Source organism: Pelodiscus sinensis, chromosome 22 (assembly GCF_052426305.1).
Source record: "Pelodiscus sinensis isolate ZL-2025 chromosome 22, ASM5242630v1, whole genome shotgun sequence".
Lineage (NCBI taxonomy): Eukaryota > Metazoa > Chordata > Testudines > Trionychidae > Pelodiscus > Pelodiscus sinensis.
In genome coordinates, this window is record NC_143073.1 from 1,220,588 (window position 1) to 1,292,676 (window position 72,089).

The following is a 72,089-nucleotide window of genomic DNA, read 5'->3' on the forward strand; positions in this document are numbered from 1 at the left end:
CCATACAGCTGATGTACACACAATGGCTATGTAGCCCTTCGAGGTTTGCTTCGCTTCCCCCCCCCCACACACACACACGCACCAAATCAGCACTTTCCTTCATTTTTTTAATCTATTAGTCATCTTAAAACGGGTGAGTTTTTTGTCTCCACTAGTCCCTTTTGCCAAAACTTCTCTCCTTTGATGGTTAGAAAGCTTCATGTCATTTCAAGCCTAAACTTATTGAGGGGCAGTTTATATCCATTTGTTTTGGGCCAGCATTTGCCTTTACATTGCTCCTCTCCCTCCCTGCCGTTTCTCACTCATATATGTATGGAGACCAGCCCTCCCTTTCAGCCTTCGTTTGGGCAGGCGGATGAAGTCTTCTCTCGTAAGACAGGCTCCCCATCCCTCTCATCTTCCTACTCGCCCTTTTCAGCACAGGCTCATCTTTCATCAAGGGAGAGCAGCTCTGGGCACAGGACTCCGGATGCTGCCTCACCAGTGCCTTGAATGATGGTACCAAGTGTAGGGGTCGCCTCTGGGGGTGTTCTGAGGCTGGGGCACCCATATGGTAGAATTAGTGGGTGTGGAGCATTCACTGGCCCCAACGTCCCTCGCTCTCGCGTGTGCTGGCAGCCCCATGCTAACCGACTCACTTGCCTCCCTCCCAGCACTTACGGAATGCAGCTAACAGCTGATCGGTGACAAGTAGGGATGGGGCGTGCTCTGGGGAGGAGGCAGGAGAGCAACGGGGCAGGGCGGAGGCCAGCAAAATGAGAAGTTGGCACCTTGTGAAAGGAAGAATTCCCTGGAAGTAGAAATACCTCTCTTGCTACATTCCAGAGTTGCATCAGCCTTTTTCACACCCGCAACTCATCCTCATCCTGTGATCGACCGATACGCCCAGGTCGTTTTCCTCCTCTAGCCCTTCCCGCTGAGCTGCAGCCAGTTTTTCCTTTTTTGAGGTTGAAAAGGGTTTTCTGTCTACAGCCGGCACGTCTTCTATGAATGTATCCACCCATCCCATGGCCTACTTAATACCCCATGACCTTGCACTATAGCCCCATGCACTTAGCTCTGGGACAGGAAAGAGATGAAGGTGGCAGGCTGGTGTTCAAGGCATGAGGCTAGGGCAATTGCAGCCAACAGGCCAGAAATGATTTTGGAGTAGTAGGAATTGGACGAAGTGCAATTGTGCAAAGTGTAAGGTGATAACACATGTGATGAGCTCACTCACAAGGGTCCCCTTGAGGTTGTCATCCAGGGGCTGATCATGCCACTGAGCCTGCCTGCCCGCCCTCTGGGGCACCACACCTCCCTGTCCTGCTGGGCCGGAAGGTCTGGTCTCGTCCAGCTAAAATACAGAGTTGAGGTTACTCTGCCCCCCAGCAGAGCAACACAGACACTGGACCAGCTCAGCTCCAGGAGGGCTCAGCTGTAGGGCTACTGACAGCCCCCAGGAGCACAGCCCACAAATAATCCATCTTACCGTGTGTGGACACTGACAGAGAATGCTTATAAGATCTTCACCCCTTTTATCAATGAACATAGGATTAGCTGACTCCCTTTGCTCGCTCTATTTTCACCTGCAATCACTCAAATTCTAATACACCAAGAAACACGTGACTTGCAAATTCTTACCCTAAGAGCAGTATTCACCATCTTTTTCACTAGCCAGGCAGCCTTGTAGCTTGGGCCCTACCCTTCTCCTGTTCAGTCTGAGATGTTCCCATCAGGCATACAGGGTGTTAAGTGGGGGTCCCTTGGGGTCTGGCAACTGCCCTTATTGTTTGGCTTCCCACCTTTATACCCCCTTGGCCAAAGCGGGAATTCTTTGTGCTCAGTTCAAACTTCTCTCACCTTGAGTGGAAAAGTATAAGACCAAAATGGGTTCCAGCAGCAGGTGGCCTGGCCACATGGCCTGCCAGGACCAACCACGATCCAGTATGACAGGAAAAGCAAACCCATTCACAGAGCATTGACTTGAGCACCAGGCCATTAAGTACCACTAACAGCTCTCACTACAAAACCTAAGTCAATAAGTCAGTTCCCACTTACTATTTCTAACATCACGTACAAGAATGATACATATGCACAAACGATATGCTCACTCGGCAGGTCCTAGCTCTGAACATGATACGGCTCATGGCTCATCTTGCCTAAAGCATCTTTGAGCTATGCATATTCAAAAGCCGATGTTCATTAAGGATGGAGGAAGGTGACCACACTGACATGACCTTTTCCGGTCTTTCAGTTAACAAAACACATTGTAAGCCTCTGCAGGCATGGCCACTCCAAGATGGGATGGCTAAAGATGACTCTGAGAAACGTACCGCAAGCCCTTCTGGTCCAACATCGGAACCATGGTCTGAATCACTGGAGAATCACTTGAAAGTCATCCAGGAAAAGATACACTAGAACCCCCTGCTGTCTGAGAAAAGCCACCAACATAGTGAGGACTTTTGTGAACACTCAAGGTGCAGACGACAGTCCAAAAGGGAGAAAGTGGCCTGTCTCATGATCATATTGAAGAAATCCCATGGGTCCCTGGTGACACTACTGACTTCAAAGCCTTCCCCTTGAATCTTGTTCTCCTTATGAACCTGGTTGATCCGTTTAGGCCCAGCTCCTCTCGTGTCTGGTACCAAAGACTTCTGTGGAAGACAAAGACTGAGGGCCGGCTAGAGACATCTCTGGCACACTGAAGACTTTCCTTTGACTATCCTGCCTCTTTGGGGATTTGAGGCTAGTGGAGAGGGAAGAAAAATGTGAAAATCTTTGACAATTCTATGCCCTGCCCTCAACAAACGGCATCGAGGGCCCATCTATCCAGGGGTATGTCTAGACTACATGCCTCTGGCGCCAGAGGCATGTAAATTAGACTACCCGACATAGTCAATGAAGCCGGGATTTAAATATCTCCGGCTTCATTAAAATAAAAATTGCTGCCACACTGGGCCGGCTCAGCTGATCTTCGGCACAGTGCAGCAGTCAAGATGTGGATCGGTCGACAGGGAACACCTTTGTCGACCACTCCTGTAAACCTCGTTTCACAAGGCATAAGGGAGCGGTCGACAAAGGCGTTTCCTGTCGACCGATCCAGGTCTTGACTGCCACGCTGCGCTGACGATCAGCTGAGCCAGCACAGCGCGGCGGCCATTTTTACTTCAATGAAGCCGGGGATATTTAAATCCCGGCTTCATTAACTATGTCGAGTAGTCTAATTTACATGCCTCTGGCGCCAGAGGCATGTAGTCCAGACATACCCCAAAAGTGAGATAAGCCGTTGGTTCTTGAGTTTTAATAGCTGCCCCCATAGCTCATCAGACCTCTGTTGACTACAGTCAGAAGCAATATGCCCTCTAACGTTTTCCATCCATGTGCGGAATACATTTTGTTATGTGCACCACCAATAGAAACGCATGCTGCCAGCTGTGGGTGGTCTGCTAATTGCCAGGCAGCGTTTGAATCTCTTCTAGGTGGCTGGCCAAATGCTCAGCTTACAGGGATTTATCTGAGGGTTCAGCCTCAATTTGTCTAATGGGCTTCGTCTAATCAACTGCCTGAGTATTTTGAAGCCCCTACACGTACCCGTCGCTGGACCCCCTCCTGCGCGAGGATGTGATACTCGCCTGTCTCTGGGCACAACCCCTTGTCTGACCTGAGCCTCCAGTGAGTCAGGCGTTGCTACACAGCAGCAGCTTGGCACCGCCGGGTGTCCTCCCGCGTGCCAGGCTGAGCCAGGCAGGTTTCCGTAAGGGCTGACTCACACCTTGGTGAAGCAGGCAGAGTAATTTAATCAGAATTAAGCTGTGGGCCAAGAGGAGCCTCTCGCTGTCCATGTTGGGGCTGCTCTCTCTCGGCCCCCAGGGCTGTCTCTCTAGCACACGGGTGAGCCTCTAGGAGCAGGATCCCATAAGTGCCGCGGTTTGCTGCCGCTGACCTATCGCACAGGCAGGGCTCAGTGAGCCCAGGGGTTTTTCCCATCCTCTTTCTTTCAACTTCCCTATTCCTCTGATGGCCCAGGAGATATTCCACCCGAGACGCCTGCCTGGAGACATTGCTCTAGAAGCTGCTTTTCCATTGTGTGTGCGTGTATGTGTGTGCGAGTGTGCGCATGCAAGTGTGCACGTGCACGCATGTGTGTATGAGTGTGTGTGTGCACGTGAGTGTGCATGTGTGCACATGCATGTGTGCGTGTGCACGTGTGAGTGTGCGCGTGTGTGCATGCGCATGTGTGCGTGCTCTTTCTCTGCATGAACACCTTGTGCACAGGATCTGTCACTCCAGCACCTTCTGGGGAGGAGTCAGAGGAACGGCCGCCCCCTCAACAACAGACCCCACATTCTCATTTTCTTGGGCAGCCTCCATGCTCTCTCTCACTTTACTCCTTCGGGAAGGCGGGGCTGTGAACCTGAGACGATGGAGCCGCCTGTGAACGGCTTCTGCTCTCAGGGCCCCCTTCACCTTCGCCCCGTCGGGAGAGGCTCGAAGGCCGCTTAAGGGACACTGCAGCCTGCAGCTCACAAGATGGCAGCTGCTGACAGGAGGCACGTCGGGCACCAAACTCAGGAACTCCCAGCCCAGAGGAGATGTTGTCCTGAGGGAGAAATGACCTTCGTACCCTCTCTGTGCGCAGTGCCTGACGGCCCCTCCCGCTGGAGTCCATGCTGCAGCAGACACGCATCACACTGGCCCGACTGGAGGCTGAGGAGAGACTCTGTGGGGGATTTGTCTGGCCGCACTAGTAGTTTCCCTGTGCTGGGCTGCTGCCGTTTGGTGTAATCACCTCCAGTGGCTGAACAGCGCCCTTCTTTTCTCTGCCGTCCTTCGGGACATCCAGGGCCTGGCTCTCAGACTCCCCGGTGACAGGAATTCCCGGGGAGCCAGCTCCCAGGTGGGGAAAGGTGGCTGAAGCAAGCCCTGCCGACCCCGGTGGACGTGGGGTGGGGGACTTTGAATGCACAAGGCACAAACATTTCAGTCTACAGAACACCGAGCCAAAAGGACGCAGCCTTGGTCTCCCCTGGGATCCTCTTTCACTATCGACCTAGCCTGTTCTCTGAGCAATACAGTGGGGAGGTGGCGGGAGGGTGCTTGTGCTAATCCAGGCAGTGGACAAATGCTCCTCTGCCCTCCCTGTAGCTCCAAGAGGCAGAACAAAAGTCTTTAGAAAGACTAATCAGATTTGATCCCCCCGCCCCCTGCCCCGAGCTACCCATTGACGATATGGGGAACTGCTCTCTGAGGCAAATATCTCATCTTTTCTCCTTTTCCTTTTGCTATTTCCTGATCTCTTCCAGACATTTGCAGATACTTTCACTGCCATTCTCATGGATTTCCATACACTCCACGGTGTATTTCTGGAAACCCCCTTGGGCAACATCAGTCATCAGGCAAGTTCTCCGGCTTCTCAAGTGCAAAGGGTTGCAAAATACTTCAAAAACATTCATTAATTCTGGCTACATGCAGCGTGATGTGTTATTAGCATCTTAATGATGTTACTGCATTGGGAGGAACAAGTCCTGTATGATAACATCTTCTGATACATGTCAATGCCATCAGATCTTCCCCTTATCAGATCATGATTCATAACCTTGGCGCCGATTAGATAGTCATTCAAAACTCATTAGCCAGGTGTTGTTTGCCTGTTTAAAAGGAATTCCTTTTAAAGTGGATAGGCCAGATCCTCCATGGGTGTAAATCAGCACAAGTCATTGGTCCTTCTAAGTATGGATTTATGAAGAGATGTCACTGTCAAGACAGAGATGAAACTGTCCCTATATGCCAAACCCCATTCCCTTAGGTTACTCCCCCAGGACCCCTCCCCTGTTAGAAGTGACCGGCCTCACTCTTGTAGGCCATATCTGCAAAACACATTGTGCAGCTGGCGTGTTACCTGGTGTGAGATGCCCTTGTCCGTTAGCCAACTCCCGCTCCCTCTCAGTTCGGTCCTGGGACGCCAGCGAGAGGAGGGACCGTCTGTCTGAACCAGGATGTTCAGGGCGGTTACGACAAAGGGGTTTCAAAAGTGACCCGCTGGGTTTTGGGTGCCCAACCGAGGCCCATTAAAGGAGCTGACTTTTCAGAGTGGGTGCTTGGACATCTGGGAAAGAGGCGTTTTGAGCAGGGGGCAGCCTCTAGTCATGTGCTCAGGAGTTGAGACAAATCACGGATGAGGCTCTTGCCTATGGGATTAGACACGAAACGAGGGATCCTGGGTAAATCTTTGCCCATGGCGGTCCCTGTATTGGCTGCCCTCAGCTCAGCTGTTCCCTTCCTTACCCTCCTTCCCTCCACATGGACTCCCACGGGAGCAGGGAAGCGTTCAGATGGGCTGGATTTGATGGAGGAGCGACTGGATACATTTAAGGGCCTCCTAGTCCCATCAGACCAATCACAGCTTAGCTTGGTGCTGCACTATGCAGGAACCCTGCCGCTGACCCAGGGCAAAGAAGAGGGCAGTAAGAGGAGCGTTGCCAGCAGATCTAGGGGATGATTATTCCTCTTAATTCAGCAGTGGTGAGGCCACATCTGGAGTGTTGCAACCAGTTCTGGGCCCCCCCATTACAGAAAGGATGTGGACGCATTGGAGGGAGACCAGCGGAGGGGAACAAAAAATGATTTGGGGGCTGGAGCACGTGACCTACGAGGAGAGGCTGAGGGATTTGGGCTTGTTTAGTCTGCAGAAGAGAAGAGCGAGGGGGGATTTGAGAGCAGCCTGCAACTCCCTGAAGGGAGGTCCACAGAGGATGGAGAGAGGCTGTTCTCAGTGGGGGCAGGTGGCAGAACAAGGAGCAATGGGCTCAAGTTGCAGTGGGGGAGGTCTAGGTTGGATATTAGGAAAAACTATTTCCCTAGGCGGGTGGGGAAGCGCTGGGCTGGGTTCCCTAGGGAGGGGTGGAATCTCCATCCCTAGAAGTATTTTAAGTCCTGGCTTGACAGAGCCCTGGCTGGGATGACTGAGTTGGCATTGGTCCTGCTTTGGGTAGGGGGCTGGTCTCGATGGCACCTGAGGTTTCTGCCAGCCCTGGGATTCTAGGATTCTCAGAGGCAGCCCTGGACTCTTAGCATGAGCTATGGAAGAAGCACGGGGTTATTCATTATTCCATGCACGGGGGGCAGAGCTCAGGGCAAGCAAAGAATTTGTATCCTTAGTGGATCCATTTAGCATGTGCCTGTTGTCTCTAGACGCTGGCCAGCCACTGTGTTTTCTCTCCTCTGTGGCCCAAATCAGCACTGAGTCTGGGTTTCCATTCGCTCTCACAAACATGGAACAGACATGGACTCTGAAGGGTGAAGGTGAATTGAGTGGACTGAGACAGCGAGTGTGAAGGGAAACACAAGTGTCAGCACTGTAGGATTCCTGTACAGCTGGGACAGAAAAGACTTACCAGCAGACACTGCCAAAAACCTCGCCCTATGGTGCACCAAACCCTTGGCGTGGGGATGAAGAGTGACTTGGTACAACCAAAGGTCCAGCCCGTGGTAGGCCTGATGGATTCTCTGACCTTTGGGATCTGCCTCTCGAAGAGGGACTCACCCTCACCCGTCCTCCCATGGGAGTCATCCGACCATTTTCTTTGTGAAGTTGTTTACAGTCGGTGTGTGGGGGGGAGCCGGATAGAGATGCACTGGGGAATGCAATGCGGCTTCAAAGGTTTCTGAGGACTCCACAAACTCTCATTAAAGGTTTCTACATGCAAAGTTGCATTATTGCATTATCACCATCCATTTGAATATTAAATGAATGTGAACAGCTTTTGACACCCAGGTGTTGAGTAATAGTATTAGCATAAAATGTGCAAACAGGTCACTCTAATCAGGTCAGTGTTTATCATATTGAAATCCAGAGTTAATTATATTTTAATTAAAATGGAGGCTTGCTCTTTTTTTTCTTTTGGCAAATCAGCGTGATGCCTTTGATGATACCACAATCATTGACAATTCATTTCAAATATTGGGTGTGAGAAAATTTCCATCTCCGTCAACTGCTCCAGTTCTGCTGGCCAGATGCTGGGAATGAGCAACAGGGGAGGGATCACGTGATGATTCCCTGTTTCTGTTCACTCCCTCTGGGGCACCTGGTGCTGGTCGCTGTCGGCCGACAGGACACTGGGCCAGGGCTGACTGGGGGCTGTAATAAAGCGTCAGCGAGTCTGACCCTTCACAAAACACTCATTAAAGATTTATACGTGCAAAGTGTTGTATTAACGCAATAGTAATAGATATGAACATCTCTTGACACCCGTGCATTGAGTAACAGTATTACCTTCACTGTGCACACCAGGCCGCTAATTTCATATTCTTAACCGGGTCATGCTTTATCGTATTGAAATCCAGGGTTATTTTATCTTAATTAAAAAGTAATCGCTTTGTTTTTATTTTCCATGATGCTCACAGGCGAGACCATTGACCATGAGGGTTGGAAGAGACCTCAAGGAATCATCTGGTCCTACATCCGGCTCAAAGCAGGACCTGCCCCAGGATGTTCGACTGGAGCAAATGCCACAATAATTTACATTGATTTCAAATAATGCATGTTAGAGCTGGAGCTGTCGACAGAGCTGGAATTTCCTGTCTGTGAGACTCTGGGAATGGATGATGAGGAGGGATCACGTGATGGTTCCTGGCACTGGTCACTGCTGGCAAACAGGACACTGGGCTGGACGGACCTTTGGTCTGACCCAGCCTGGTCGCTCTTACGTTAACAAGGAGTTTCACTTTTGTCTTTGTTCTCTAAGGGCCCTCTGTCCACAAACGGCATTTTACAGGGTGCACCACCAGCCCCCCAGTCTGGGGCCTTCTCAAATCAGGTGCGGAGATCTCAGGGTTGTGCCACACCTGGGCCTTTATTCACCCGAGCTTGTCCCACCACCAGTGCCGAGCTATCGACAGTCTTTACAGGGTTCTTCTCCCTCTTACAGGTAGCGTCAGTCCTTAGCGAGGATGCCTCCAGCTCCCTCCCTCAGTACCTCCTCCCACTGCAGGCTCTTTCCAGTCCGTATCACTCTTGCCTCGTCAGGCCTTTTCCTCAGCCCCGGTCTATTCCCCTTGGTGGGAGTTGATAAGGGAGGGGCTATTTAGGCGTTCTTGCAACAGCTGTTGAATCCCCCTGGCATTGCTGTATCTTCTACCCCCACGCGTGTAGCTCTGCTACACATGGGCAAGGTGAAGGAGGGAGGGAAGGGCTTAAGAGTTGATGACAATTGAATGCCACTATTAGTGTTGGAAAGAGTTGGAGGTGCCAGAGGATGCTGTGAAGGCCAGAACTTTAACAGGGTTCAAAAAGCACTAGATACACTCATGGAGGTTCGGTCCATCACTACGTATTAGCTGGGATGGGCAGGGATGGGGTCCCTGGACTCCGTTTGTCTGAGGCTGGGAATGGGCAACACGGGAGGGATCATGTGATGATTCCCGGCTGTGTTCCCTCCCCCTGGGGCACCCGGCATTGGCCATCATGGGCAGACAGGACACTGGGCTAAATGAACCTTTGGTCTGGCCCAGTCTGGCCGCTCTCATGCCTTTCTCTTTGCCATCCACCAGTAGGTTAAACTGGAGGTGACAACACCTTGTTACCTTTTTGGGGGAGTTCATTCTGACGTATAGTGGGAAGGCCTAGGAGGGGTTCATAGCTGCATGTTCCTATTCTCGATAAATATCAAGTAAACGCCTGTGAAGCAACCCCTGTTGATCACCCTAACGATCCCTGTGTCTCTGCATCTGCAGAGAGAGGTCCATGGGGGACTTTATAGAATGTTCCCGTCTCCTGCTTTGGGATCTCTGCTCCCAGAGCCCCTCTGCCGTAGGGGGCGTGGCTTTCTCCGCGAGGAAGATTCTGAGGTGCTCTCACACACTGTTATGGCTTGTCTGCAGCATGGAGAAGATCAACACTGCCGCAGTCAAACTTCTGGGGTTCAAATTAGCGGATCTAGTGAAGACCCACGAATTCAAACTGAGAGGGCGCCCCTGTTGGCATTGGTAGTCCTGCTCCTCCCGCTGTGAGGGTGGATCCAGAACCCAATTAAAGATACCTCGCGTCCAACTACATGATTAACGAAGCTGGAGCTGCATCTCTTACGTTGACTTTCCCCTTCAGTGGAGACCAGGCCTTGCTGTGTCATGTTTGCTGGGTCAGATGGATGGTTCATGAAGGGAGTCATTATAAAAAACAAACAAAAGACAAACAAAGAAAACACCCAACATTAATTTGTTTCCCCCACTTCAGACTTTAAAGTCAAGCGAGTCTGAAAAGTACTAAGGCAGCCCTCTTTTGCTGTACGTTGACCCATGAAGTATTTCAGTATAACGAAGATCACTGCCAAGGACAATTCCTTATCACAGAGTGACATATTCCACATGGAAAGGGGCTGAATAAGAGCCCTAAAAAACATTAAGTTCTACATACGCCCAGTATTTGAAGGTGCATGGAAGACTTCAATGGCCCACCAAGCTCTTGTAGTCTCCTTCATTCCAGAAGTAGAGTTCAGCCCCTAAGACCTGTTCCAAGGATCAGTCAGGTCACAGGACAGCTGTCCGAAGATTGGTATGGGTACTGTATTGCACAAAGAGTGAAGAGATGGGAGGGGGAAATACTAAGGATCCAGAATCCCCATCCTTCTAGAATTGGCAAGGACATCTCCATTTTTTCTCCCCGCCTGCTAGTTAGTGGCCTGGATTTAAAAGAACAATATTTAATGTTGGGCCTACTGGCAAACTCTTCTACTGATCTGTCTCCAAGCTCCCTATGTGGAGTAAAGAAGGCAAAAAGCCCAAAACAAACCCTTAGTCAATGGCGCTAGCTAATTTCTGCTTTATGTCAAATGAAGTCAATAGAATGAAACCAGAAAATTATTTGGGGCAGACAGATTTTAAGAAGAAAACAATGGATGCTTTAACGTAGGTGTAACAGGCATTCCATCTGCAGTAAGATTTATCATGTACTGATAATCTCAAGCAAGGTCTGAAGAAGCGCACATGCAACAGCATTTGCTTTGGAAATAAAGAGGGCGCAAGGAATGTGATATGTCTTCTAGGATGTGGGAAGAACAGAATAAAAGGATTCGCCATGCTAGGTTCTTCCAACCACTTCTCTTGATTTCATCTTCCTGCTGAGTCTGATACTTCCCTACTTGTAACGAAATCCTGCAAAAATACTTTGTGATTTTGGTAAACGACGGGGGAATATATAAATGTGTTGGGGTTCCCCTGTTTTATGAATATATTCACCTTTAAATTATTTAATTGTAGGGATTGATTTCTATTGACTTTAGAGGTTAAGGATGTGACTACAGGCTTTTGTTGACAGAAGTTTTGTCGACAGATACTGTTGACAAAGCTTCTGTTGACAAAGAGCATCTAGACTACATCCAGTTCTGTTGACAAAGCTAGCCACTTTGTCAACATGACAGTGTAGACGCAAGGGACAGTGTAGATGCAGTAACACCTTCTGTGGACAGAACTCTGTTGACAAAAGGATTTATTCCTCGTAGAATGAGGTTTACCGCCGTCAACAAAACTGCTGAATTCTGTCAATGTTATGCCGTTATGACGTTATGCTGACAGAACTCGGAGGTAGAGTAGATGCAGGTACAGTTTTGTCAACAAACGTCCACTTAGAAATACTTAGAATCATAGAAACCTGTTGGGGAACACTTTAACCTTCCAAATCACTGTTTAAAAGATCTTCAAGTGGCTGTCTTGTCAGAAACCAGTTCTACTAGACAGACACAGAGAAACATTGGAATTAGAGTTCATCTGCAAATTCAATTCCCATGCTGATGGACTCAGTCATGCCGAAGGGTGGTTGGGGCACTATCAACTTAACACTTGTTGAAGGTGCAAACAACTTTTTATGTAGACTCCTATGTCAGGAATCAATGTGAATTGATAGTATCCTTCCCATCTGCTTTGTTTTAACAATCCATCTTCAGATACTTACTGATTCCCTCTAGCACCCTGTCTTCTACCTTCCTCCTTTTTTTCTCTCCCTACCCCCCACCCCCACTCCCCTTCTCTCCTATTTATTTTGGGTCTGGACATCCTAAACCCAAAACTCTGGTTGTTTGAAGAAGCGAGCTGTGCCCATGAAAGCTCATGATCCCATCGACATATTTTTTTCGTCTATAAAGTGCTCCCAGACCATTTGAAGGGAAGGAAGACTTTGTCCATATCAGGTGAGCACCCCATATCCACGTTTTGGGAACCCCCCGCCCAATTGAAAGAATACTTTTACACTCCAAGTTGGGTTCTTCTGACCCAGATGTCGGGAACCTTTCCTGGGCTGGGGTCCGGTGACTTGCAGGAAAAACAGTGGGAGGCCACAAACGAGTGAAACGCAAAAACAAAACTTTCCCTAAGGTAGCCAACGATTGACCAGGAGAGATACTCTCTCACAAATCCCTCACCACCGAAGACTAGCCCCGTGAGATATGGGATGGGAGAGGATGGAGTGCCAATCTGGACTCCCCATTGCTGGGATGGAAGTGTAAGGCCCGAGAGCCAGATCGAGGTGAACCGAGGGAAGCATCAGCTCCCTGAGCCTTAGGTTCCCCACCCTGTTCTAAAGACAGATAAAGGAAGAATTAAACAACGTATGCACTCTCCTCTAGAGCTCGCAGTGCTGACTTCTGTATGTTGGAATTCTCCTTGGTCAGCATTGGCTGCTTCATGGGGAATTGCAGCTGTGAAGAAACACTGATATCTACAGAGGAATGCCCCTCACTAGGCAGGAAGTGTTACAAACCCTTTTCACGAATTGGTGGCTGGAGAAAAGAGAGAGATCTCAAGTCAGGTTGGAAAGCTTGGCCTTTGCTTGGCCTAGGGTCCCAACCTAACCAGGCTGTCTACATCACCCTCCCTTCATGTACTGGAGAGAATTCATGGTGGGAAATGGGGAGGGGAAAGTTCAGATCTAATGGAAAGTTACGGGAAACTGAGGTAGTCTCCGGGACACTGCTGAATCCGTTCAGTCCCATGCCTGCAGTACACAGACCGTCCTTGCACAGCTTAGGAGCGGTGACAGCAGGCTGTTGATACAGCTGCAGACTCCTGGTGTCAGTCCCAGTAGCAGCGCCAGTCAGGTGGGACCGTGCTGACTTGCACCTCTGAGAATCTGCCCCTATACGTTAAAGAGCAGATCAAAATCCTGCCTCTCCTTGAGCTCTTCAGAGGGAGCAAACCCCAGAGACACGGCCTGTGAACAAAGCTTCCAAAGCGCAGCTCGCCTGAGCCACAGAGCCAGGCCCATGAGAGCCCCGGGGCAGTGAGCACCAAAAACATGTCAATACATTCTCTAATCCACACAGATTAACACCGATGTGGCAGCCAGACACTGACATGTAAGTACAACCTTTCCATTCCAGCTGGTGTATTTTATAATTCTACGTAACAGCGAGACACCCAGCAACCTCACAACAACAGTGCGCTGGGACAGGTCTGTATCTCTGTCTGATGGGGGCAGCGAGTTGTGGGAAAGGGGTGAAACTCGGGGGCAGACAAGACAGATCAGTTTTATGAAAGGGGCAGAAGAGCCTAAATAGGTTGCCCACCAAAGTCTTAGGAGACCTGATCAGCATCTCACCTCAGGGTCTCAGCGAGGAGACACCAGGCACGTGTCCTCCCCACCATCTGGGATTTCCCGCAGTGGTTTGTCAGCAGAGAACGGAAGGGGGTGAAAAACCACAAGTCCAATAATAAGATGCAAGACAATTTTAATGTAAGAGGAAAAGCAGAGCACACGTGCAGAAGTCAGGACAGTAGCACGGTTACAGTTTCACTGAGGGGTACAACAGTTGACTATTTCTAGGGGTTACACGTGACACAAGACATTTGGCTTTTGGTGGGGCTGTTGTACAGTTACTCAGACAATCCGATGGGAATTGACACACGTCTATGGTTCTGCTGTTCTCCCCACCAGCATCCAACACCCCAAAGCACCAGACATGGAGACCAAACAAAAGAGGTGGGAAGCCATGAGGTCAGGAACCGAAGAGAAAGCCGAAGGCGAGAGAGGGAGACAGGCATGTGCGATGGTGAAGAGGTGCTGGGCTGTCACGGCTCCACTGACTTCAGCAGGAGCCGAGGGCCTAACACTGCTTCATCTCATCAGCTCAGCCGGGAATCAGCAGCTCGTTTGTCATTTCCTGGCAGCGTCGTCTTCCGTGGTGACTCCTCTTGGGTTTAACATGGCCAGCAGCTCCCATAGCGGCAGGGGTTGCAACATACGGTGCCAAAGGATGAGCCCCCGCCACCAACACAACCCCCAGGACCAAAAGAGCCCACACCTCCCAAATAGCCCCCAGCTCCCAAATAGCCTCCGGAACCCACCGAGCTCCCAGCTCCCAAGAAGCCCCCAGAAGGCCGTGGGCCAAACATTCCAGCCGGGAGCGAGGAGCCCACCACGCTATCCTGAGGGCAAGTGGCAAGAATTGGGCCTGGGAATATCACTTGGACCGGGGGAGCATAGACCACGGCAGTGGAGTCCCCGCAAGATGTGACACACGGCTCGTTGCAGACATTCACACACGGCTGTGGGCAGATCGGTGGACACCTGGGTGGGCAGGGCCGCGGGCAGGGCCAGCACGGAGGGCAGGGCCGTGGACAGGGCCGCGGACAGGGCCGTGGGCAGGGCTTACAAGGCTCGCATTTAGGGCACTTGCAGCCTTTAGGACAATCCTTTGTCGGATCCTTTGTTTTGGTGTCTTGGTCTTGCTCTGAATCTTCGGAGTTTAGATTGTTCAGCCAGAGCCTTGCAGTGGACATCTTGGTGCAGTGGAGTTCACCTGAAAGAGAAAGCAGGGAGTGAGCAAGCGGCAAGCTGCCGGTGGAAGCAGAGACACAGAGCTCAGCTCTCGTGCTATGGAACCTGGGTGGGTGGCTGGACAGTGGATGATTACACAATGTTGTGTGTGACGGCTTCATTGGTGCCCTGTTTACGGTCGCTGGGTCTGAAATGCAAAGTAGGGGCCCGGCTGTACCATGTGCAGCATGTTCCGCTCTCACTGCTTCACGTGCATCTCGCTTGGCCCGTGCCAGTTCCTGCCCGGCGGCTCGACACTGCACAGTCCTAGCACAGCACTCCCACTGGGTAGAACTCACAACCGCACAGTGGGGCTGGAAAAGCCACCGGCCCCGGGCTGTGGGCGAGGCAGAAAGGTATTTCCTGGTCTGCAGCACGTAGAGATGAGCTAGAGAAGAGCGACAGGGGGCAGGAGGAGAGATCGCGGCTCCCTGTTCTAAGCATGGAGCCAATATGTGCCTGGGCTCAAAAAGAGTTCGACAAGATCCCAGTGGATAGGCCCATCAGTGCCTGCAGCCGAGATGGCTAACTGTGCCCCCCATGAGATAAGACCCATTCCTAAAGTGTCAATTTAACAGAGATGCTAACTACCTTACCCATTCCAAGGACAGCTTCCCCAATTATCACCCCTAATATCATTATCTCATAGACACTAACCTCCCGCCCTCACTCCTCCCCATTCTAAAATCTGATTTGTCAATTGTGTGTGTTCACTTTTTTTGATTGTATCCCTTTGGTATATATGGTCGTGCCAATTTTTTTCCACAGTTTGATCTGAGGAAGTGGCTCTGGCCCACGAAAGCTCATCACCTAATAAACCATCTTGTTAGTCTTTAAAGTGCTGCATAGTCCTGTCTTTTGTTTATATAACCCACAGGCACTGAGGGCACTGGGGAGTGTGAACTCTGCTCCACAGCTTAGCTAAGTGCCCTCTGATCTGTAGCTCCTGGCTTATAGCTTTAGTCCCTAACGTCTCGGGTTCAATCCCGTCTAATAATGCCTAGAATCTCTCAGCTTTACCCACAGAAACATTTCCGTGTATAGATTTTTAAAAGCTGAATGCTCTCTGGTTTCATGCTCTCTAGCACTTCATGGAAGATATTTTTAAGTCCCTTAATGGACTTGCATTCCCAGGTTAAAGTTCATGAGATTTTGGTGTCCCATACACCCAATGTCAAAGAAATACAGTCATAAAAACAGAGGAACCCCCAGACAACTTGATATTCCCCTGCTGATTACCAACTTCACAAATGATTTTCTCAGGATTCCGTTCCCAGTAAGTGTGAGACTTACCCGTTCCGCAGGGAGATCAAATCAAGGGAAGTGGTTGGAAGAGGCTTGAGTGGCCATCCCTTTTATACGGTTCTTCCGACATCCTGGAGGAGTAATACATTCCCATTTCCTTGCTTATTTACATACCAAATCCTGTGGCACCTTTTCTTCCTCAATCCTATTGTTTTGTTCACTGCTTATGATTATCAGTAACAACCAGCCTTATATCTTGTGCCACGTGTTCCACCCACATCACGGCCCACATGTGTCTTCATCTTAACATCTATTTACGCCAGATCAACGTCTGCCCTCATTCCACTGATCTGATTTGCGATCCATTGGGAAGTAAGCCAGCTCCATTGGGAAGAGTCCGGTTTGGAGGGTTTTGTGCCAGAAGGGAACTCGGAGATGGATCAGAAGCACAATATGCCATTCTGGCCAGATTCTGTTTTGGCCTTTGAAATCCAGGTGGGGAGAAAATGGAGATTCCCTTCAGTTACTAGAAGAATACTTAGCATCTCTGACCTCTTCATTCTCTTACCAATACAACACCCGTAACACACCACTGACATTGGCTCAGTGACTCCAGTGGTCTTGGCATCAGATCCTAAGGGCAGCTATCCACTCACTGAACTACATTTCTGCACTGAGCCCAGCTCCCTAGCGAGTGGGGGAAGGGAAGACGGGAATGTTCTGTGAAGTCCCCTCTGGACCTAACTGTGCAGATGGAAGTTTTGGGGATCGTCAGAGGGACCAGCCCTAGCTGCTTCACTCGTCTTCTTCACCTCCCCTTGTGTCCTAGGGCTAAATGCAAGGAGCTGTGGGATAGAAAGGACTATCATGGGCTTTGTATCTAGCCATGCCTCGTCTACACGCACACTCCATTAGGAACAAAAGACATTTCCTACAAGCACCTTGAGAACAGACCATCCAGACGGGTCCTGACCAAGGGTCTGTCTAGCCTAGTGTCCTCTCTTGCAACAGTGGCCACTGCACAGGTACCCCAGCAAGAAAACTAGGCCAGTGTTATTCCTCCAGTGGCCCATCTGACAGCGAGTGGGGACTGTCGGCCGTGGTGGAGTTTCCTGAGTACGTCACTTGAGATACATTGTGTGAAAGGACTGTGGCATCAACAAAGGAGTTAAACTAACGGACTCCAGCCGACCATCCTGGGTCTGGTTCTGCCTTGCACAGGCTGTGGGACGAGGTGACCTCCTGAAGTCTCTTCCCAGCCTTTCCTGCTTTCTAGGAATCCACAATTTCACCCATGGGCACCACGAAAAAGAGGCAAAGCTCATTTTTAATTGCAATAAATTACAGCAGAGTGCTCTCCTACTCATATTTCCTTGTCTTGTGTACTAATCTGTATCAGTAAGACCTTCTATCCAAATTTAAGCTTGTATTGATTTTGCTAGAGTGTCTTGTACAGCCTGTTCTGAACTTTGATATTGAGGTGAGTTGATGTATCGCCAGGAAGACCTCTGTGCGTCCCCATGGCTCTACGTACCCAGATGGGAACCGCTGCCTTTTCCAGAGAATAGAAATAAGCAGCTCTGCTGCGAGGGGGTGAATTTTACCCTCCTTCCACTAACTTCAAAGTGGGAGACGTTTACAGGGAACAACTGTGCCTGAAAGGAGAATTGTTCAGTTTTTCAGCTCCTCGAGCTTCAGACACATTCTACAACTGTGTGGATTCCAAAATGGGGTTTCTCCTCATATTCTGTTGTGACCTGCCACGTCATTAAAATCAGAAACAGGGCGGAAATTGCCAAGACGAAAACACATGTGGGCCATGATGTGGGTGTAAAAGGTGGCACCAGATGCAAGGCTGGTAGTTACTGATAACGAGAAGCAGTGAACAAATCCATAGGCTTGAGGAAGTAAAACGTTTCATATAATTTGTTTTGCAAACATGTAAAGCACAAAGAATGTATTACGTCCTCCAGAATGTGGGAAGAACAGTATAAAAGGGACGGCCACTCAAGTCTCTTCCAACCTCTTCTCGTGATTCGATCTCCCTACTGAACGGGTAAGTCTCTCGCTTATTCGCTCTGAACGGAACCCTGCAAAACTCATTAGCGATTTTGATAATCAGCAGGGGAATATCGAGGAGTCTGGGGATTCCCCCTTGAATAAATAATTTCAAGGTGAATATATTAAATTATAGGAATTGATTTAGGCTAACTTTAAGAGTTAAGGGTGTGATTTTCAAGATGAAAGAGGTATATGGGAAACCTGATTCTCATTAACTTTAAGTTGGGAATGCAATCTATTAAGAGACTTTAACATCCTTTAAGAACTTTAAAACAAGAGAGTACTCAGCATTAAAAAAATAATTCTAGACACAAAACCGTAATATGTCTTCCCTGTGGGTACAGCCGACAGACTCTAGTTGTAGTCCTTGTTGTTTCTGTGGTGGGATTAAACCTGGGACCTTTGGGACTAAGCTGTGAGCCAGGAGCTACAGATCAGCTGGCACTTAGCTAAGAGGCGGAGCAGATTTCACGCTCCCCAGTGTCCTCAGTGCTTGTGGTTTCCATAAACAAAAGACAGGACTATGCAGCACTTTAAAGACTAACAAGATGGTTTATTAGGTGATGAGCTTTCGTGGGCCAGAGCCACTTCCTCAGAGCAAATAGTGGAAGAAAATTGGCACAACCATATATACCAAAGGATACAATCAAAAAAAGGGAACACGTGGAAAATTGACAAATCAGATTTTAGATCGGAGGGGGTTGGAGGGAGGATTGAGGCGATGAGGTCAGTGTCTATGAGATAATGATATTGGGGTGATAACTGGGGAAGTTGTCTTTGGAATGGCTGTGAGCCAGGAGCTACAGATCGCATGGTACATAGCTAAGCTGCGGAGCAGAGTTCCAACTCCCTACTGGCCGCAGGGCGATACATCTGAGTATTGCCCCATCCTTGGCCCATCTTGGCGCACTAGGGCTGTGCCCCGTTCTTTCTTCAGAAAGAGGCGTATTGTGTTCCCAGGCCATTTCTACGTGGAATGGATTGCTCCTCTTGCTGCCCATTGATAACTGAGATACAAACATAAGTGCCAGGCGGGGCCAAGACCAGGCTCCATCTGTCCGGGAACCTTCTCGGCCAGTGCGGGTCAGCGCTGGATGCTTCCCAGGGAGTGAACAAATCTGGGCAATTATGGCAGGAGCCATCCCATAATGGTCCAATCCCGGCTCCTGGCAGGAAAAGAACTCGGCTCCCCATAGCTGGAGCGGGGATGGGGACGGGGGGGTCTTTGTTGGCCATCTCGGCTGCAGGCCCTGATGGGCCTGTCTACTGGGATCTTGTCTATATCTTTTTGAGCCCAGGCACATATTGGCTCCATGCTTAGAACAGGGAGCCGCGATCTCTCCTCCTGCCCCCTGTCGCTCTTCTCTAGCTCATCTCTATGCGCTGCAGACCAGGAAATGCCTTTCTGCCTCGCCCACAGCCCGGGGCCGGTGGCTTTTCCAGCCCCACAGTGCGGGGGTGAGTTCTACCCAGTGGGAGTGCTGTGCTAGGACTGTGCAGTGTCGAGCCGCCGGGCAGGAACTGGCACGGGCCAAGCGAGATGCACGTGAAGCAGTGAGAGCGGAACATGCTGCACATGGTACAGCCGGGCCCCTACTTTGCATTTCAGACCCAGCGACCGTAAACAGGGCACCAATGAAGCCGTCACACACAACATTGTGTAATCATCCACTGTCCAGCCACCCACCCAGGTTCCATAGCACGAGAGCTGAGCTCTGTGTCTCTGCTTCCACCGGCAGCTTGCCGCTTGCTCACTCCCTGCTTTCTCTTTCAGGTGAACTCCACTGCACCAAGATGTCCACTGCAAGGCTCTGGCTGAACAATCTAAACTCCGAAGATTCAGAGCAAGACCAAGACACCAAAACAAAGAATCCGACAAAGGATTGTCCTAAAGGCTGCAAGTGCCCTAAATGCGAGCCTTGTAAGCCCTGCCCACGGCCCTGTCCGCGGCCCTGTCCACGGCCCTGCCCTCCGTGCTGGCCCTGCCCGCGGCCCTGCCCACCCAGGTGTCCACCGATCTGCCCACAGCCATGTGTGAATGTCTGCAACGAGCCGTGTGTCACATCTTGCGGGGACTCCACTGCCGTGGTCTATGCTCCCCCGGTCCAAGTGATATTCCCAGGCCCAATTCTTGCCACTTGCCCTCAGGATAGCGTGGTGGGCTCCTCGCTCCCGGCTGGAATGTTTGGCCCACGGCCTTCTGGGGGCTTCTTGGGAGCTGGGAGCTCGGTGGGTTCCGGGGGCTATTTGGGAGCTGGGGGCTATTTGGGAGGTGTGGGCTCTTTTGGTCCTGGGGGCTGTGTTGGTGGCGGGGGCTCATCCTTTGGCACCGTATGTTGCAACCCCTGCCGCTATGGGAGCTGCTGGCCATGTTAAACCCAAGAGGAGTCACCACGGAAGACGACGCTGCCAGGAAATGACAAACGAGCTGCTGATTCCCGGCTGAGCTGATGAGATGAAGCAGTGTTAGGCCCTCGGCTCCTGCTGAAGTCAGTGGAGCCGTGACAGCCCACCACCTCTTCACCATCGCACATGCCTGTCTCCCTCTCTCGCCTTCGGCTTTCTCTTCGGTTCCTGACCTCATGGCTTCCCACCTCTTTTGTTTGGTCTCCATGTCTGGTGCTTTGGGGTGTTGGATGCTGGTGGGGAGAACAGCAGAACCATAGACGTGTGTCAATTCCCATCGGATTGTCTGAGTAACTGTACAACAGCCCCACCAAAAGCCAAATGTCTTGTGTCACGTGTAACCCCTAGAAATAGTCAACTGTTGTACCCCTCAGTGAAACTGTAACCGTGCTACTGTCCTGACTTCTGCACATGTGCTCTGCTTTTCCTCTTACATTAAAATTGTCTTGCATCTTATTATTGGACTTGTGGTTTTTCACCCCCTTCCGTTCTCTGCTGACAAACCACTGCGGGAAATCCCAGATGGTGGGGAGGACACGTGCCTGGTGTCTCCTCGCTGAGACCCTGAGGTGAGATGCTGATCAGGTCTCCTAAGACTTTGGTGGGCAACCTATTTAGGCTCTTCTGCCCCTTTCATAAAACTGATCTGTCTTGTCAGCTCCCGAGTTTCACCCCTTTCCCACGACTCGCTGCCCCCATCAGACAGAGATACAGACCTGTCCCAGCGCACTGTTGTTGTGAGGTTGCTGGGTGTCTCGCTGTTACGTAGAATTATAAAATACACCAGCTGGAATGGAAAGGTTGTACTTACATGTCAGTGTCTGGCTGCCACATCAGTGTTAATCTGTGTGGATTAGAGAATGTATTGACGTGTAATTGGTGCTCACTGCCCCGGGGCTCTCATGGGCCTGGCTCTGTGGCTCAGGCGAGCTGCGCTTTGGAAGCCTTGTTCACAGGCCGCGTCTCTGGGGTTTGCTCCCTCTGAAGAGCTCCAGGAGAGGCAGGATTTTGATCTGCTCTTTTAGGCGTACGGGCCAGATTCTCAGAGGTGCAAGTCAGCACGGTCCCACCTGACTGGCGCTGCTACTGGGACCGACACCAGGAGTCTGCAGCTGTATCAACAGCCTGCTGTCACCGCTCCTAAGCTGTGCAAGGACGGTCTGTGTACTTCAAGCATGTGACTGAATGGATTCAGCAGTGCCCCGGAAACTACCTCAGTTTCCCGTAACTTTCCATTAGATCTGAACTTTCCCTTCCCCATTTCAATCCATGAATTCCCTCTGGTACATGAAGGGAGGGTGATGTAGACCGCCTGGTTAGGCTGTGACCCTAGGCCAAGCAAAGGCCAAGCTTTCCAACCTGACTTGGGATCTCTCTCTCTTCTCCAGCCACCAATTCGTGAAAAGAGTTAGTAACACTTCCTGCCTCTTGAGGGGCATTCCTCTGTAGATATCAGTGTTTCTTCCCAGCTGCAATTCCCCATGAAGCAGCCAATGCTGACCAAGGAGAATTCCAACATGCAGAAGTCAGCACTGCGAGCTCCATGGGAGACTGCATGCATTGATTAATTCTTCCTTTACCTCTGTTTAGAACAGGGTGGGAAACGGGGGGGCTGGGAACGGGGCCCCGAGGGGCTGATGCTGTCTCTGGTTCACCTGGATCCCGCTCCCAGACCTTACGGTTCCACCCCAGCAATGGGGAAACCGCACTGGCAGTGAGCCCCTCCCATCACTTACCCCATAGGGCTAGGCTTTGGTGGGGAGGGAATTGTGGGGAGAGTCTTTCTCCTGGTCAGTCCTTGGCCACCTCAGGGAAGGTTTTGGTTTTGCTTTTCACATGTGCGTAACCCCCAACAGATTCTTCTGCGGGTCACCAGCCCCCAACCCAAGAAAGGTTCCTCACCCCTGGGATAGAAGAAACCCAACTTGGAGTGTTAAAATAAGACAGCAATTGGGGGGGAGGGGTTCCAAAAAGTGGAGATGGGTTGCTCTCTCGCTATGGGCAAACTCTTCCTTTGCTGAATGTGTTGTGCTATATCGAGGATGGAGGTGCAAGACTGATCCGAGACTATAAAAATAATGTGTCGCTTCGAACCAGGGAGACGTGGGGCATGTGATCGAGGCCCAGACAGTCCTGCCTGGTGGGGAGACAGTGAATGGGAGGTGTCAATTGCTCCTCCCCACCCACAGCAATGGGGGATCTCTCCAGGAAAATAATAGGCAGCAAGTGGAAGTCAAAGAGACGGACGTCCATCTCCACACCACACACAGTGGCCCTAGAGACCCCATCTCCATGGGATGCCGTGAGGTCTGAGTGTGCAACCGCATTCAAGTTCTGATGAGAATTAGGTAATTTCTCAGGGGACAGATGCATCTGTGGCTATTGGCCAAATGGAAAATGCAGAACCCCATGCGGTGGGCCTCTCTATACCCCAACTGACACACAGCAGGTTTGCACAAGAGGCAAAGCATTGCTCAAAAATCTCCTTCACTCTACAACATCTGGCACCCGCCAGCGGTTATCTACAGTGGGCTAGACAGGCTATTGGTTTGCCTTTGTACGGCTGTGCTGGGTGCATCAATGCATTTCTATTTTGTGTATTTTGCAGGAGGAATTGAGTAGGAGGGAGCCCTTTCGGCGTCAGCCGAGGTGGGAAGTTTTTCAATGTTTTGAGGAGCAGGAAGACTTCATAACGACTGATCTTCCCAGGCAAACACGTTACCTCGAAGTTTCCCACTTTGCAGCTGGGAGCAGGTCTAACGAAGCCTTTCCAGGGAGCAAAACTGTTACATAGCGAAGTGTGCTCTGAAACTTGTGTGAGGAAGAGAAGGTTCACCCCACGGTAGCAGACTAGGATAATTCATTCGACCCCTTTAGGCAGTGGATCCAGACCAGGGAGATACACGCACCCTACCACAGACTGAAGTATTCTAGAGGAAATAATTAAAAAATAAGAAATAATCTTGCAGCACTTTATAGACTAACAAAACGTGTAAAATGAGGAGGGGGGGGAGAAGGAAGAGAAACTGGAGGGGTTGAAGAAAAAGAGGCAGTGTGTAGATACCTTTCAAAGGGAAAGCGGAGCCAGTCTGTTACAGGAAAAACCGAAAAACAACAGGGAGTCTATTAGCACCACAGAGACTAGACAGTTAAAAGAGGCTGATAAGAACCATTCGTTTGCATTTGGAGAGGGAGAGAACTTGGACAAATTCTACACGGATGTCAGGGACCAACGGCACCTTCACTGGCTGGTTGGCTGGCAATTTCCCAGCTTTCCAATACTGCAATGGAAACCATCTGCATGAGAATTAAACTCGTGAAGGAAATGGAGTTCCAGCCCTTCTCTGCGTATCTGGCTTGTGGAATTGGTCTGTAACAAAAAGGCAATTTGGACAGTCCTTAGTGAGTGTCCAGGGAGGGAAAAATAAAAAGGAAAAACTATAGTTTATGGAGATACCCCATCTCAGAGAACTGGAAGGGACCTTGAGAGGCCATCGAGTCCAGTGAGGAAGGGACTGGAAGACTAAGCACCATCCCTGACAGATTTGCCCCACATCCCTAAATGGCTCTCGCAAGGATTGGGCGGGCAGGGCCGTGGGCAGAGCCGTGGGCAGGGCCGTGGGCAGGGCGGGCAGGGCTCACAAGACTCGCATTTAGGGCACTCCCAACACTCAGGGCAGTCGCAGCCTTTAGGGCACTCAGTACGCTGAGGACACTCCGGACAACCCTTTGTCGGATCCTTTGTTTTGGTTTCTTGTTGCTGTAAATCTTGTGACTTGACATCGTTCAGCCAGAGCGTTGCAGTGGACATCTTCGTGCAGTGGAGTTTGCCTGAAGGAGAAAGCAGGGAGTGAGCAAGGGGCAAGGTGTCATTGGAAGCAGAGACACAGAGCTCAGCTCTAGTGCTATGGAACCAGGCTGGGTGGCTGGACAGTGGGGGAAATGATGATTAAACACTTTTGTGTGTGACGGCTTCATTGGTGCCCTGTTTACTGTTGCTGGGTCTGAAATGCAAAGTAGGGGCCCAGCTGTACCAAGTGCAGCATGTTCCTCTCTCACTGCTTCACGTGCAACTCGCTTGGCCCATGCCAGTTCCTGCCCGGTGGTTCGACACTGCACAGTCCTAGCACAGCACTCCCACTGGGTATAACTCACCCCCGCACTGTGGGGCTGGAAAAGCCATCAGCCCTGTGGTGTGGGCGAGGCAGAAAGGTATTTCCTGGTCTACAGCGCCTAAAGAGGAGCTAGAGAAGAGCGACAGGCGGCGGGAGGAGAGATCGCGCCTCCCTGTTCTAATCATGGAGCCAATATGTGTCTGGGCTCTAAAAGAGTTCGACAAGATCCCAGGGGACAGGCCCATCAGTGCCTGCAGCCGAGATGCCTAACGGTGCCCCCCATGAGATAATTTGACACTTTAAGAATGGGCCTTAACAGAGATGCTAACTACCTTACCCATTCCAAGGACAGCTTCCCCAATTAGCACTCCAAATATCATTATCTCATAGACACTAACCTCCCTGCATCAATCCTCCCTTCCCCTCCGATCTAAAATCTGATTTGTCAATTTTACGTGTTCCCTTTTTTTCATTGCATCCCTTTGGTATATATGGTCCTGCCAATTTTCTTCCACAGTTTGATCTGAGGAAATGGGTCTGGCCCCGGAAAGCTCATCACCTAATAAACCTTCTTGTTAGTCTTTAAAGTGCTGCATAGTCCTGTCTTTTGTTTATGGAATCCACAAGCACTGAGGACACTGGGGAGCGTGAACTCTGCTCCACAGCTTAGTTAAGTGTCAGCTGATCTGTAGCTCCTGGCTTATAGCTTTAGCCCCTAAGGTCCCAGGTTCAATCCCGCCTAATAATACCTAGAAACTCTCAGCTTTACCCACAGAAACATTTCTGTGTATAGATTTTTAAAAAAACCTGAATGCTCTCTAGTTTCATGCTCTCTAGCACTTCATGGAAGATATTTTGAAGTCCTTAATGGACTTGCATTACCAGGTTAAAGTTCATGAGACTTTGGTGTACCCTACACCCAATGTCAAGGAAATCCATTCATGAAACCAGGGGAACCCCAAGACACATTGATATTCCCCTGCTGATTACCAAAATCACAAATTATTTTCCCAGGATTCTGTACCCAGTAAATAAGTGTGAGACTTACCCGTTCAGCAGGGAAATCAAATGAAGAGAAGTGGTTGGAACGTCTCAGACACTTCGCCAAAGAATGAATGCCCACAAAACAGATATCAGACAGGATCACAAAGAAAAAACAGTTTCTTGCCATTTCAGCCACAAAGGACATTGTCTCAACGACTTGATTACCTGCATCGTGCTTCAAAGACCTTTTAACACCGCACTTGAAAGAGAATCCTCCGAACTGTCATTCATACTTAAATCCGACACTTTACGCCAAGGTCTAAACAAAGACATTAATTAGCGTACCCATTACAAAGATAGCTTCCGCAATTGTCACCTCTAATATCATTAGCTCACAGACATTTACCTCCCCCCCTCATCTGTTCTGAAATTTGATTTGTCCTTTTCATATTTGTTCATTTTTTTGATTGTATCCTTTGGTATATATGGTTGTGCCACTTTTCTTCCACTATTTGATCTGAGGAAGTGGGTCTGGCCCACAAAAGCTCATCGCCTAATAAACCATCTTGTTAGTCTTTTAAGTGCTACATAGTTCTGTTTTTTATTTACATATCAAATTCCATGACACCTTTTCTTCCTCAAGCCTATTGATTTGTTCACTGCTTGTCATTATCAGTAACAACCAGCCTTACATCTTGTCCCACGTGTTCCACCCACATCACGGCCCACATGTGTCTTCATCTTACCATCTATCTGTGCCAGATCAAGTGGGGGAAGGGAAGACGGGAATGTTCTGTGAAGTCCCCTCTGGACCTAACTGTGCAGATGGAGGTTTTGAGGATCGTCAGAGGGACCAGCCCTAGCTGCTTCACTCTTCTTCACCTCCCCTAGTGTCCCCGGGCTAAATGCAAGGAGCTGTGGGATAGAAAGGACTATCATGGGCTTTGTATCTAGCCATGCCTCCTCTACACGCACACTGCATTCGGAACAAAAGACATGTCCTACAAGCACCTTGAGAAGAGACCATCCAGACGGGTCCTGACCAAGGGTCTGTCTAGCCTAGTGTCCTCTCTTGCAACAGTGGCCACTGCACAGGTACCCCAGCAAGAAAACTAGGCCAGTGTTATTCCTCCAGTGGCCCATCTGACAGCGAGTGGGGACTGTCGGCCGTGGTGGAGTTTCCTGAGTACGTCACTTGAGATACATTGTGTGAAAGGACTGTGGCATCAACAAAGGAGTTAAACTAACGGACTCCAGCCGACCATCCTGGGTCTGGTTCTGCCTTGCACAGGCTGTGGGACGAGGTGACCTCCTGAAGTCTCTTCCCAGCCTTTCCTGCTTTCTAGGAATCCACAATTTCACCCATGGGCACCACGAAAAAGAGGCAAAGCTCATTTTTAATTGCAATAAATTACAGCAGAGGGCTCTCCTACTCATATTTCCTTGTCTTGTGTACTAATCTGTATTAGTAAGACCTTCTATCCAAATTTAAGCTTGTATTGATTTCGCTAGAGCGTCTTGTACAGCCTGTTCTGAACTTTGATATTGAGGTGAGTTGATGTATCGCCAGGAAGACCTCTGTGCGTCCCCATGGCTCTACGTACACAGATGGGAACCGCTGCCTTTTCCAGAGAATAGAAATAAGCAGCTCTGCTGCCAGGGGGTGAATTTTACCCTCCTTCCACTAACTTCAAAGTGGGAGACGTTTACAGGGAACAACTGTGCCTGAAAGGAGAATTGTTCAGTTTTCCAGCTCCTCGAGCTTCAGACACATTCTACAACTGTGTGGATTCCAAAATGGGGTTTCTCCTCATATTCTGTTGTGACCTGCCACGTCATTAAAATCAGAAACAGGGCGGAAATTGCCAAGACGAAAACACATGTGGGCCATGATGTGGGTGTAAAAGGTGGCACCAGATGCAAGGCTGATAATTACTGATAACGAGAAGCAGTGAACAAATCAATGGGCTTGAGGAAGTAAAAAGTTTCATATAATTTGTTTTGCAAACATGTAAAGCACAAAGAATGTATTACGTCCTCCAAGATGTGGGAAGAACAGTATAAAAGGGACGGCCGCTCAAGTCTCTTCCAACCTCTTCTCGTGATTCGATCTCCCTACTGAACGGGTAAGTCTCTCGCTTATTCGCTCTGAACGGAACCCTGCAAAACTCATTAGCGATTTTGATAATCAGCAGGGGAATATCGAGGAGTCTGGGGATTCCCCCTTGAATAAATAATTTCAAGGTGAATATATTAAATTATAGGAATTGATTTAGGCTAACTTTAGGAGTTAAGGGTGTGATTTTCAAGATGAAAGAGGTATATGGGAAACCTGATTCTCATTAACTTTAAGTTGGGAATGCAATCTATTAAGAGACTTTAACATCCTTTAAGAACTTTAAAAAAGAGTGTTCAGCATTAAAAAAATAATTTTAGACACAAAACCGTAATATGTCTTCCCTGTGGGTACAGCCGACAGACTCTAGTTGTAGTCCTTGTTGTTTCTGTGGTGGGATTGAACCTGGGACCTTTGGGACTAAGCTGTGAGCCAGGAGCTACAGATCAGCTGGCACTTAACTAAGCTGTGGAGCAGAGTTCACGCTCCCCAGTGTCCTCAGTGCTTGAGGGTTCCATAAACAAAAGACAGGACTATGCAGCACTTTAAAGACTAACAAGATGGTTTATTAGGTGATGATCTTTCGTGGGCCAGACCCACTTCCTCAGATCAAATAGTGGAAGAAAATTGGCACGACCATATATCCCAAAGGGATACAATGAAAAAAAGGGAACACGTGGAAAATTGACAAACCAGATTTTAGATCGGGGGAGGGGTGAGGATTGATGCGGGGAGGTCAGTGTCTATGAGATAATGATATTGGGGTGATAACTGGGGAAGCTGTCTTTGCTCCGCAGCTTAGCTATGTACCATGCAATCTGTAGCTCCTGGCTCACAGCCATTACAGAGTTCCAACTCCCTACTGGCCGCAGGGCTATATATCTGAGTACTGCCCCGTCCTTGGCCCATCTTGGCGCACTAGGGCTGTGCCCCGTTCTTTCTTCAGAAAGAGGCGTAGCGTGTTCCCAGGCCATTTCTAAGTGGAATGGATTGCTCCTCTTGCTGCCCATTGATAACTGAGGGTATGTCTACACTACCCCGCTAGTTCGAACTAGCGGGGTAATGTGGGCATAATGCACTTGCAAATGAAGCCCGGAATTTGAATTTCCCGGGCTTCATTTGCATAAGCGGGGAGCCACTATTTTTAAAACCCCGCTAGTTCGAACCCCGTGCAGCGCGGCTACACGGGGCTCGAACTAGGTAGTTCGAACTAGGATTCCTATTCCGAACTACCGGTACACTTCATGGAACCCGGTAGTTTGGAATAGGAATCCTAGTTCAAACTACCTAGTTCGAGCCCCGTGTAGCCGCGCTGCACGGGGTTCGAACCAGCGGGGTTTTAAAAATGGCGGCTCCCCGCTCATGCAAATGAAGCCCGGGAAATTCAAATCCCGGGCTTCATTTGCAAGTGCGGTATGCCAACATTACCCTCCTAGTTCGAACTAGGAGGGTAGTGTAGAAATACCCAGGGATACAAACAGAAATGCCAGATGGGGCCAAGACCAGGTACAGCCGGGCCCCTAGTTTGCATTTCAGACCCAGCGACAGTAAACAGGGCACCAATGAAGCCGTCACACACAACATTGTGTAATCATCCACTGTCCAGCCACCCACCCAGGTTCCATAGCACGAGAGATGAGCTCTGTGTCTCTGCTTCCACCGGCAGCTTGCCGCTTGCTCACTCCCTGCTTTCTCTTTCAGGTGAACTCCACTGCACCAAGATGTCCACTGCAAGACTCTGGCTGAACAATCTAAACTCAGAAGATTCAGAGCAAGACCAAGAGAGCAAAACAAAGGATCCGCCAAAGGATTGTCCTAAAGGCTGCAAGTGCCCTAAGTGTTGCAAGTGCCCTCCAATCAAGCCTTGTAAGCCCTACCCATGCTGCCCGCGGCCCTGTCCACGGCCCTGCCCTCCGTGCTGGCCCTGCCCGCGGCCCTGCCCACCCAGGTGTCCACCGATCTGCCCACAGCCGTGTGTGAATGTCTGCAACGAGCCGTGTGTCACACGCTGCGGGGACTCCACTGCCGTGGTCTATGCTCCCCCGGTCCAAGTGCTATTCCCAGGCCCAATACTTGCCACTTGCCCTCAGGATAGCGTGGTGGGCTCCTCGCTCCCGGCTGGAATGTTTGGCCCACGGCCTTCTGGGGGCTTCTTGGGAGCTGGGAGCTCGGTGGGTTCCGGGGGCTATTTGGGAGCTGGGGGCTATTTGGGAGCTGCGGGCTCTTTTGGTCCGGGGGGCTGTGTTGGTGGCGGGGGCTCATCCTTTGGCACCGTATGTTGCAACCCCTGCCGCTATGGGAGTTGCTGGCCATGTTAAACCCAAGAGGAGTCACCATGGAAGACGACGCTGCCAGGAAATGACAAACGAGCTGCTGATTCCCGGCTGAGCTGATGAGATGAAGCAGTGTTAGGCCCTCGGCTCCTGCTGAAGTCAGTGGAGCTGTGACAGCCCAGCACCTCTTCACCATCGCACATGCCTGTCTCCCTCTCTCGCCTTCGGCTTTCTCTTTGGTTCCTGACCTCATGGCTTCTCACCTCTTTTGTTTGGTCTCCATGTCTGGTGCTTTGGGGTGTTGGATGCTGGTGGGGAGAACAGCAGAACCATAGACGTGTGTCAATTCCCATCGGATTGTCTGAGTAACTGTACAACAGCCCCACCAAAAGCCAAATGTCTTGTGTCACGTGTAACCCCTAGAAATTGTAAACTGTTGTACTCCTCAGTGAAACTGTAACCGTGCTACTGTCCTGACTTCTGCACGTGTGCTCTGCTTTTCCTCTTACATTAAAATTGTCTTGCATCGTATTATTGGACTTGTGGTTTTTCACCCCCTTCCGTTCTCTGCTGACAAACCACTGCGGGAAATCCCAGATGGTGGGGAGGACACGTGCCTGGTGTCTCCTCGCTGAGACCCTGAGGTGAGATGCTGATCAGGTCTCCTAAGACTTTGGTGCGCAACCTTTTTAGGCTCTTCTGCCCCTTTCATAAAACTGATCTGTCTTGTCTGCCCCTGAGTTTCACCCCTTTCCCACGACTCGCTGCCCCCATCAGACAGAGATACAGACCTGTCCCAGCGCACTGTTGTTGTGAGGTTGCTGGGTGTCTCGCTGTTACGTAGAATTATAAAATACACCAGCTGGAATGGAAAGGTTGTACTTACATGTCAGTGTCTGGCTGCCACATCAGTGTTAATCTGTGTGGATTAGAGAATGTATTGACGTGTAATTGGTGCTCACTGCCCCGGGGCTCTCATGGGCCTGGCTCTGTGGCTCAGGCGAGCTGCGCTTTGGAAGCCTTGTTCACAGGCCGCGTCTCTGGGGTTTGCTCCCTCTGAAGAGCTCCAGGAGAGGCAGGATTTTGATCTGCTCTTTTAGGCGTACGGGCCAGATTCTCAGAGGTGCAAGTCAGCACGGTCCCACCTGACTGGCGCTGCTACTGGGACCGACACCAGGAGTCTGCAGCTGTATCAACAGCCTGCTGTCACCGCTCCTAAGCTGTGCAAGGACGGTCTGTGTACTTCAAGCATGTGACTGAATGGATTCAGCAGTGCCCCGGAGACTACCTCAGTTTCCCGTAACTTTCCATTAGATCTGAACTTTCCCTTCCCCATTTCAATCCATGAATTCCCTCTGGTACATGAAGGGAGGGTGATGTAGACCGCCTGGTTAGGCTGTGACCCTAGGCCAAGCAAAGGCCAAGCTTTCCAACCTGACTTGGGATCTCTCTCTCTTCTCCAGCCACCAATTCGTGAAAAGAGTTAGTAACACTTCCTGCCTCTTGAGGGGCATTCCTCTGTAGATATCAGTGTTTCTTCCCAGCTGCAATTCCCCATGAAGCAGCCAATGCTGACCAAGGAGAATTCCAACATGCAGAAGTCAGCACTGCGAGCTCCATGGGAGACTGCATGCATTGTTTAATTCTTCCTTTACCTCTGTTTAGAACAGGGTGGGAAACGGGGGGGCTGGGAACGGGGCCCCGAGGGGCTGATGCTGTCTCTGGTTCACCTGGATCCCGCTCCCAGACCTTACGGTTCCACCCCAGCAATGGGGAAACCGCACTGGCAGTGAGCCCCTCCCATCACTTACCCCATAGGGCTAGGCTTTGGTGGGGAGGGAATTGTGGGGAGAGTCTTTCTCCTGGTCAGTCCTTGGCCACCTCAGGGAAGGTTTTGGTTTTGCTTTTCACATGTGCGTAACCCCCAACAGATTCTTCTGCGGGTCACCAGCCCCCAACCCAAGAAAGGTTCCTCACCCCTGGGATAGAAGAAACCCAACTTGGAGTGTTAAAATAAGACAGCAATTGGGGGGGAGGGGTTCCAAAAAGTGGAGATGGGTTGCTCTCTCGCTATGGGCAAACTCTTCCTTTGCTGAATGTGTTGTGCTATATCGAGGATGGAGGTGCAAGACTGATCCGAGACTATAAAAATAATGTGTCGCTTCGAACCAGGGAGACGTGGGGCATGTGATCGAGGCCCAGACAGTCCTGCCTGGTGGGGAGACAGTGAATGGGAGGTGTCAATTGCTCCTCCCCACCCACAGCAATGGGGGATCTCTCCAGGAAAATAATAGGCAGCAAGTGGAAGTCAAAGAGACGGACGTCCATCTCCACACCACACACAGTGGCCCTAGAGACCCCATCTCCATGGGATGCCGTGAGGTCTGAGTGTGCAACCGCATTCAAGTTCTGATGAGAATTAGGTAATTTCTCAGGGGACAGATGCATCTGTGGCTATTGGCCAAATGGAAAATGCAGAACCCCATGCGGTGGGCCTCTCTATACCCCAACTGACACACAGCAGGTTTGCACAAGAGGCAAAGCATTGCTCAAAAATCTCCTTCACTCTACAACATCTGGCACCCGCCAGCGGTTATCTACAGTGGGCTAGACAGGCTATTGGTTTGCCTTTGTACGGCTGTGCTGGGTGCATCAATGCATTTCTATTTTGTGTATTTTGCAGGAGGAATTGAGTAGGAGGGAGCCCTTTCGGCGTCAGCCGAGGTGGGAAGTTTTTCAATGTTTTGAGGAGCAGGAAGACTTCATAACGACTGATCTTCCCAGGCAAACACGTTACCTCGAAGTTTCCCACTTTGCAGCTGGGAGCAGGTCTAACGAAGCCTTTCCAGGGAGCAAAACTGTTACATAGCGAAGTGTGCTCTGAAACTTGTGTGAGGAAGAGAAGGTTCACCCCACGGTAGCAGACTAGGATAATTCATTCGACCCCTTTAGGCAGTGGATCCAGACCAGGGAGATACACGCACCCTACCACAGACTGAAGTATTCTAGAGGAAATAATTAAAAAATAAGAAATAATCTTGCAGCACTTTATAGACTAACAAAACGTGTAAAATGAGGAGGGGGGGAGAAGGAAGAGAAACTGGAGGGGTTGAAGAAAAAGAGGCAGTGTGTAGATACCTTTCAAAGGGAAAGCGGAGCCAGTCTGTTACAGGAAAAACCGAAAAACAACAGGGAGTCTATTAGCACCACAGAGACTAGACAGTTAAAAGAGGCTGATAAGAACCATTCGTTTGCATTTGGAGAGGGAGAGAACTTGGACAAATTCTACACGGATGTCAGGGACCAACGGCACCTTCACTGGCTGGTTGGCTGGCAATTTCCCAGCTTTCCAATACTGCAATGGAAACCATCTGCATGAGAATTAAACTCGTGAAGGAAATGGAGTTCCAGCCCTTCTCTGCGTATCTGGCTTGTGGAATTGGTCTGTAACAAAAAGGCAATTTGGACAGTCCTTAGTGAGTGTCCAGGGAGGGAAAAATAAAAAGGAAAAACTATAGTTTATGGAGATACCCCATCTCAGAGAACTGGAAGGGACCTTGAGAGGCCATCGAGTCCAGTGAGGAAGGGACTGGAAGACTAAGCACCATCCCTGACAGATTTGCCCCACATCCCTAAATGGCTCTCGCAAGGATTGGGCGGGCAGGGCCGTGGGCAGAGCCGTGGGCAGGGCCGTGGGCAGGGCGGGCAGGGCTCACAAGACTCGCATTTAGGGCACTCCCAACACTCAGGGCAGTCGCAGCCTTTAGGGCACTCAGTACGCTGAGGACACTCCGGACAACCCTTTGTCGGATCCTTTGTTTTGGTTTCTTGTTGCTGTAAATCTTGTGACTTGACATCGTTCAGCCAGAGCGTTGCAGTGGACATCTTCGTGCAGTGGAGTTTGCCTGAAGGAGAAAGCAGGGAGTGAGCAAGGGGCAAGGTGTCATTGGAAGCAGAGACACAGAGCTCAGCTCTAGTGCTATGGAACCAGGCTGGGTGGCTGGACAGTGGGGGAAATGATGATTAAACACTTTTGTGTGTGACGGCTTCATTGGTGCCCTGTTTACTGTTGCTGGGTCTGAAATGCAAAGTAGGGGCCCAGCTGTACCAAGTGCAGCATGTTCCTCTCTCACTGCTTCACGTGCAACTCGCTTGGCCCATGCCAGTTCCTGCCCGGTGGTTCGACACTGCACAGTCCTAGCACAGCACTCCCACTGGGTATAACTCACCCCCGCACTGTGGGGCTGGAAAAGCCATCAGCCCTGTGGTGTGGGCGAGGCAGAAAGGTATTTCCTGGTCTACAGCGCCTAAAGAGGAGCTAGAGAAGAGCGACAGGCGGCGGGAGGAGAGATCGCGCCTCCCTGTTCTAATCATGGAGCCAATATGTGTCTGGGCTCTAAAAGAGTTCGACAAGATCCCAGGGGACAGGCCCATCAGTGCCTGCAGCCGAGATGCCTAACGGTGCCCCCCATGAGATAATTTGACACTTTAAGAATGGGCCTTAACAGAGATGCTAACTACCTTACCCATTCCAAGGACAGCTTCCCCAATTAGCACTCCAAATATCATTATCTCATAGACACTAACCTCCCTGCATCAATCCTCCCTTCCCCTCCGATCTAAAATCTGATTTGTCAATTTTACGTGTTCCCTTTTTTTCATTGCATCCCTTTGGTATATATGGTCCTGCCAATTTTCTTCCACAGTTTGATCTGAGGAAATGGGTCTGGCCCCGGAAAGCTCATCACCTAATAAACCTTCTTGTTAGTCTTTAAAGTGCTGCATAGTCCTGTCTTTTGTTTATGGAATCCACAAGCACTGAGGACACTGGGGAGCGTGAACTCTGCTCCACAGCTTAGTTAAGTGTCAGCTGATCTGTAGCTCCTGGCTTATAGCTTTAGCCCCTAAGGTCCCAGGTTCAATCCCGCCTAATAATACCTAGAAACTCTCAGCTTTACCCACAGAAACATTTCTGTGTATAGATTTTTAAAAAAACCTGAATGCTCTCTAGTTTCATGCTCTCTAGCACTTCATGGAAGATATTTTGAAGTCCTTAATGGACTTGCATTACCAGGTTAAAGTTCATGAGACTTTGGTGTACCCTACACCCAATGTCAAGGAAATCCATTCATGAAACCAGGGGAACCCCAAGACACATTGATATTCCCCTGCTGATTACCAAAATCACAAATTATTTTCCCAGGATTCTGTACCCAGTAAATAAGTGTGAGACTTACCCGTTCAGCAGGGAAATCAAATGAAGAGAAGTGGTTGGAACGTCTCAGACACTTCGCCAAAGAATGAATGCCCACAAAACAGATATCAGACAGGATCACAAAGAAAAAACAGTTTCTTGCCATTTCAGCCACAAAGGACATTGTCTCAACGACTTGATTACCTGCATCGTGCTTCAAAGACCTTTTAACACCGCACTTGAAAGAGAATCCTCCGAACTGTCATTCATACTTAAATCCGACACTTTACGCCAAGGTCTAAACAAAGACATTAATTAGCGTACCCATTACAAAGATAGCTTCCGCAATTGTCACCTCTAATATCATTAGCTCACAGACATTTACCTCCCCCCCTCATCTGTTCTGAAATTTGATTTGTCCTTTTCATATTTGTTCATTTTTTTGATTGTATCCTTTGGTATATATGGTTGTGCCACTTTTCTTCCACTATTTGATCTGAGGAAGTGGGTCTGGCCCACAAAAGCTCATCGCCTAATAAACCATCTTGTTAGTCTTTTAAGTGCTACATAGTTCTGTTTTTTATTTACATATCAAATTCCATGACACCTTTTCTTCCTCAAGCCTATTGATTTGTTCACTGCTTGTCATTATCAGTAACAACCAGCCTTACATCTTGTCCCACGTGTTCCACCCACATCACGGCCCACATGTGTCTTCATCTTACCATCTATCTGTGCCAGATCAAGTGGGGGAAGGGAAGACGGGAATGTTCTGTGAAGTCCCCTCTGGACCTAACTGTGCAGATGGAGGTTTTGAGGATCGTCAGAGGGACCAGCCCTAGCTGCTTCACTCTTCTTCACCTCCCCTAGTGTCCCCGGGCTAAATGCAAGGAGCTGTGGGATAGAAAGGACTATCATGGGCTTTGTATCTAGCCATGCCTCCTCTACACGCACACTGCATTCGGAACAAAAGACATGTCCTACAAGCACCTTGAGAAGAGACCATCCAGACGGGTCCTGACCAAGGGTCTGTCTAGCCTAGTGTCCTCTCTTGCAACAGTGGCCACTGCACAGGTACCCCAGCAAGAAAACTAGGCCAGTGTTATTCCTCCAGTGGCCCATCTGACAGCGAGTGGGGACTGTCGGCCGTGGTGGAGTTTCCTGAGTACGTCACTTGAGATACATTGTGTGAAAGGACTGTGGCATCAACAAAGGAGTTAAACTAACGGACTCCAGCCGACCATCCTGGGTCTGGTTCTGCCTTGCACAGGCTGTGGGACGAGGTGACCTCCTGAAGTCTCTTCCCAGCCTTTCCTGCTTTCTAGGAATCCACAATTTCACCCATGGGCACCACGAAAAAGAGGCAAAGCTCATTTTTAATTGCAATAAATTACAGCAGAGGGCTCTCCTACTCATATTTCCTTGTCTTGTGTACTAATCTGTATTAGTAAGACCTTCTATCCAAATTTAAGCTTGTATTGATTTCGCTAGAGCGTCTTGTACAGCCTGTTCTGAACTTTGATATTGAGGTGAGTTGATGTATCGCCAGGAAGACCTCTGTGCGTCCCCATGGCTCTACGTACACAGATGGGAACCGCTGCCTTTTCCAGAGAATAGAAATAAGCAGCTCTGCTGCCAGGGGGTGAATTTTACCCTCCTTCCACTAACTTCAAAGTGGGAGACGTTTACAGGGAACAACTGTGCCTGAAAGGAGAATTGTTCAGTTTTCCAGCTCCTCGAGCTTCAGACACATTCTACAACTGTGTGGATTCCAAAATGGGGTTTCTCCTCATATTCTGTTGTGACCTGCCACGTCATTAAAATCAGAAACAGGGCGGAAATTGCCAAGACGAAAACACATGTGGGCCATGATGTGGGTGTAAAAGGTGGCACCAGATGCAAGGCTGATAATTACTGATAACGAGAAGCAGTGAACAAATCAATGGGCTTGAGGAAGTAAAAAGTTTCATATAATTTGTTTTGCAAACATGTAAAGCACAAAGAATGTATTACGTCCTCCAAGATGTGGGAAGAACAGTATAAAAGGGACGGCCGCTCAAGTCTCTTCCAACCTCTTCTCGTGATTCGATCTCCCTACTGAACGGGTAAGTCTCTCGCTTATTCGCTCTGAACGGAACCCTGCAAAACTCATTAGCGATTTTGATAATCAGCAGGGGAATATCGAGGAGTCTGGGGATTCCCCCTTGAATAAATAATTTCAAGGTGAATATATTAAATTATAGGAATTGATTTAGGCTAACTTTAAGAGTTAAGGGTGTGATTTTCAAGATGAAAGAGGTATATGGGAAACCTGATTCTCATTAACTTTAAGTTGGGAATGCAATCTATTAAGAGACTTTAACATCCTTTAAGAACTTTAAAAAAGAGTGTTCAGCATTAAAAAAATAATTTTAGACACAAAACCGTAATATGTCTTCCCTGTGGGTACAGCCGACAGACTCTAGTTGTAGTCCTTGTTGTTTCTGTGGTGGGATTGAACCTGGGACCTTTGGGACTAAGCTGTGAGCCAGGAGCTACAGATCAGCTGGCACTTAACTAAGCTGTGGAGCAGAGTTCACGCTCCCCAGTGTCCTCAGTGCTTGAGGGTTCCATAAACAAAAGACAGGACTATGCAGCACTTTAAAGACTAACAAGATGGTTTATTAGGTGATGATCTTTCGTGGGCCAGACCCACTTCCTCAGATCAAATAGTGGAAGAAAATTGGCACGACCATATATCCCAAAGGGATACAATGAAAAAAAGGGAACACGTGGAAAATTGACAAACCAGATTTTAGATCGGGGGAGGGGTGAGGATTGATGCGGGGAGGTCAGTGTCTATGAGATAATGATATTGGGGTGATAACTGGGGAAGCTGTCTTTGCTCCGCAGCTTAGCTATGTACCATGCAATCTGTAGCTCCTGGCTCACAGCCATTACAGAGTTCCAACTCCCTACTGGCCGCAGGGCTATATATCTGAGTACTGCCCCGTCCTTGGCCCATCTTGGCGCACTAGGGCTGTGCCCCGTTCTTTCTTCAGAAAGAGGCGTAGCGTGTTCCCAGGCCATTTCTAAGTGGAATGGATTGCTCCTCTTGCTGCCCATTGATAACTGAGGGTATGTCTACACTACCCCGCTAGTTCGAACTAGCGGGGTAATGTGGGCATAATGCACTTGCAAATGAAGCCCGGAATTTGAATTTCCCGGGCTTCATTTGCATAAGCGGGGAGCCACTATTTTTAAAACCCCGCTAGTTCGAACCCCGTGCAGCGCGGCTACACGGGGCTCGAACTAGGTAGTTCGAACTAGGATTCCTATTCCGAACTACCGGTACACTTCATGGAACCCGGTAGTTTGGAATAGGAATCCTAGTTCAAACTACCTAGTTCGAGCCCCGTGTAGCCGCGCTGCACGGGGTTCGAACCAGCGGGGTTTTAAAAATGGCGGCTCCCCGCTCATGCAAATGAAGCCCGGGAAATTCAAATCCCGGGCTTCATTTGCAAGTGCGGTATGCCAACATTACCCTCCTAGTTCGAACTAGGAGGGTAGTGTAGAAATACCCAGGGATACAAACAGAAATGCCAGATGGGGCCAAGACCAGGTACAGCCGGGCCCCTAGTTTGCATTTCAGACCCAGCGACAGTAAACAGGGCACCAATGAAGCCGTCACACACAACATTGTGTAATCATCCACTGTCCAGCCACCCACCCAGGTTCCATAGCACGAGAGATGAGCTCTGTGTCTCTGCTTCCACCGGCAGCTTGCCGCTTGCTCACTCCCTGCTTTCTCTTTCAGGTGAACTCCACTGCACCAAGATGTCCACTGCAAGACTCTGGCTGAACAATCTAAACTCAGAAGATTCAGAGCAAGACCAAGAGAGCAAAACAAAGGATCCGCCAAAGGATTGTCCTAAAGGCTGCAAGTGCCCTAAGTGTTGCAAGTGCCCTCCAATCAAGCCTTGTAAGCCCTACCCATGCTGCCCGCGGCCCTGTCCACGGCCCTGCCCTCCGTGCTGGCCCTGCCCGCGGCCCTGCCCACCCAGGTGTCCACCGATCTGCCCACAGCCGTGTGTGAATGTCTGCAACGAGCCGTGTGTCACACGCTGCGGGGACTCCACTGCCGTGGTCTATGCTCCCCCGGTCCAAGTGCTATTCCCAGGCCCAATACTTGCCACTTGCCCTCAGGATAGCGTGGTGGGCTCCTCGCTCCCGGCTGGAATGTTTGGCCCACGGCCTTCTGGGGGCTTCTTGGGAGCTGGGAGCTCGGTGGGTTCCGGGGGCTATTTGGGAGCTGCGGGTTCTTTTGGTCCGGGGGGCTGTGTTGGTGGCGGGGGCTCATCCTTTGGCACCGTATGTTGCAACCCCTGCCGCTATGGGAGTTGCTGGCCATGTTAAACCCAAGAGGAGTCACCACGGAAGACGACGCTGCCAGGAAATGACAAACGAGCTGCTGATTCCCGGCTGAGCTGATGAGATGAAGCAGTGTTAGGCCCTCGGCTCCTGCTGAAGTCAGTGGAGCTGTGACAGCCCAGCACCTCTTCACCATCGCACATGCCTGTCTCCCTCTCTCGCCTTCGGCTTTCTCTTCGGTTCCTGACCTCATGGCTTCTCACCTCTTTTGTTTGGTCTCTATGTCTGGTGCTTCGGGTTGTTGGATGCTGGTGGGGAGAACAGCAGAACCATAGACGTGTGTCAATTCCCATCGGATTGTCTGAGTAACTGTACAACAGCCCCACCAAAAGCCAAATGTCTTGTGTCACGTGTAACCCCTAGAAATTGTCAACTGTTGTACCCCTCAGTGAAACTGTAACCGTGCTACTGTCCTGACTTCTGCACGTGTGCTCTGCTTTTCCTCTTACATTAAAATTGTCTTGCATCATATTATTGGACTTGTGGTTTTTCACCCCCTTCCGTTCTCTGCTGACAAACCACAGTGGGAAATCCCAGATGGTGGGGAGGACACGTGCCTGGTGTCTCCTCGCTGAGACCCTGAGGTGAGATGCTGATCAGGTCTCCTAAGACTTTGGTGCGCAACCTTTTTAGGCTCTTCTGCCCCTTTCATAAAACTGATCTGTCTTGTCTGCCCCTGAGTTTCACCCCTTTCCCACGACTCGCTGCCCCCATCAGACAGAGATACAGACCTGTCCCAGTGCACTGTTGTTGTGAGGTTGCTGGGTGTCTCGCTGTTACGTAGAATTATAAAATACACCAGCTGGAATGGAAAGGTTGTACTTACAAGTCAGTGTCTGGCTTCCACATCACTGTTAATCTGTGTGGATGAGAGAATGTATTGACGTGTAATTGGTGCTCACTGCCCCGGGGCTCTCATGGGCCTGGCTCTGTGGCTCAGGCGAGCTGCGCTTTGGAAGCCTTGTTCACAGGCCGCGTCTCTGGGGTTTGCTCCCTCTAAAGAGCTCCAGGAGAGGCAGGATTTTGATCTGCTCTTTAAGGCGTAAGGGCCAGATTCTCAGAGGTGCAAGTCAGCACGGTCCCACCTGACTGGCGCTGCTACTGGGACCAACACCAGGAGTCTGCAGCTGTATCAACAGCCTGCTGTCACCGCTCCTAAGCTGTGCAAGGACGGTCTGTGTACTTCAAGCATGTGACTGAACGGATTCAGCAGTGCCCCGGAGACTACCTCAGTTTCCCATCGCTTTCCATTAGATCTGAACTTTCCCCTCCCCATTTCAATCCATGAATTCCCTCTGGTACATGAAGGGAGGGTGATGTAGACCGCCTGGTTAGGCTGTGACCCTAGGCCAAGCAAAGGCCAAGCTTTCCAACCTGACTTGGGATCTCTCTCTCTTCTCCAGCCACCAATTCGTGAAAAGAGTTAGTAACACTTCCTGCCTCTTGAGGGGCATTCCTCTGTAGATATCAGTGTTTCTTCCCAGCTGCAATTCCCCATGACGCAGCCAATGCTGACCAAGGAGAATTCCAACATCCAGAAGTCAGCCCTGCGAGCTCCACGGGAGACTGCATGCATTGTTTAATTCTTCCTTTACCTCTGTTTAGAAAAGGGTGGGGAATGGGGCCCCGAGGGCCTGATGCTGTCTCTGGTTCACCTGGATCCCGCTCCCAGACCTTACGGTTCCACCCCAGCAATGGGGAAACCGCACTGGCAGTGAGCCCCTCCCATCACTTACCCCATAGGGCTAGGCTTTTGTTGGGAGGGAATTGTGGGGAGAGTCTTTCTCCTGGTCATTCCTTGGCCACCTCAGGGAAGGTTTTGGTTTTGCTTTTCACATGTGCGTAACCCCCAACAGATTCTTCTGCGGGTCACCAGCCCCCAACCCAAGAAAGGTTCCTCACCCCTGGGATAGAAGAAACCCAACTTGGAGTGTTAAAATAAGACAGCAATTGGGGGGGAGGGGTTCCAAAAAGTGGAGATGGGTTGCTCTCTCGCTATGGGCAAACTCTTCCTTTGCTGAATGTGTTGTGCTATATCGAGGATGGAGGTGCAAGACTGATCCGAGACTATAAAAATAATGTGTCGCTTCGAACCAGGGAGACGTGGGGCATGTGATCGAGGCCCAGACAGTCCTGCCTGGTGGGGAGACAGTGAATGGGAGGTGTCAATTGCTCCTCCCCACCCACAGCAATGGGGGATCTCTCCAGGAAAATAATAGGCAGCAAGTGGAAGTCAAAGAGACGGACGTCCATCTCCACACCACACACAGTGGCCCTAGAGACCCCATCTCCATGGGATGCCGTGAGGTCTGAGTGTGCAACCGCATTCAAGTTCTGATGAGAATTAGGTAATTTCTCAGGGGACAGATGCATCTGTGGCTATTGGCCAAATGGAAAATGCAGAACCCCATGCGGTGGGCCTCTCTATACCCCAACTGACACACAGCAGGTTTGCACAAGAGGCAAAGCATTGCTCAAAAATCTCCTTCACTCTACAACATCTGGCACCTGCCAGCGGTTATCTACAGTGGGATAGACAGGCTATTGGTTTGCCTTTGTACGGCTGTGCTGGGTGCATCAATGCATTTCTATTTTGTGTATTTTGCAGGAGGAATTGAGTAGGAGGGAGCCCTTTCGGCGTCAGCCGAGGTGGGAAGTTTTTCAATGTTTTGAGGAGCAGGAAGAATTCATAACGACTGATCTTCCCAGGCAAACACGTTACCTCGAAGTTTCCCACTTTGCAGCTGGGAGCAGGTCTAACGAAGCCTTTCCAGGGAGCAAAACTGTTACATAGCGAAGTGTGCTCTGAAACTTGTATGAGGAAGAGAAGGTTCACCCCACGGTAGCAGACTAGGATAATTCATTCAACCACTTTAAGCAGCGGATCCAGACCAGGGAGATACACACACCCTACCATAGACTGAAATATTCTAGAGGAAATATTTAAAAAATAAGAAATGGTCTGGCAGCACTTTATAGACTAACAAAACATGTAAAAGGAGAAGGGGGGAGAAGGAAGAGAAACTGGAGGGGTTGAAGAAAAAGAGGCAGTGTGTAGATACCTTTCAAAGGGAAAGCGGAGCCAGTCTGTTACAGGAAAAACCAAAAAACAACAGGGAGTCTATTAGCACCACAAAAACTAGACATTTAAAAGAGGCTGATAAGAACCAGTCGTTTGCATTTGGAGAGGGAGAGAACTTGGACAAATTCTACACGGACGTCAGGGACCAACGGCACCTTCACTGGCTGGTTGGTTGGCAATTTCCCAGCTTTCCAATACTGCAATGGAAACCATCTGCACGAGAATTAAACTCGTGAAGGAAATGGAGTTCCAGCCCTTCTCTGCGTATCTGGATTGTGGAATTGGTCTGTAACAAAACGGCAACTTGGACAGCCCTTAGTGAGTGTGCAGGGAGGGAAAAATAAAAAGGAAAAGCTATAGTTTATGGAGATACCCCATCTCAGAGAACTGGAAGGGATCTTGAGAGGCCATCGAGTCCAGTCCCTACTTCACTGCAGGACCAAACACCATCCCTGACAGATTTGCCCCACATCCCTAAGTGGCCCTCGCAAGGATTGAACTCACAACCAATGAATGTTTTACTATGTAGCTCTTTAAAGACTAACCATTTTCCCTTTTGCTTTAGCAAGATAAGGCTAACACGGGTACCTCTCTATTCCTATTCTGGGAGGTTAAAGTATTCTGCAACTTAACTGTCTAGTCTTTAAGGTGCTAATAGACTACTTGCTGTTTTTCAGTGTTTTTCCTGTGATAGACCTGGCTCGGCTTGCTCTTTGAAACTTATCTACCCACTGCCTCTTTTTCTCCCCCTCCACCCTCCTTTTTGTTTTCTTTCTCCCCCTTCCCTCCCTCCTTACCCCTTTTATTCTTGGTTCTGGACATCCAACACTCTGGTCATCCGAAGAAGTGGGCTGTGCCCATGAAAGCTGGGCTGCGTCCAAGAATACCATTGACAGGGTTTGTTAGTCTATAATATGCTACTAGACTATTTGTTGTTGAAGTTTTTTCCTGTTACCCTCTAGAATAATTCAGAGGGGTAGCCTAGTTCGTCTGCAAGCCACCGCATTTGCATAATGGTTTAGTTTTACAACAGGCCTCTTCAAAAGCCCCAGTGTAGCACGTACAGTATAACATTTCAGTCTAATATCTTATTCATACTTTCTTGGAAGCTAGACATTGACATGTAAGGCCAGTACTTCCATTCCAGTTTATGTATTTCCTCAATGTACGTAAAAACGGGACACCCAGCAATCTCACAGTAACAGTGCACTGGGATAGGTTTGTAATTTTAAGTCTCATGGTGGAAGCAGCTGCTCTTGCGGTCAGACAAGACAAATGATATTTGTGAAAGGGGCAGAAGAGAGTAAAAAGTCTGAACCCCGTTGTCCCAAGAGACTCAATCAGCAGCTAATCTCAGAGAGTCTACAGAAGGGAGCCGGGCACACGTCTTCCCCACAAAGCTCAATTTCCCACAGAGTTTTCATAGCAGAGAATGGAAGCGAGTGTGAAACCACAAGTCCAATGATGTGAAGTAAGACCATTTTAATGGGAGCAGAAGAGCAGAGCACACAGGCAGAAGGCAGGAGAGTTGCACGGTTACAGTTCAGCAAGGGGTACAACAAATCATTCTCTCTAAGGAATGCTTTTGACACAAGACATTCGGCTTTCGGTGCTGCGGTTGTACCATCACTCAGACAATCCGATGGGAATTGACACGTGTTTATGGTACTTCTGTTCTCCCCACCGGCATCGGACAGCCCAAAGCCCAAGATATGGAGACAAACACAAAACAAAAGAGGTGGGAGGCCATGAGGTCAGGAACCGAAGAGGAAGCCTAAGGCGAGAGAGGGAGACAGGCTTGTGCAATGTTGAAGAGGTTCTGGGCTGTCACGGCCCCACTGTCTGAAGTAGGATCCGTGGGCCCTCCATGTCTTAATCTCATTAGCTGAGCCATGAGTCAGCAGTTCGTTTGTCATTTCCTGGCAGCATCATCTTCTGTGGTGACTCCTCTTGGGTTTAACATGGCCAACGTCTCCCATAGTGGCAGGGGTTGCAACATACGGTGCCAAAGGATGAGCCCCCACCACCAACACAGCCCCCAGGACCAAAAGAGCCCCGGGGACCCACAGAGCCCCCAGCTCCCAAATAGCCCCCAGAAGGCCGTGGGCCAAACATTCCAGCCGGGAGCGAGGATCCCACCATGCTATCCTGAGGGCAAGTGCTAAGGATTGGGCCTGGGAATATCACTTGGACCGGGGGAGCATAGACCACGGCAGTGGAGTCCCCGCAGCGTGTGACACACGGCTCGTTGCAGACATTCACACACGGTGATGGGCAGATCGGTGGACACCTGGGTGGGCAGGGCCGTGGGCAGGGCCAGCACGGAGGGCAGGGCCGTGGACAGGGCCGCGGACAGGGCGGGCAGGGCTCACAAGGCTCGCATTTAGGGCACTCGCAACACTTAGGGCAGTTGCAGCCTTTAGGGCACTCAGTACGCTGAGGACACTCCGGACAACCCTTTGTCGGATCCTTTGTTTTGGTGTCTTGGTCTTGCTGTGAATCTTGTGACTTCAGATCGTTCAGCCCGAGCTTTGCAGTGGACATCTTCGTGCAGTGGAGTTTGCCTGAAAGAGAAAGCAGGGAGTTAACCCTAACCCTATAGAGAGCTGCGTCCTTTTCCTGCTGGGAGCTGCGTCTGGACCCCATAATTGCCCAGTTCCTCTCACTCCTTGGGAAGCATCCGGCGCTGACCCGCACTGGCAGAGAAGATACCAAAACAGAAGGAGTCTGGTCTTGGGCCCGCCTGGCACTTGTGTTTGTATCTCAGTTATCAATGGGAAGTGAGAGGAGCAATCTATTCCACGTAGAAATGACCTGGGAACCCAATACCCATCTTTCTGTGGACAGAATGGGGCATAGCCCTAGTGCGCCAAGATGGGCTTAGTGGCTTGGGAAAGAGCAGAGGACGTGGCCTGACACAGACATGTAACCCAGAGGCACTGAGTGGGTGTGAACGCTGCTCTGCAGTTTAGCCAAGTGCCATCTGATCTGTAGCTCCTGGCTCACAGCTTTAGCCCCTAAAGTCCCCGGTTCAACCCCACCACAGAAGGAACAATGATGATGACTAAAACCTGTCAACTATATACACCTGGAGGACACATCACACTTCTGTCTGTAGGATTATTTTTTCTTTCAATGCTGAATTTTCTCTCATTTTAAAGTTCTTCAAGGATGAGTTTTTTAAGCCATTTAATGGACTCACATTCCCAATGTAAAGTTAATAAGAATCGAGTTTTCCATACACCTCTCTCATCTTGAAAACACACCCTCAACTCCTATCATCAGCCTAAATTAATCCCTGCAATTCAATTATTTCAAGGTGAACATATTCATTAATGGAGCGAACCCCCAGACACCTCGATATTACCTTGCTGATTACCAAAACCACAAATGTTTTTTGCACGATTCCGTTCCCAGTAAGTGTGAGACTTACTCACCCGTTCAGCAGGGAGATCAAATCAAGAGTAGTGGTTGGAAGAGGCTTGAGCGGCCGTCCCTTTTATACTGTTCTTCCCACATCCTGGAGGACGTAATACATTCTTTGTGCCTTACAAAATAAATTCTCTGACACTTTTACTTCCTCAAGCCTATTGATTTGTTCACTGCTTGTCACTGTCAGTAACTATCAGCCTTACATCTGGGGTCATGTGCTACTCCGACATCATGGCCCACCTGTGTGCGCCAGAACAATTTCTGCCCTCGTTCCACTGATCTGATCTATGATAAATCCAGAATTTATCCATCTCCATGGGTAAAGGGCTGGTTTTGTGCATGTGTGTGGGGGGGGGGGAGCGTTAACATTTTTTCTATATAAAGGGAGCTCGGTGATGGATCAGTAGCATGGGTTTTTGATCCATCCAGGATTCTTTTTTGGTCTTTTACATCTAGGTGGGGAGAAAATGGAGATTCCCTTTCAAGGTACTCCAGGGACCTTTCAGCCAGTTCCTTGGGGTGTTGATCGGCTCCCTGGGATATGTTTGTGCTCCCAGCTGAGCTCCCTTTCTGCCGGGGGAAGGGGGGATGGAAATGCTCTGCAGTCCCCTCTGGAACTAATTGTTCCAAGGCAGGGACAAGGAGTTCGACAGAGCAACTTGCTCTTGCTGCCGCACCGGGATTTACCTGCTGATATTTGTGTCCAACAAGAATATGTGACCAAGAATCAAACCCCCACAAGGAGGAAGCCCACACGTTGGCTCCCACTCCACCTCGCACTAGCACAAGCTGGCCCTGGACACCAGGGGTGGGTTCTTCCCAACGTTCCTGTTCTGCTCAGTCCCTTTGCTGCGTCTGGACCGCCCACTGTCGGCTACCAGCAGGCTGGGGGAAGGGTCATTGGCTGGTCCCAGTGAAACTGCTGCTTTGCTGCTCATAACTGAGAATGTGAAATTCGTTACAGATTGCGGTCTAGACAGTGTTTGGTCCTGCCATGAGGGCAGGGGACTGGACTCGATGACCTCTCGAGGTCCCTTCCAGTCCTGTGTTCTATGATTCTATGATTCCACCGACACTGAATCACATTTTCCATCAAGAGCCGCACTGAACCCTCAGTATCCCCTTCCAAAGAGCCATTAACCAGGTCTAGGGGTCCCCAGAGCAGCTGTTCATCAAACTGTTCAGAGGAAGCAAACCCGTCAGACACAGGCCTGTGAACAGGGTTGCAACGTGTCCAGAGAACCGGGTTTAGCCAACCCAGATTTCACAACCTATGTTGGCTCTGGATTCGTGCTTCCCATTCAGGGCTGGGGGACGTAGTAACTCACTAAGGGGACGGTGGATGGAGACCTCCTGTTTTATACGTGCGCAAGAAACCGTCCCCCATTGAAGGGAGTTATGCCACTGTGGAGAAGCGCCATTGTACTGTCGAGCACCTCACACACTACTTGTACAACAGGAAATTCACTGCATCCAGCGATCAGGCCCATGGCTGCACAAGGCCGAGGGATCAGTCTTTCGGTTGCTGCGCTGGAGTCTAGCCCCATGAGGATATGAAGGGGAGCAGACCACATCAAGGGGAAGGGAAACATGGCAGCTGATGCATTATCAAGCAGGAGGCGCTCTCAGGGCACAGTCAGCAATGTCTGGGACACCCCTTCCTGCAAACATTGCATGTCAGGGTGTGACATGATATGATTGCATTGTCAGACAGCTGACTGAGACGTGGCACATGGCCAGAAAGCATTAAGGAGAATGAAAGGCTCCAAGAAGACCTGTGGCAGCTCATCAGCAAGATACGTGAATGCTTCTTGAGCTATTGTATCACCATAGGACAAACCTTGGAAATGCCAAGCTGCCTGGCTAGCACGTTAGAATAGTTGGTGTTTGCTCAGGAGTTGTGATGTAGTCAAACATTGCTCCCCTCTTACTACACCCTGCATCCCAGACCAAAAAGGCCAAATGAACATTAATGATGAAACTTGATGGAACTGGAATTATTGCCTGCAGGCCGTTTTGTACAGGCTGAGACTCGCTGGTCCAGAACAATCGGGTCCTAAAATATCTGTCATCCAGCATGAGTTTAGTTAGCCGGATGTCCAATATTCATGGGTGAGGCCAAGTTTCCTGAGCTCCAATAATGTTTGTTTCCAGCCAACAGTCCTGGGTCTGTGTTCTGTGCTATAGCTAACCTCTAACGTTCCCTTAATATTTTCTAAACCAGTGTTTCTCATCCAATTTTTATGAAGTACCCCATTTACAAAAAAAAATTATAAGTACCCCCCAGTACCTACAGTTTTTAGACACACAATGTATATATATTTTTTTCCATTGCAACACATTTTTTCAAACAACTTAATTGTAGCTAGGCAGGCAATGAAATTTTTCAACTGTAGAAAGTACAAAACTAATAAAACGCTCTTCAAATTAAAACAAAAATTCAATTTTCTCCAAATTTCATGTGTGTTGACATTCCCCCAGACTTCTTTCGAGTGCTCCTGAGGGTTGTTGTACCACTGATTGAGAAACATTGTTCTAAACAGCCCAGTAAATAGTACAAGTGTTGGTAATGCCTCTAGGCAAAACTGACCTCTGTTTGTCAGGAGAATTCTCTTGTTCAGGTGCAAGAGTGCTGGATTAGAGAGGTTCAACCTGTAGCTTGTAGTTAACTTTATATAACCTGTTTAAAGGCTAAAATGTCATAAAAACAGATGAAGAGCCAACCTGGGTGAGACCAAAGGTCCTCTTCACCCAGCATTCAGTCTCCCGACTACGGCCAACAGTAGGTGCCCCCATAGGGAATGAACATCAAATGACTCTACCCTGGTCACCTATCCCCAGCGTATGGCGAACAGAGACACCTTCCCTTAGCTAATTGTTTGGGCAAGGGAACATTTCCCCAAAACCTCTCCTCCTGCCAAGGAAGCGGCTGCTGCCAGTGAAGTATCAAGGCCCTTTGGACACTACCCTTTTCCATCTCACAGCTGTTTGGTGTTTTCTCAGAGAAAACAAAGCTGACGATTGAGCTCTCCATGCCTACTTGGATACACACAATGATAGCCATGGACTTCTTAACTCAGGATGGATACTGAGTGGTCTGCCTGCCAGGGCAAAGCTGATCAGCCCTATGAATCTGATGGCCAAGACGTACTCCTCTGCGAGTGTCTTCGATTCCCATCACTAATTCTAACTCTCCCCATCATTCGGCCACTTTATGAATCAACGTTTAGAGTTTAGATATTCAGGATTTGACAACAGCCTAGCTTTTGGGTGAAGACTGTGCTGTTTAAAGATCTGGTTGTACAGCTGATTCTTTGGGATCAGAAGAGCCTATGACTGGATGAGATTGGTTGTAAGAAAGCTCTCATCTGTGAAGTCTATGGTTTTCATTCAGGCTGTTATAAGTTGGAATGCGTCGGGGCTTGCTTTAATGACTTCTTGTTAGCCAGTCTGTTAGGACAGAAAGAAGAATGGACTTAATTTATGGGTGACTACCACCTGCATTTTTGAGAGCTTCACTCTGTATCACAGCATTTAACATCAATATTCCATTCTAGGTTTCGATCGGTTACACAGAGCAAACCTGTTCTGATGGGAATCGATGTTTTCTGATTTTGCTGACTTGGCAGGTCAGAATATGAGGAGAGACCCCATTTTGGGATCCACACACGTGTAGCATGTATCTGAAGCTTGAGGACCTGGGAAAATAAACAATTCACCTCTCCAAGCATATTTGTTACCTCGAAACTTCTCCCACTTTGTAGTTAGTGGATAGAGGGTAAAATTCACCAGTGGGCAGCAGACCGGCTTCTTTGGTTAAGGCAGTGGTTCCCATCCAGGGGTACACAGAGCAAGGGAGCACACAAAGGTCTTCCTGGGGGCAAATCAGCTCAAGTTGATATCTAATTTCACAACGGGCTGTATAAGAAGCGCTAGGGAAATCGATACAAACTTACAACTCAATACAAGGTCTTATTAATACTGATTTGTACACGAGACAAGGAAATGTGAGGAGAATAAAGACCCCTCCGCTGTTGTTTTTTGCAATTAAAAATGAGCTTTGTCTATTTTTCATGGTGCTCAAGGGGGGAGATTGTGGATTCATAGGAGGTTGGAAAGGTGGGAAGAGACCTCAGGAGGTCACCTTAACCAATAGCCTGCGCAAGGCAGAACCAGACCCAGGATGCTCAGCTGGGGTCAATCAACTCAACTCCTCTGATGAAACCACAATTGTTTCATACAATGTATTTCAAGTGAAGTCTTCAGGAAACTCCACCTCGGCCAACACCATTAACTGTGTCAGAAGTGTGGGACAGGCCACAGGAAATGGGTCACTAGAGGATTAGCACTGGCCTGCTTTTCTGGCTGGGGCACCTGGCAGCGCCCATGGTACTAAGAGAGGACACGGGGCTGGATGGACCCTTGGTCAGGACCAGTCTGGTCTGGCCGTTCTCATCTCAAGGTGCTTGGAGGGCATCTTTTTTTCCGAATGGAGTGTGCGTGTAGAGGAGGCATGCTTAGACACAAAGCCCATGATAGTCCTTTTTATCCCTCATCTCCTTGCATTTAGCCCTAGGACACAAGGGGAGGTGAAGAAGAAGATTGAAGCAACTAGGCCTGGTCCCTCTGACGATCCCAAACTCCTCTATCTGCACAGTTAGGTCCAGAAGCGACTTCACAGAAAGTTCCCATCTTCTCTTCCCCGAGAGGGTGCTGGGCTGGGCGCACAAACATAATCTAACCCATTCCAAGACCATTAGAGCCACTGAGCTGACGTCGGTGGAGTGTTACGGGTGTTGAATTGGTAAGAGAATGAAGAGCTCAGAGATGCTAAGGATTCTTCTAGTAACTGAAGGGAATCTCCATTTTCTCCCGCAACTGGATTTCAAAGGCGAAAAGCAGAATCTGGCCACAATGGCAAATTGTGCTTCTGACCCATCTCCGAGCTCCCGTCAGGAACAAAAACTCTGCAAGCCAGCCCTTTCCCAATGGATTCAGCTTAATTCCTGATTTATTGCAAATGAGAGGAGTGGGGTGAGGGCAAAGATTGATTTGGCGCACACGGATGGCAAGATAAACACACACTTGGGTGTAACACGTGATATAAGCTGTAAGACAGATCGTTACTGATAATCCAAGCTGTGAACAAATCAATAGGCTTGAGGAAGTAAAGGTGTTACAGAATTTGTTTTGTAAACAAGTAAAGCACCGAGAATGTATTACGTCCTCCCGGATGTCGGAAGAACAGTATAAAAGGATGTGCTGCTAAAGCCCCTTCCAACCACTTCTCTTCATTTGATCTCCCTGCTGAACCGATAAGTTTCACACTTACTTACTTGGAAAGGAATCCTGCAAAAACCATTTGGGATTTTGGTAAGTAGCAGGGGAATATCTAGATGTATGAGGGTTCCATCATTTTTATGAATATATTTCCTTGAAATTAGGTGTACGGGACACCAAGTTCTCATGAACTTTATCTTGGGAATACAAGTCTATTAAGAGACTTCAGAATTTCATGCTTGAAGTACTTTAGAAACTAGAGAGCATTCAGCTTTAAAAAGAAAAGCTGTACACAGCCGCCAGATTCCAGTCGTCTTCCTTGTTTTTTTCTGTGGTGGGGTTGAACCTGGGACCTTAGAGGCTAAATCTGTGAGCCAGGAGCTACAGACCAGACACCCCCTACTGCCCTCAGTGACTCTGGGTTTCAGGTCTGTGTATGGCCACGTCCTCTGCTCTTTCCCAAGCCACTAAGCCCATCTTGGCGCATTAGGGCTATGCCCCATTCTTTCCAAAGAAAGTGGGGTATTGGGTTCCCAGGTCATTTCTACGTGGAATGGATTGCTCCTCTCGCTTCCCATTGATAACTGAGGGTATGTCTACACTACCCCGCTAGTTCGAACTAGCGGGGTAATGTATGCATACCGCACTTGCTAATGAAGCCCGGGATTTGAATTTCCCGGGCTTCATTAGCATAAGCGGGGAGCCGCCATTTTTAAATCCCCGCTGCTTCGAACCCCGTGTAGCGCGGCTACACGGGGCTCGAACTAGGTAGTTCGGACTAGGGTGCCTATTCCGAACTACCGGTACACCTCGTTTCACGAGGAGTACCGGTAGTTCGGAATAGGACCCTAGTCCGAACTACCTAGTTCGAGCCCCGTGTAGCCGCGCTACACGGGGTTCGAAGCAGCGGGGATTTAAAAATGGCGGCTCCCCGCTTATGCTAATGAAGCCCGGGAAATTCAAATCCCGGGCTTCATTAGCAAGTGCGGTATGCATACATTACCCCGCTAGTTCGAACTAGCGGGGTAGTGTAGACATACCCTGAGATACAAACACAAGTGCGAGGTGGGGCCAAGACCAGACTCCATCTGTCTTGGTATCTTCTCTGCTAGTGTGGGTCAGCATCGGATGCTTCCCAAGGAGTGAGGGGAATGGAACAATTACGGGGGGATCCATCCCGTTGGGGTCCAGTCCCAGCAGGAAAAGGACTCCGCTCCCTACAGCTGTTGGGGGGGGAGGGGCACCATTGGCCATCTCGGCTGCAGGCACTGATGGGCCTATCCACTGGGATCTTGTCTATATCTTTTTGAGCCCAGGCACATATTGGCTCCATGCTTAGATCAGGGAGCCGCGATCTCTCCGCCCACTGCCTGTCGCTCTTCTCTAGCTCATCTCTATGCACCGGAGACCAGGAAATGCCTTTCTGCCTCGCCCACAGCTCGGGGCTGGTGGCTTTTCTAGGCCGACTGTGCGGGTGGGAGTAACACCTGGCGGGAGTGTTGTACTAGGACTACCCAGTGGAGACCCTATGGCCATGAACTGTCATGGAGCAAGCGAGTTGTACACGGAGTGCTGAGAGCAGAACGTGCTGCACATGGCACAGCTGGGCCCCGTAGTCTGGATTTCAGCAAGAGCAAAAGTGAACAGGGCATCAATGAAGGCCTCACACACGAAGGCATTAAATCATCCTTTTCTCCACCGTCCAGCCATCCACCCTGGCTCTACATAATTCTCCTTGGCACGAGAGCTGAGCTCTGTGTCTCTGCTTCCACTGGCACCTTGCCTCTTGCTAACTCGCTGCTTTCTCATTCAGGTGAACTCCACTGCACCAAGATGTCCACTGCAAAGCTCTGGCTGAACAATGTAAACTCAGAAGATTCACATCAAGACCAAGACACCAAAACTAAGCATCAGAAAAAATGTTCTCCTGATTGTCTTCCGTGTCCTCAGGACCCTCAGTGTCCTGAGTGCCCGAAATGTCCCGACCCATCTAAATGTCCCGACTGTCTTCCGTGTCCTCAGGACCCTCAGTGTCCCGAGTGCCCGAAATGTCCCGACCCACCCAAATGTCCCGACTGTATTCCGTGTCCTCAGGACACTGAATGTCCCGAGTGCCCGAAATGTACCGACCCATCTAAATGTCCCGACTGTCTTCCGTGTCCTCAGGACCCTCAGTGTCCCGAGTGCCCAAAATGTCCCGACCCACCCAAATGTCCCGACTGTCTTCCCTGTCCTCAGGACCCTCAATGTCCTGAGTGCCCGAAATGTCCCAACCCATCCAAATGTCCCGACTGTCTTCCGTGTCCTCAGGACCCTCAGTGTCCCGAGTGCCCAAAATGTCACGACCCACCCAAATGTCCCGAGTGTCTTTCGTGTCCTCAGGACCCTCAATGTCCCGAGTGCCCGAAATGTCCCAAACCATCCAAATGTCCCGACTGTCTTCCGTGTCCTCAGGACCCTCAGTGTCCCGAGTGCCCGAAATGTCCCGACCCATCCAAATGTCCCGACTGTCCTAAATGTCCTGAACCCACCAAATGTCCTGACCCATCCAAATGTCCCGACTGTCTTCCATGTCCTCAGGACCCTCAATGTCCCGAGTGCCCGAAATGTCCCGACCCATCCAAATGTCCCGACTGTCTTTCGTGTCCTCAGGATCCTCAATGTCCCAAGTGCCCGAAATGTCCCAACCCATCCAAATGTCCTGACTGTTTTCCTTGTCCTCAGGACCCTCAATGTCCCAAGTGCCCGAAATGTCCCAACCCATCCAAATGTCCTGACTGTTTTCCTTGTCCTCAGGACCCTCAATGTCCCGAGTGCCCGAAATGTCCTTACCCACCCAAATGTCCCGACTGTCTTCCATGTCCTCAGGACCCTCAATGTCCCGAATGTCCAAAATGTCCCGAACCCCGCAAATGTCCCGACTGTCGTCCATGTCCTCAGGACCCTCAATGTCCTGAATGTCCAAAATGTCCCAACCCCCCCAAATGTCCCGACTGTCCTAAATGTCCTGAACCCACCAAATGTCCTGACCCCTCCAAATGTCCTGACTGCCCGAAGTGTCCGCCTTGTCTGCCATGCCCTCCGTGCCGGCCCTGCCCACGGCCATGCCCACCCAGGTGTCCACCAATCTGCCCACCACCATGTGTGAATGTCTGCAATGAGACGTGTGTCACACACTGTGGGGACTCCACTGCCGTGGTCTATGCACCCCCAGTTCAAGTAATATTCCCAGGCCCAATCCTTAGCACTTGCCCTCAGGATAGTGTGGTGGGTTCCTCGCTCCCGGCTGGAATGTTTGGCCCACGGCCTTCTGGGGACTTGTTGGGAGCTGGGGGCTTGTTGGGTCTTGGAGGCTCTTTTGGTTCTGGAGGCTGTTTCGGTGGCGGGGGCTCATCCTTTGGCACCGTACGCTGCAACCCCTGCCGCTGTGGGAGATGTTGGCCATGTTAAACCCAACAGGAGTCACCATGGAAGACGACGCTGCCAGGAAATGACAAAGGAACTGCTGATTCATGGCTCAGCTGATGAGATTAAGGCGTGATGGGCCCACAGCTCCTACTGTAGACTGTGGGGCCGTGACAGCCCAGAGCCTCTTAAACATCATACATGCTTCATCTTCAGTTCCTGACCTCATGGTTTCCCACCTCTTTTGTTTGTTTGTCTGCATTTCTGGTGCTTTTGGCTATTTGCTGCTGGTGGGGAGTACCCAAGTACCATAGACATGTGTCAATTTATGTCTGAATGTCCAAGTGATGGTACAACCGCAGCACCGAAAGCTGAAAGTCTCATGCCGAATGCATCACCTAAGGATGGTGATTTGCTGTATCCCTCACTGAAACTGTAACCGTGCTACTGTCCTGCCTTCTACACGTGTGCTCTGCTCTTCCGCTCTCATTAAAATGATCTTGCATCATATGATTGGACTTATGGATTTTTGCTCCCTTCAGTTCCCCGCTGACAAATGGCAATGTGAAATTGCAATCTGCAGGGAGGACACACTTCAGGGTCTCAGTGGGTGGACACTGGGCATTACATGCTAAGCAGGTCTCCTAACACAGAGATGCTCAACTTTTTCAGGGTTTTCTGCCTTTTTCATGTATCTGAATTGTCTCATCTGTCCCTGAGTTTCAGCCCCTTTACGACGACTCCCTACGAACATCTGACCCAGAAATACAGACATGTCCCTCTACCACTCCCAATGCAGATGTGGGGACATGGAAATTGTCTGAGCCATCTGCTCTAGTGCTTCTCAGGGATTTACAAGGAGACACTTATGTGGAACAAAACTATGCAGCTAAGAATGCACCCCCGCATCTCGAGGATGCCCACACGTTGACTCCCACTTATCCCCCACAGCCACAAGCTGGGACTGCAGAGCCGGCGATTGTTTCCTCCAGTTGCCCCTGGTCTGCTCAGTATCTCTGCCACATCTGGCCCCAGCCACTATCAGAAACCAACAGGCTGGGTGGAAGGGCCACTGGCTGGACCCAGTGAAATGACAGCTTTGTGGCTCACAGGTAGCCGTGATAAATGCATGGTATCTTGCAGATTTTTCCTACATCGAGTCACATAATTCAGGCAATAGCGGCACTGCATCCTCAGCATCACCTTCCCTAGAGCCATGAACCAGATGTAGGGGTCCCCCAACCTGCCTCTCAGAGCACTTCATGGGGAGCAAACCCCACATTTATCTGCAATCCCCAACAGAGGTTCAAATGGTGAAGAGGGCCATAGCCAAAGATCCCATTTTAGCCAACCAAGCATTGACAAAACCATGTTGGCTAAAGACTGATGCTATCGATATGGAGGTTGGGGCAGTAGTAATGCACTAAAAGGGTGTTGGTGGGAGACCACCTGTTTTAAACATGAGCAAGAAGAGGAACTGTTGATTACAGCAAATGAGAAGCTGGATAGGAATCAACAGGGTATCCTTATAGCAAAGAAGGCTAATGGGATATTAAGGTCCATTAGCAAAAAATTTTAACGAATCTCTAAACTCAGGGGTTGTACCATTTGACTGGAGAATTGCTAATATAGTTCCTATTTTTTAAAAAGGGAAAAAAAGTGACCCAGGTAACTACAGTCCTGTTATTTTGACATCTGTAGTATGCAAGGTCTTGGAAAAAAATTTGAAGGAGAAAGTAGTTAGGGACATTGAGGTTAATGGCAATAGGGACAAATTACAACATTGTTTTACAAAAGGTAGATCGTGCCACACCAACCTGATCTCCTTCTTTGAGATAGTAACAGATTTTTTTTAGCTAAAGGAAATGCATTGGATCTAATCTACCTCGATTTCAGAAGGCATTTGATACAGAACCACATGGGGAATTATTGGTTACATTGGAAAAGATGGGGATCAATATGAAAATTGAGAGGTGGGTAAGGAACCGGTTAAAGGGGAGACTACAGTGTGTCATACTGAAAGGTGAACTGTTAGGCTGGAGAGAGGTTACTAGCGGAGTTCCTCAGGGATCGATTCTGAGACCATTGTTATTTAATCTTTTCATTACTGAGCTCGGCACTAAAAGTGGGAGTGTGTTAATAAAGTTTCTGGATGACACAAACTTGGGAGGTATTGCCAATTCAGAAAAGGATCGGGATATCATACAGGAAGAACTGGATGATCTTGTAAATTGGAGTAATAGTAATAGGATGAAATTTAATAGTGAGAAGTATCAGAGGGGTAGCCGTGTTAGTCTGAATTTGCAAAAGCGGCGAGGAGTCCTGTGGCACCTTATAGACTAACTGAAGTGTAGGGTTATAAATTTAGTGAGAAGTGTAAGGTTATACATTTAGGGATTAATAACAAGAATTTTAGTTATAAGATGGGGACACATCAGTTGGAAGTAACGGAGGAGGAGAAGGACCTCAGAGTCCTGGTTGATCACGGGATGACTATGAGCCGCCAATGTGACATGGCTGTGAAAAAGGCTAATACGGTCTTGGGATGCATTAGGCAAGGTATTTACAGTAGACATAAGGAGGTGTTAGTGCCGTTATATAAGGCATCGGTGAGACCTCATTTGGAATACTGTGTGCAGTTCTGGTCTCCCATGTTTAAGAAGGATGAATTCAAACTGGAACAGGTACAAAGAAGGGCCACTAGGATGATCCGAGGAACGGAAAACCTGTCTTATGAAAGGAGACTCAAGGAACTTGGCTTGTTTACCTTAACCAAAAGAAGGCTGAGGGGAGACATGATTGCACTCTTTAAATATATTAGAGGGATAAATGCCAGGGAGGGAGAAGAATTATTTAAGATCAGTACCAATGTGGACAGAAGAACAAATGGATATAAGCTGGCTACTACGATGTTTAGACTCTAAATTAGGAGAAGGTTTCTAACGGTCAGAGTAGTGAAGTTCTGGAACAACCTTCCAAGGGAAGTAGTTGGGGCAAAAGACCTATCTGGCTTCAAGATTAAGCTAGATGGGTTTATGAAGGGGATGGTTTGATGAGATAACATGACCTTGGTAATTAATTGACCTTTCACTATCAGTGGTAAATAGGCCAATGGTGGGAAGATAGGAGTTACTATAGAGAACTTTTTTCTGGGTGTCTGGCTGGTGAGTCTTGCCCACATGCTCAGGGTTCAGCTGATCACCATATTTGGGGTTGGGAAGGAATTTTCCTCCAGAGTAGATTGGCAGAGGCCCTGGGTGTTTTTCACCTTCCTCTGTAGCAAGGGGTACGAGTCAGTTGCGGGAGGATACTCTGAAACGATCGTTTGAGGACATCGTTGCTGAGTAGTGGGTGGGTGAGATTCTGTGGCCTGCGTTGTGCAGGGGGTCAGACAAGATGATCATAATGGTCCCTTCTGACCTTAAAGTCTATGAGACTATGAGGTGCACTAAGAGGATCATTTCCACCAGATCTAGAGAAGTGATTATTGCCCTTCATTCAGCACTGGTGAGGGCACATCTGGAGTATCGCGTCCAGTTCTGGGGCCCCCACTAAAGAAAGGACATGGATGCATTGGGGAGGATCCAGCGGAGGGTGACCAAAATCATGACGGGACTGGAGCACATGACCTACAAGGAGAGGCTGAGGGATTTAGGTTTATTTAGTCTGCAGAAGAGAAGGGTGAGGGGGGATATGAGAGCAGCCTTCAACTTCCTATAGGGAGTTCCAAAGAGGAAGGAGAAAGGCTGTGGTCAATGGGGGCAGATGGCAGAAGAAGCAGCAATGGGCTCAAGTTGTAGTGCGGGAGGTCTAGATTGCGTATTAGGAAAAAATATTTCCCTAGAAGGATGGGGAAGCACTGGGATGGGTTCCCTAGGAAGCGGGGTGGAATCTCCATGCCTCAAAATGTTTAAGTCTTCGCTTGACAAAGCCCTGGCTGGGATGATTGAGTTGGGGTTGGTCCTGGTTTCGGCGGCAGGCTGGTCTCGATGACTCCTGAGGTCTCTGCCAGCCCTGGGATTCTGTCATTATATAATTCTAAGAAACCGTCCCCCACTTAAGGGAGTTACAGCACCGTGGAGAAGCGCTGTTGTTCACTGGTACGGGCAGCTGAGCACCTCACTCCATACTTGTACAACAGGAAATTCACTGCGTCCAGTGATTGTGCCCTTCTGGCTTGGCTGCACAAGGCCCAGGGATCAGTTTCTCAGTTTTTGCGCTGGAGTCTAGCCCCATGAGGATATGAAGGGGAGCGGAACACGTCAAGGGGAAGGGAAACATGGTAGCAGATGCATTATCAAGCAGGAGGAGCTCTTCCCGCGTCCCTTGCAATCTCAGGCAGCTGACTGAGTCATGGCACGTGGCCAGAAGCATTAAGGAGGGTGAATGGCCCCAGGTAGACTTGTGACTGCTCATCAGCAAGATATGCAAATGCTTCTTGGGCTTTTGTGTTAAGCTGGAAATGCCAAGCTGCCAGGCTAGCACATTGGAATGGTTGGTGGTTGCTCAGAGGCTGTGATGCACTAGATGAGGACTGTTTGATTACCACAAAGCCTCAATTCCAGACCAGAAGGCCATGCTCATATTTGTGTTGCAACTGGATGAAAGTAGCATCATTGCCTACTTGCCCCTTTGAAGGTCGTAGTTAACTTTATGGGAACAGTTTAATGGATCCATTATCCTGTGCTAATTTCCCTGATGTTCGGGTAACTGAAGATGACACCAAAAACCTGTTGTTCTCCCAGGCAAGGAGCTGCTGGAAGTGAAGTATAAAGGCCCTTTGGACATGTGCTTTTTGCACATCAGATCAGTTTGATGCTTTACCAAGGAGAGCTTTAATCCGAGGACTGAGATCTCCAAGCCAGCTTAGTTACACCCAACAACAGACATGGACTTCACATCTCGGGACCGATGCTGACAGGTCCACGTGAAGCTATTAAGTTTGACAACTCTATTACTCTGATGGCCAAGGATTCCTCACATCTGTGCCTATTTGATTCCTATAACCAATTTCAACTGTCCCCATTCCTTCAGTCATTATATGAATCAGCTTTCAGATGCTAGATACTAAGGATGGGTAATAGTGTGATTTTGGGGTAAGATCTGAGTTGTATATTGACCTGGCTATAGGGCTGATCCTTTGGGATCAGAAAAACCTGTTGTTGGATGAGATTGGCTGTAAGGACTCTCTCCTCTCTAAAACCAGAGTTTTTCAGAATGCTACAGGAACTGCCTTTATGACTTTATGCCATTATGTGCCAACAGTGTCCGTCTGCTATGTATATTGGAGAAACTTCTCAGACACTTCACCAAAGAAACAATGCATACAAATCAGACATCAGACATTTTCACAAAGTGGGTCTGGCCCACGAAAGCTCATCACCTAATAAACCATCTAGTTAGTCTTTAAAGTGCTGCATAGTCCTGTCTTTTGTTTATGACTTCTTGTTAGCCAGTGTGGTGGGACTCAATTTGTGACAGGGGTGTTATGCCTTATGGCCTGGATAATAAACACCAGGATTTGGGAGGGGGAGCTTTCCCCTGTTTCTCAGCAGTGTAACCTACATTTAACTTTGCAGGTCAGAGTTGAATATGAGGAGGGACTCCATTATGTACTCAGAGGTGTGTAGTTTTTCAGAATTGGTAAACTAGGAAGAACTAATAATTATGAATAGTTCCTGGTTATCTGATTGCAATGTCAGACAGCTGACTGAGATGTGGCAGGTGGCCAGAAGCATTAAAGAGGATGAATGGCTCCCGGAAGACCTGTGACACCTGGTCAGCAAGATAGGCGAATGCTCCTTGATCTATTGTATTACCATAGGACAGACCCTGGAAATGCCAAGCTCCCTGGCTCACGCATTAGAATGCTTGGTGTTTCCTCAGGAGTTGTGATATAAACAAACATTTCTCTCCTCTGACTATACCCTTCATCGCAGACAGAAAGGCCATATGAGCAATAGTGATGAAACTTGATGGAAGTAAAATTATTGTCTGTAGTCTGCATTGCCCAGGCTGAGCCTCTCTGGTCTACAACTCCCTGGTCTGTAAATATCTGTTGTTCAGCATGAGTTTAGTTAGCTGGATGTCCAATTTTCATGGGTGGGGCTAAGTTTCATGAGGTCCCATAAGGTTTGTTTACAGCCACCAGTCATGGGTCTCAGTGTTATGTACTGTAGCTTAGCTCTAATGTTTCGCAACATTTTTTTATAAAATATCCCATTTAAAAACAAATTATAAATGCCCCCCAGTACCTACACACTATCTATCTGTCTATATATATCACATTGCAATGCATTTGTTTAAACAACTTAATCGTCCCCGAGCAAGCGATAAAATTTCTGGATATTAAAATTACAAAACTAATAAAGCACTGTGAAGAGCTGTACTCGCCTATGTGAGTCTTTGATTCCTATCACTGATTCCAACTCACCCCATCATTCGGCCACTTTATGAGAAAACCTTTAGAGTTTAGATATTCAGGTTTTGACAACAGCCTGGTTTTTGGGCGAAGGCCGTGCTGCGTCTTGCTTTGACTGTACGGCTGATCCTTTAGGATCAGAAGAGCCTATTATTGGATGAGATTGCTTGTTAGGAAGCTATCCTCTGTGAAACCTCTGGCTTTCATTCAGGCTGTTATGAATGGGAATGCTTCGGGAACTTCTTTAATGACTTCTTGGTAGCCAATCTGGTGGGACAGAAGGCAGGATGGGTTTAAGTTATGAGTGACAACCGCCTGCATTTTTGAGAGCTTTTCCGTGTTTCCCAGCACTTACCATCAATTTGGCATTCTCGGTTTCGATCCATGAAGGCGCTGTTACACTGAGAAAGCCTGTTCTGATGGGAATCAATGTTTTCTGATTTTGCTGACTTGGCAGGTCAGAATATGAGGAGAGACCCCATTTTGGGATCCACACACGTGTAGCATGTATCTGAAGCTTGAGGACCTGGGAAAATAAACAATTCACCTCTCCAAGCATATTTGTTACCTCGAAACTTCTCCCACTTTGTAGTTAGCGAATAGAGGGTGAAATTCACCCCTGGGCAACAGACCGGCTTCTTTCTCTTCTATGGTTAAGGCAATGGTTCCCATTCAGAGATACACAGGGGAAGGGGGCACACAAAGGTCTTCCTGGGGGCACATCATCTCAAGTCGATATCAAATTTCACAACGGGCTGTATAAGAAGCGCTAGGGACATCAATACAAACTTACAACGCAATACAAGGTCTTATTAATACTGATTTGTACACGAGACAAGGAAATGTGAGGAGAATAAAGACCCCTCCACTGTTGTTTTTTGCAATTAAAAATGAGCTTTGCCTATTTTTCATGGTGCTCAAGGGGGGAGATTGTGGATTCGTAGGAGGTTGGAAAGGTGGGAAGAGACCTCAGGAGGTCACCTCAACCAATAGCCTGCGTGAGGCAGAACCAGACTCAGGATGCTCAACTGGGGTCAATCAACTCAACTCCTTTGATGAAACCACAATTGTTTCATACAATGTATTTCAGGTGAAGTCTTCAGGAAACTCCACCTCGGCCAACACCATTAACTGTGTCAGAAGTGTGGGACAGGCCACAGGAAATGGGCCACTAGAGGATTAGCACTGGCCTGCTTTTCTGTCTGGAGCACCTGGCAGCACCCGTGGTACTAAGAGAGGATACTGGGCTGGATGGACCCTTGGTCAGGACCAGTCTGGCCATTCTCATCTCAAGGTGCTTGGAGGACATGTCTTTGTTCCGAATGGAGTGTGCGTGTAGAGGAGGCATGCTTAGACACAAAGCCCATGATAGTCCTTTTTATCCCTCATCTCCTTGCATTTAGCCCCAGGACAGGAGGGGAGGTGAAGAAGAAGATTGAAGCAACTAGGTCTGGTCCCTCTGACGATCCCAAACTCCTCTATCTGCACAGTTAGGTCCAGAAGCGACTTCACAGAAAGTTCCCATCTTCCCTTCCCCGAGAGGCTGCTGGGCTGGGCGCACAAACATAATCCAATAAGTGTCCAGACGCCCCTAGGAACTCATTCCAAGACCATTAGAGCCACTGAGCTGATGTCGGTGGAGTGTTACGGGTGTTGTATTGGTAAGAGAATGAGGCGCTCAGAGATGCTAAGGATTCTTCTAGTAAGTGAAGGGAATCTCCATTTTCTCCCACACCTGCATTTCAAAGGCGAAAAACAGAATCTGTCCACAATGGCAAATTTTTCTTCTGACCCATCTCCGAGCTCCCGTCAGGAACAAAAATTCCCCAAACCAGCCCTTTCCCAATGGATTCAGCTTAATTCCTGATTTATTTCAAATGAGAGGAGTGAGGTGAGGGCAGAGATTGATTTGGCGCACACAGATGCCAAGATAAACACACACTTGGGTGTAACACGTGATATAAACTGTAAGTCAGATCGTTACTGATAATCCAAGCTGTGAACAAATCAATAGGCTTGAGGAAGTAAAGGTGTTACAGAATTTGTTTTGTAAACATGTAAAGCACAGAGAATGTATTACGTCCTCCCGGATGTTGGAAGAACAGTATAAAAGGATGCGCTGCTAAAGCCCCTTCCAACCACTTCTCTTCATTTGATCTCCCTGCTGAACCGGTAAGTTTCACACTTACTTACTTGGAAAGGAATCCTGCAAAAACCATTTGGGATTTTGGTAAGTAGCAGGGGAATATTTAGATGTGTGAGGGTTCCACCGTTTTTATGAATATATTTCCTAGAAATTCGGTGTATGGGACACCAAATTCAATTGAACTTTAACTTGGGAATGCAAGTCTATTAAGAGACTTCAGAATTTCATGCTTGAAGTACTTTAGAACCAGAGAGCATTCAGCTTTAAAAAGAAAAGCTGTACACAGCCGCCAGATTCCAGTCGTCATCCTTGTTTCTTTCTGTGGTGGGGTTGAACATGGGACCGTAGAGGCTAAATCTGTGAGCCAGGAGCTACAGACCAGATGGCACGTAGCTAAGCTGCGGAGCAGAGTTCACACCCCCTACTGCCCTCAGTACCTCTGGGTTACATGTCTGTGTATGGCCACGTCCTCTGCTCTTTCCCAAGCCACTAAACCCATCTTTCTATTGGGTTCCCAGGTCATTTCTACGTGGAATGGATTGCTCCTCTTGCTTCCCATTGATAACTGGGGGTATGTCTACACTACCCCCCTAGTTCGAACTAGGGGGGTAATGTATGCATACCGAACTTGCTAATGAAGCCCGGGATTTGAATTTCCCGGGCTTCATTAGCATAAAGCCGGCGCCGCCATTTTTAAAAGCCGGCTAGTGCGAACCCCGTGCCGCGCGGCTACACGCGGCACGGGCTAGATAGTTCGGACTAACAAGCCATTCCGAACTATCTGTACACCTCGTTCCATGAGGCGTACAGATAGTTTGGAATAGCTTGCTAGTCTGAACTATCTAGCCCGTGCCGCGTGTAGCCGCGCGGCACGGGGTTCGCACTAGCCAGCTTTTAAAAATGGCGGCGCCGGCTTTATGCTAATGAAGCCCGGGAAATTCAAATCCCGGGCTTCATTAGCAAGTTCGGTATGCATACATTACCCCCCTAGTTCGAACTAGGGGGGTAGTGTAGACATACCTTGAGATACAAACACAAGTGCGAGGTGGAGCCAAGACCAGACTCCATCTGTCTCGGTATCTTCTCTGCCAGTGCGGTTCAGCGTCGGATGCTTCCCAAAGAGTGAGGGGAACTGAACAATTATGGGGGGATCCATCCCGTTGGGAGCCAGTCCCAGCTTCCAGCAGGAAAAGGACCCTGCTCCCTATAGCTGTGGGGAGAAGGGGCACGATTGGCGATCTCGGCTGCAGTCACTGATGGGCCTATTCGCTTGGATCTTGTCTTTATCTTTATGAGCCCAGGCACATATTGGCTCCATGCTTAGAGCAGGGAGCCGCGATCTCTCCTCCCGCCGCCTGTTGCTCTCCTCTAGCTCATTACTATGTGCCCCAGACCAGGAAATGCCTTTCTGGCTCGCCCATAGCTAGGGGCCGGTGGCGTTTCCAGGCCGACTGTGCGGGGGTGAGTAACACCTGGCGGGAGTGTTGTACAAGGTCTACCCAGTGGAGCCCCTATGGCCATGAACTGGCATGGAGCAAGCGAGTTGTACACGGAGTGCTGAGAGCAGAACGTGCTGCACATGGCACAGCCGGGCCCCGTAGTCTGGATTTCAGCAAGAGCGAGAGTGAACAGGGCATCAATGAAGGCCTCACACACCAAGGCGTTAAATCATCCTTTTCTCCACCGTCCAGCCATCCACCCTGGCTCTACATTATTCTCCTTGGCACGAGAGCTGAGTTCTGTGTCTCTGCTTCCACCAGCACGTTGCCTCTTGCTAAGTCCCTGCTTTCTCTTTCAGGTGAACTCCACTGCACCAAGATGTCCACTGCAAAGCTCTGGCTGAACAATGTAAACTCAGAAGATTCACATCAAGACCAAGACACCAAAACTAAGCATCAGAAAAAATGTTCTCCTGATTGTCTTCCGTGTCCTCAGGACCCTCAATGTCCCGAGTGCCCGAAATGTCCCGACCCATCTAAATGTCCCGACTGTCTTCCCTGTCCTCAGGACCCTCAATGTCCCAAGTGCCCGAAATGTCCCGACCCATCTAAATGTCCTGACTGTCTTCCCTGTCCTCAGGACCCTCAATGTCCCGAGTGCCCGAAATGTCCCGACTCGTCTAAATGTCCCGACTGTCTTCCATGTCCTCAGGACGCTCAGTGTCCCGAGTGCCCAAAATGTCCCGTCCCACCAAAATGTCCCGACTGTCTTCCATGTCCTCAGGACCCTCAGTGTCCCGAGTGCCCAAAATGTCCCGACCCACCCAAATGTCCCGACTGTCTTCCGTGTCCTCAGGACCCTCAGTGTCCCGAGTGCCCAAAATGTCCCGACCCACCCAAATGTCCCGACTGTCTTCCGTGTCCTCAGGACCCTCAATGTCCCGAGTGCCCAAAATGTCCCTACCCATCCAAATGTCCCGACTGTCTTCCATGTCCTCAGGGTCCTCAATGTCCCAAGTGCCCGAAATGTCCCGACCCACCCAAATGTCCCGACTGTCTTCCGTGTCCTCAGAACCATCAATATCCCGAACGCCCAAAATGTCCCGACCCCTGCAAATGTCCCGAGTGTCGTCCATGTCCTCAGGACCCTCAATGTCCCGAGTGCCCGAAATGTCCTTACCCACCCAAATGTCCCAACTGTCCTAAATGTCCTGAACCCACCAAATGTTCTGACCCATCCAAATGTCCCGACTGTCTTCCATGTCCTCAGGACCCTCAATGTCCCGAGTGCCCGAAATGTCCTTACCCACCCAAATGTCCCAACTGTCTTCCGTGTCCTCAAGACCCTCAATGTCCCGAGTGCCCGCAGTGTCCTGACCCCTCCAAATGTCCTGAATGTCCAAAATGTCCCAACCCCCCCAAATGTCCTGACTGTCCTAAATGTCCTGAACCCACCAAATGTCCTGACCCCTCCAAATGTCCTGACTGCCCGAAGTGTCCACCTTGTCTGCCCTGCCCTCCGTGCCGGCCCTGCCCACGGCTGTGCCCGCCCAGGTGTCCACCAATCTGCCCACCACCATGTGTGAATGTCTGCAATGAGCCGTGTGTCACACACTGTGGGGACTCCACTGCCGTGGTCTATGCTCCCCCGGTTCAAGTGATATTCCCAGGCCCAATCCTTAGCACTTGCCCTCAGGATAGTGTGGTGGGTTCCTCGCTCCCGGCTGGAATGTTTGGCCCACGGCCTTCTGGGGGCTTGTTGGGAGCTGGGGGCTTGTTGGGTCTTGGAGGCTCTTTTGGTCCTGGAGGCTGTTTCGGTGGTGGGGGCTCATCCTTTGGCACCGTACACTGCAACCCCTGCCGCTGTGGGAGATGTTGGCCATGTTAAACCCAACAGGAGTCACCACGGAAGACGACGCTGCCAGGAAATGACAAAGGAACTGCTGATTCATGGCTCAGCTGATGAGATTAAGACGTGATGGGCCCACAGCTCCTACTGTAGACTGTGGGGCCGTGACAGCCCAGAGCCTCTTAAACATCATACATGCTTCATCTTCAGTTCCTGACCTTATGGTTTCCCACCTCTTTTGTTTGTTTGTCTGCATTTCTGGTGCTTTTGGCTATTTGCTGCTGGTGGGGAGTACCCAAGTACCATAGACATGTGTCAATTTACATCTGAATGTCCAAGTGATGGTACAACTACAGCACCGAAAGCCGAACGTCTCATGCCAAATGCATCACCTAAGGATGGTGATTTGCTGTATCCCTCACTGAAACTGTAACCGTGCTACTGTCCTGCCTTCTACACCTGTGCTCTGCTCTTCCGCTCTCATTAAAATGATCTTGCATCATATGATTGGACTTATGGATTTTTGCTCCCTTCAGTTCCCCACTGACAAACGACAGTGTGAAATTGCAATCTGCAGGGAGGACACACTTCAGGGTCTCAGTGGGGGAACACTGGGCATTATATGCTAAGCAGGTCTCCTAACACAGTGGTGCTCAACTGTTTCACGGTCTTCTGCCTTTTTCATGTATCTGATTTGTCTCATCTATCCCTGAGTTTCAGCCCCTTTATGACGACTCCCTACGAACATCCGACCCAGAAATACAGACATGTCCCTCTACCACTCCCCATGCAGATGTGGGGACATGGAAATCGTCTGAGCCATCTGCTCTAGCTGCTTCTCAGGGATTTACAAGGAGACATTTATGTGGAACAAAACTTTGCAGCTAAGAATCCACCCCTGCATCTCGAGGATGCCCATTCTTTGACTCCCACTTACCCCCCACAGCCACAAGCTGGAACTGCAGAGCAGGGGATGGTTTCCTCCAAATGCCCCTGTTCTGCTCAGTCTCTCTGCCACTTTTGGCCCCATCACTATCGGAAACCAACAAGCTGGGTGGAAGGGCCACTGGCTGGACCCAGTGAAATGAGAGCTTTGTTTCTCACAGGTAGCCATGCCAAATGCATGGTATTCTGCAGGTTTTCCTACATCGAGTCTCATAAGTCAGGTGATAGCTGTGCTGCATCCTCAGCATCACCTTCCCTAGATTCACGAACCAGATGTAGGGGTCCCCCAACCTGCCTCTCAGAGCATTTCATAGGGAATAAACCCCACAGATATCAGCAAACCCCATAGAACCGCTGCCAACAGAGGTTCCAAAATGTCAAGAGGGCCACAGTCAAAAATCTGGTTTTAGCCAGCCCAGATTTGACAAAACTATGTTGGCTAAAGACTGATGCTACTGATGTGGGGGTTGGGACAGCAGTAACGGGTTGGTGGTGGGAGAGCCCCTAATTTATACTTGAGCAAGAAGAGTATCTGGGGATTACAGCAGATGAGAAGCTGGATAGGAGTCAACAGGGTGCTTTTGGAGCCAAAAAGGCTAATGGCATATTAGTTTGCATTATGAGGAGCATTTCCACCAGATCTAGAGAAGTGATTATTGCCATTTATTCAGCACTGGTTAGGCCAAATCTGGAGTATCGCATCCAATTCTGGGGCCCCGACCATAGAAAGGATGTGGACGCATTGGAGAGGGTCCCACAGGGGGCAACCAAAATAATGAGGAGGCTGAAGCACATGACCTATGAGGAGAGGCTGAGGGATTTGGGTTTATTTACTCTGCAGAAGAGAAGAGTGAGGGGGAATTTGATAGCAACCTTCAACTTCCTGAAAAGGTGTTCTAGAGAGGATGGAGAAAGGTGGTGGTCAGTGGCGGCAGACAGCAGAACAAGGAGCAATAGTCTCAACTTGCAGTGGGGGAGGTATAGGTTGGATATTAGGAAAAAATGTTCCTAGGAGGGTGGGGAAGTACTGGAATGGGTTCCCTAGGTAGGGGGTGGAATCTCCATCCTAGAAGTGTTTAAGTCTTGGATTGCCAAAGTCCTGGCTGGGATGATTGAGTTGGGGTTGGTCCTGCTTTGGGCAGCAGGCTGCTCTCGATGACCTCCTGAGGTCTTTGCCAGCCCTGGGATTCTGCCATTCCGTGATTCTAAGAAACCGTCCCCCACTGAAGGGAGTTATGCCATCCTGGAGAAGCGCTGTTGTACACTAGTACGGGCAGTGGAGCACCATACACTCTACTTGTATGACAGGAAATTCACTGCAGCCAGCGATCGTCCCCTTCTGGCTTGGCTGAACAAGGCCAAGGGATCAGACTCTTGGTTGATGCGCTGGAGTCTAGCCCCATGAGGATATGAAGGGGACCGAACTACATCAAGGGGAAGGGAAACATGGTACCAGATGCATTATCATGCAGGAGGAGCTCTCAGGGCACAGTCGGCAATGTCTGGGACACCCTTCTCCCATGCCTTGCGTGTCAGGGTGTGACGTGATCTGACTGCAATGTCAGACAGCTGACCGAGACGTGGCACGTGGCCAGAAGCATTAAGGAGGGTGAATGGCCCCAGGTAGACTTGTGACAGCTCATCAGCAAAAGATGCAAATGCTTCTTGGGCTTTTGTGTTAAGCTGGAGTTGAACTTTGAAATGCCAAGCTGCCAGGCTAGCACATTGGAATGGTTGGTGGTTGCTCAGAGGCTGTGATGCACTAGATGAGGACTGTTTGATTACCACAAAGCCTCAATTCCAGACCAGAAGGCCATGCTCATATTTGTGTTGCAACTGGATGGAAGTAGCATCATTGCCTACTTGCCCCTTGAAGGTCATAGTTAACTTTATAGGAACAGTTTAATGGATCCATTATCCTGTGCTAATTTCCCTGATGTCCGGGTAACTGAACATGACACCGAAAACCTGTTGTTCTCCCAGGCAAGGAGCTGCTGGAAGTGAAGTATAAAGGCCCTTTGGACATGTGCTTTTTGCACATCAGATCAGTTTGATGCTTTACCAAGGAGAGATTTAAACTGAGGATTGAGATCTCCAAGCCGGCTTAGTTACACCCAACAACAGACATGGACTTCACATCTCAGGACTGATGCTGAAAGGTCCACGTGAAACTATAAAGCTCAATAAATCTATGAATCTGATGACCGAGGATTCCTCACATCTGTCTCTATTTGATTCCTATAACCAATTTCAACTATCCCCATTCCTTCGGTCATTATATGAATCAACCTTCAGATGCTAGATACTAAGGACGGGCAATAGTGTGATTGTTGGGTAAGACCTGAGTTGTATATTGACCTGGCTGTAGGGATGATCCTTTGGGATCAGAAAAACCTGTTGTTAGATGAGATTGGTTGTAAGGACTCACTTCTCTCTGAAGCCAGAGCTTTTCAGAATGCTTTGGTAACTGCCTTTATGACTTTATGCCTTCATGTGCCAACAGTGTCCACCTGTTATGTATATTGGAGAAACTTTTCAGACACTTTGCCAAAGAATCAATGCACACAAATCAGACATCAGACACTTTCACAAAGAAAAAACAGTTTCTTGTCATTTCAACCAGACTGGGCATTGTGTCAACGACCTCACTACGGCTGTGTCTAGACTACATGCCTCTGTCGGCAGAGGCATGTAGATTAGACAGATCAGCAAAGGCAAATGAAGCCGCTATTTAAATGATCGCGGCTTCATTTACATTTACATGGCTGCCGCGCTGAGCCGACAAACAGCTGATTAGCTGTTTGTTGGCTCAGCACGGCAGCCATGTAAATGTAAATGAAGCCACGATCATTTAAATAGCAGCTTCATTTGCCTTTGCTGAACAAACAAATCTACATGCCTCTGCTGACAGAGGCATGTAGTTTAGACGTACCCTACATGTATATTACTTCAAAGAGACTTTAACACCTGACTACAAAGGGAAACCTCAGAACTGTCATTCATGCTTAAATCTGACACTTTACAAATGGGCCTTGACAAAGATGCTAACTACCTTACTCATTACAAAGGACTTTTGTCAACAAAACTATACCTGTGTCTACACAACCGCCAAGTCCTGTCGACATAACATAGACAGAACTCAGCAGTTTTGTCGAAGGCAGTAAAATTCATTCTACGAGGCATAACACCTTTGTCTACAGAGTTCTATTGATGCAAAGAGTTATTGCATCTACACTGTTCTTTTTAGTCTCCAGTCTCATGTCAACAAAGTGGATTGCTTTGTTGACAGAAGCCGCTAGTCAAGACGTACCCAAAGATAGCTTACCCAAATAGCACCCCTAATATCATTATCTCATAAAAACTAACCTCCCTTCCCCCACACACCGTCTGTTCTAAAATCTGAGTTGTCAGTTTTACATGTGTTCACTTTTTTTTGATTGTTTACCTTTGGTATATATGGTCATGCCAACTTTCTTCCACAATTTGATCTGAGGAAGTGGGTCTGGCCCACAAAAGCTCATCACCTAATAAACCATCTTGTTAGTCTTTAAAGTGTTGCATAGTCTTGTCTTTTGTTTATGACTTCTTGTTAGCCTGTGTGGTGGGACTCATTTTTGTGACTGGGTACGCTTATGGCCTGGGTAATAATCACTAGGATTCGGGAGAGGGAGCTTTTCCCTGTTTCTCAGCATTGTGACCTAAATTTAGCATGCTCCGTCATGATCCATTACATCCAATACGGCTATTCTGTTGAGAATCAATGTTATCCAATATTGATAACTTTGCATGTCAGAGTTGAATGTGAGGAGGACCCCATTATGCACTCAGAGGCGTGTAGGAAGAAATAATAATTATTAATAGTTCCTGGTTATCTGATTGCAATGTCAGACAGCTGACTGAGATGTGGCAGGTGGCCAGAAGCCTTAAGGAGGGTGAATGGCTCCCGGAAGACCTGTGACACCTAGTCAGCAAGATAGGCGAATGCTCCTTGATCTATTGTATTAACATAGGACAGACCCTGGAAATGCCAAGCTCCCTGGCTCATGCATTAGAATGCTTGGTGTTTCCTCAGGAGTTGTGATGTAAACAAACATTTCTCTCCTCTGACTACACCCTTCATCGCAGACAGAAAGGCCATATGAGCAATAGTGATGAAACTTGATGGAAGTAAAATTATTGTCTGTAGGCTGCTTTGCACAGGCTGAGCCTCTCTGGTCTACAACTCCCTGGTCTGTAAATATCTGTCATCTAGCATGAGTTTAGTTAGCCGGATGTCCAATTTTCATGGGTGGAGCCAAGTTTCCTGAGGTCCCATAAAGTTTGTTTACAGCCACCAGTTCTGGGTCTCAGTGTTCTTTGCTGTAGCTTAGCTCTAACATTCCCTTAATGTTTTCTAAACCAGTGTTTCTCAACAGTTTTTTAATGAAATATCCCATTTAAAAACAAATTCTAAATACCCCCCAGTACCTACAGTTTTCAGACACACCACATATATATAAAT

General features: G+C 49.1%; 2 long non-coding RNA genes across 2 annotated transcripts; both read left to right on the forward strand.

Moving 5' to 3' along the window:
- The first annotated feature begins 17,989 nt into the window (after positions 1 to 17,989).
- LOC142819599 (uncharacterized) lies at positions 17,990 to 20,953 on the forward strand. The gene is made up of 2 exons (XR_012897476.2): positions 17,990 to 18,086; positions 19,866 to 20,953. It is a non-coding gene; the product is annotated as an uncharacterized LOC142819599 (long non-coding RNA).
- A 16,234-nt stretch (positions 20,954 to 37,187) lies between these two features.
- LOC149521777 (uncharacterized) lies at positions 37,188 to 40,060 on the forward strand. The gene is made up of 2 exons (XR_016347729.1): positions 37,188 to 37,284; positions 38,976 to 40,060. It is a non-coding gene; the product is annotated as an uncharacterized LOC149521777 (long non-coding RNA).
- Positions 40,061 to 72,089: the final 32,029 nt, after the last annotated feature.